Genomic DNA, 72089 nt, shown 5'->3' with positions numbered 1-72089 from the left:
AAGCTGGAAAAGTGGGAAACCACCCATGCTTTTTCCTTCTTCCACTGGTTGGCTTTCCACTAAAGTCTGCCAAATTATTTTTTTCACTATCAAACACCTGTAGGTGATCGTTTTTTATTTTTTCTGAGTTTACCGTTATAATCTGAAGATTGTTTTTCTTTAATTTTAGGCCTTCACTTGGCCATACTGTGAGCAAATCTCTTATAATAGCCTTTTTTAAAATTTTACTCTAAGTTCCAGGACACATATGCAGAATGTACAGGTTTGTTACATAGGTATACATGTGCCATGGTGGTTTGCTGCACCCATCAACCTGTCATCTAGAGTTTTAAGCCCTGCATGCATTAGGTATTTGTCCTAATACTCTCCCTCCCGTCCCCCCTCAACCCCTACAGGCGCTGATTGTGTTGTTCCCCTCCCTGTGTCCATGTGTTCTTCGCCTCCTTGTGTCCATGTGTTCTCATTGTTCAACTCCCACTTATGTTTGAAAACATGTGGTGTTTGCTTTTCTTTTTCTGTGTTAGTTTGCTGAGTTTGAAGGCTTCCACCTTCATCCACGTCCCTGCAAAGGACATGATCTCCTTTTTTTTATGGCTGCATAGTATTCCATGCCACATTTTCTTTATTCAGTCTAACATTGATGGGCATTTGGGTTGGTTCCAAGTCTTTGCTGTTGTAAATAGTGCTGCAATAAACATACATCTGCATGTGTCTTTATAGTAGAATGATTTTTAATCATTTGGGTATATACCCAGTAATGGGATTGCTGAGTCAAATGGTAGTTCTGGTTGTAGATCCTTGAGAAATCACCACACTGTCTTCGACAATGGATGAAATAATTTACACTCTCACCAACAGTGCAGAAGCATTCCTATTTCTCCATATCCTTGCCAGCATCTATTGTTTCCTGACTTTTTAATAATTGTCATTCTGACTGGCATGAGATGGTATCTCATTGTGGTTTTAATTTGAATTTATCCAATGATCAGAAATGATGAACTTTTTTTCATGTGGTTGTTGGCGGCATAAATGTCTTCTTTTGAGAAGTGCCTGTTCATAACCTTTGCCCACTTTCTGATGGGGTTGTTTCTTTCTTGTAAATTTGTTTAAGTTCCTTATAGATTCTGGATATTAGACCTTTGTCAGATGGGTAGATTGCAAATTTCTCTCATTTCTTAGGTTACCTGTTCACTCTGATGCTAGTTGCTTTTGCTGCCTAGATGCTCCTTAGTTTAATTAGATTCCATTTGTCAATTTTGGCTTTTGTTGCAATTGCTTTTGGTGTTTTAGTCATGAAGTCTTTGCCCATGCCTATGTCCTGAATGGTATTGCCTAGGTTTTCTTCTAGGGTTTTTATGGTTTTGGGTTTTACACTTAAGTTTTTAATACATCTTGAGTTAATTTTTGTGTAAGGTGTGAGGAAAGAGTCCAGTTTTGGTTCTCTGCATATGGCTAGCCAGTTTTCCCAGCACCATTTATTAAATATTGGTATCCTTTCCCCATTGCTTGTTTTTGTCAGGTTTGTCAAAGATCAGACAGTTGTAGATTTGTGGTGTTATTTCTGAGGTCTCTGGTCTGTTCTATTGGTCTATACATCTGTTTTGGTACCAATGCCATGCTGTTTTGGTTATTGTAGCCTTGTAGTATAGTTTGAAGTAAGGTAGCGTGATGCCTCCAGCTTTTTTCTTTTGCTTAGGATTGTCTTGGCTATACAGGCTTTTTTTGGGGTTCTATATGGAATTTAAAGTGTTTTTTTTTTCTAGTTCTGTGAGGAAAGTCAATGGTAGCTTGATGGGAATAGCATGGAATCTATAAATTACTTTGGGCAGTATGGCCATTTTCACAATATTGATTCTTCCTGTCTGTAAGCATGGAATGATTTTTCTATTTGTGTCCTCTTTTATTCCCTTGAGCAGTGGTGTGTTGTTCTCCTTGAATAGGTCCTTCAGTCCCTTGTAAGTTGTATTCCTAGGTATTTTATTCTCTTCGTAGCAATTGGGAATGGGAGTTTTTTCATGGTTTGGTTCTTTGCTTGTCTATTGTTCGTGTACAGGAATGCTTGTGATTTTTGCACATTGATTTTTGTATCCTGAGACTCTGCTAAAGTTGCCTATCAGCTTACAGAGTTTTGGGGCTGATACAATGGGGTTTTCTAAATATAGAATCATGTCATCTGCAAACAGAGACAATTTGACTTCCTTTCTTCCTGTTTTAATACTCCTTCTTTTGCCTGATTGCCCTTACCAGAATTTCCAGTACTGTGTTGAATAGGAATTGTGAGAGAGGGCATCCTGATCTTATGCCAGTTTTCAAAGGGAATGCTTCCAGCTTTTGCCCATTCAGTATAATTTGTCTACTGTTATTTTAATTAGAGAGCAATATATTAGTCATTTTAAACTTCCCCCACTTGACATTTCCTTCACATTCAGGGAAGAGAAGATAATTGGAGCAGTGTAATCATTCGAAAGGATTTTCCTTAACATTTTGTTTGTTGCTATGTTAAGAACATAAAACTGGCTCAAGTATTTGGGGCAACATAAATTCTTCAAATCTAGCTAAGTTTAAGGGAGCATAAATTATAATTTAATATATTCCCAATCCTACTTGATTTTCTTCCAAGTATATTAAAAAGAATGGTTGAAAAAAAAATCTGCTCTCTTCCTCCAAATAATAATTCAAAAACCAAACCAGAATCAATTTCAAAACTTTAGGAGAACACAAATGAATTTATACTTAGCTCCTAATGATAAAAGTTAACCAAGAATAATGCTATAGAGTTTCCTGATTCATTTCAACATCTTCTAAACCTAAAACTAGAATAGAATTTGGGTTGTGTGGATGAAAATTTCTTTCAGTTTTAAAAGCAATTATAATAGAAAACTGTAAACTTCTCTGAAATTCTTTTTTAACTTTTCTCTCTTTTTTTTAAATTTGTGTATCTTCCATGAAACATATCTACTTTAGTGAAAGGCACTTATGCTTGGGATTTTGAAGAGTCATCACAAGGATTGATAGCTTTCATTGTATCATTACTGAGAGATGGCTAAAGTCCTTCCATCTGAAATCATTCCTTACATGAGACTAGAATAGTGGCTTATTCAATAATATAAAGGGGAAACCTATACTTTGAAAGGTGAGAGCCATCAGTGGCTGTGTTCGGTTGGAGGCAATTCCATTCCTTGCAATTTCTGCAACAAAATTTGTGTGGTCTTAAAAAGTCTGTGCAATAACTCAGATGTTTAACTTACGATGTAATTTTAATTATTGGTGGCACTCTTGTCAAATGATTTTTAAACTGTGTAAATAAACTCTATAACAACAAATTTGTCATGGTCTGTGCTGGTTATCAATTTACTGCATCTGGTCTGTAAATCCACCCTTAAGTACCAGTTCTATGATAATGTACTGAACTCTCTAAGCATTTCTCCTATACAGGGACCACTATGTAAAGCCTGGTCAGAACTGGGTGCTGTAGTGGCATTGTAGGCGAGAGGGAGATTTTCTTCCTGGTTCTATCAGGCCTTATTTTGTTTTCTCATACTTCTGCAACAGTTAGTCAACAGAGTATGTGGGTGGAGACATCAGACTCAGAGGGCACAGCTCCTCAGTGACTTTACAACCTTGGCCTGAGCGTGGAAATTCCCTTGCCTACAGACTGCCTTCATGCTTGAGGCCTAGAACCTGCTGGGTCACACCAATGCCCTCTGCAAAATCATCCACCAACTTTGACTCTTTGACAATTTTCCTATGGCTCTGAAAGTTGCAGCAGCCTCTGCTCACTTGCAATCCAGAGGGCTGTTTTCTGTTTTCCTCCCAAAACAGATGTCACTTGCTCCTGGTCTCACACTTGCAGCAGCACCCCTACTCCCTTTATGTGTCTGTCTGTTAGCCTCAGCATCTTTATACCCTGAAAATTTTACTTCTGCTTATTCTCTGGCCTAGGAAAACCAGCAAACTTCTTTGCCTTCCAGTGGACATAAAGCACGCCTTCTCCAATGACGTTACGTTGGAGCCTCAGCTTTGGGAGAGACCTCACTTCCAACTTTGTTCTCCCTTGAATACTCTCACTCATCCCTATAGAACCCTTCAGAGTTCTATGTATATTTTGTAGTAACTTTTATCATAATTAAATAATGTTTTATGTTAAACTTCATCTTTTCAAATTACTGTGTGATATCTTTCTCCTGATTGGATCCTGACTTATAGATACTCTAAAAAGATATCAAGCTCCTATTCCTAGAGAAACACCATATTCCATAAAAGATGTATCGTTTATTTTGTCATCTCATCCACAATTCAAATACTGGATCTATCACTTACCTGGAGGGTCACTTTGGATAATTTAACTCCTCATAGCCTTATACCTTACAACCCACAAAGATGTGAAGATTGAACAGTTTCATGCATTTGGGATGCTAGTGCAGTGATTGTTACATAGTATGTGCTACATAAGTGTAGATAACATATTAGCTAAAGGTATTTAAATGTAAGTCAAATTACAAGAAATAAAATTCTACAAAGATTTTTGTATTGCAAAGTTTATTGTTAAATCTATAAGTAGTATACTTCCCTTAACTAATACAGCTACCATATATATATACACACATATATATACACACATATATATACACACATATATGTATATATATAAGATTTCTCTTAAATTACAAATCTACTAAAAGTTTCTTGAGACATTTTACAGACACCAATACTGACGGAATTGAATGGCAATTGATTATGAGATTTTTTTTTAGCCTTAGTATGGATACTAATAATAAGAAGGAAAACTATGAGAGTATCAATCAAATGATAGGTGATTCTGGGAATTTTATGCTTTTCCCTGAAAGAGGGAGGCCTAAAGACTTCAGGGATAATGTTGGGCAAAAATGACTAATGCAAACAAAAAACATCCTACAAACATAATTGACCAAACTTTGAAGATGTCTCACAACTATCCACTGGTAGATCTGGAATTAGACTCCTGTTTTCCTGAGTCCAGTTTAATTTGTTTTGAGACTAATTCAGACATGAGAGTGGTTATGCAATGGTGTAGACAGTTAAGAGTGATTATAAGGTATTTCTCCACTTGGATGTCCTTTGAATAAATTACATTCTGGTTTAAACAACAGATTATAGCTGAAATCATATCTCGATGAAAAAGATTAAAACACCAAAGTCCAAGCAAATGAGGCATCTCCATTTTGAAACTTGTTATTGGGTATAACTTAAAGTAACTACATATTATGTAAAAATGTGGATTACACAACATATAATCAAATTAAATTTCAATCATTAGCTAGTATGTTAACTGATGTGCGCTTATGCTGCTGACATTTTGGGTTTCAGAACTGATTAATCCTAAGTAGTAGTAGTCTTATTGATTATCTGAACTGTCTCTGTTTCTTACCCCACCTCTCAACTATACTGCCCTTCATGGCTATACTAAAATAAAAAGAGCTAATACAGAACTTTAATTTGTGATTTAATATTTTTCTACATTCAGAAGCGGGGCAATAAACAATAAAAATTAAAATTACTACTAAGAAACATTCAATCCAGAAGTTACTTATATGTCTGAGAAGAACATTTTATCTAATAACAGTTTTTGAACAAGACTAAAAAAGCACTAGGAAAATAATTAGCAGGAAAAAACCTGTAAGAGTGGGACAAACTAGAAGACTCTCCTGTGACTAATTTCTCTAAAAGTGAAGATATGCAAATAAAAAGAACCTTGGGATGTAGGCCAACCAGTCTCCATAGTCATTAACCCAACATATTAAGTGTTATGTAGACAGCAGTCTGAAATAGCAGAAAGAAAACAGACTTTAAAATATGTAGTCTCTATCCTGCTGAATCTTCTTTTTTTCCTGCGTGTGATGGGAGTATTATAAGCTTTGTAAGATTTTTCTGGAGATTAAACAAAATAACATATGTTAAAAGCCTCTAACACTTCTCCACCCACACGTCATATGTAAGGTGTTATAGACACTAAATAAAGAATAATAATTAATAAATATAGAGCGAGACATTAAATACATGTTTAAAGTTTAAGATCAGAAAAGAAAAACAAAATGAGTAATGGCTTATATAATTACTAAATAAGTGGGGATGTACTTTTTAAGTTGTGAAGTGCTAATAAAATATTAGTTCTCATTACAATAATGGTATTTTATTATCTTATAGAATATCATTGTCAGAAATCACCTGAAAAGTCAAAACTAATCAATGAAATGTCCATTATTTTGATGACTGTATTGCTTTAAACATAATAGAAAAACATGAACGTAGTGGTCGTATGTGTCATTAGTTTGAGTGAACTAGATTTTCTATAGAAATAAGTAATAACGCTGTAACTAACACTTCTTTTCTTTTTGGTGTTTTGGATTCGTATGTAGTAGAGACAGAAGAAATAGATGGTCTTAGTAACTCTTCTCCAAATCCTGAAGCTCTTTCTAGCGTCTGTTTGACAGAAATTCAAAATTGTGTCTCAAATAGAGAATATGTGGCTCATGACAATTCTAGCTCCATTCATTCATTCATAGATGTTTACTGACCATGTGTTAGATATTGGAGAGATATCAGTGCCGAAAACAAAGTCCCTACCTGCATAAAGTTTGCATCCCAGTGTAAAGGGTCAGGGAGAAGTTGGGAAGTGGGTCAAAGTTCAAGATAAAATGTGCTCATCCCAATGAAGGCTAATAGTAGACGACATTGAGCAGCAGTTTGTACTTGTTTGAAAGCAAATGAATGAAGTAAAATATCTCCAGACATCTAAGAACAAAGAAAGATTGTTGCATCTTCTTATTTTCATCTCTTACCCTGATAAATCCAAAGCATGCACGTAGTGATGAATCAGCCTCTTTGCAGGAGAGTCCTTTTTGCTTTACATGCCCGCCCCATCAAGCTTGTTTCTAACAAATGTAATAGAGGACTGCAAGTACATGCATTTCCACTCTTATTTTCTTTTAATGATGGGATAAAACAAGAAATAATTGCCTTGTGATAAGGTGCATTGCTCAATTTGGAGTGATATGATGTTGGCATCAAAGAGTCCCTTTGTTCATAACATGTGTCTGCCTACACTGCAACACCTGGATAAGGGTGGAAACTCTCAAGCAGCTTCACAGAGAGATAAACCTCAATCAATTTACTCTAGAAATATTTGCATATTTCCCACTGCTAATGAAATCACCGCTAGCAGAATGTTTCCATTTTAATAACATTTCAAATTTCATATAGGCGTGTCTTGCCTTTAGTGATACCTTGACGTTTTTTAAAATAATACTGAGTAAAAATATATTGTTTTATGGAATATTGGGAGAATACTGGGAAAAGAAATCTGTTTAAAAATCTAATTGATTCCACAACCAAAGTATTTATCACTTTCTGTTTTTTTTCAATTCTACAATAAAATAGAGAGCCAGGTATTTATCTGAAAACTGAAATCAGTTGACGTAGAAGTTCTTTTCATGAGGAAAATAGAATAAAAGATGATCATCCAAACTAGTGTGAACACAAGAAGGAACACTCTGTAGAAGACAACTTATGTAAGCCAGAGATACACCAAGTGTGCCACCAAGTGTTGCCTGCTTTGAGAGAGAGGAGAGTTTAATGTAGAGAGATCAGAAATAACAAAAAACAAAAAACTAAACCTAGTACAGCTACTATGGAGAACAGAATGGAGTTTCCCCAAAACACCACAAGAAGAACTCCCATACGATCCAGCAATCTCACTACCGGGCATTTATCCAAAGGAAAGGAAATCGTTTGTGGAAGAGACATCTGCACCCCCATGTTTATAGCAGTCCTGTTCACAATAGCCAAGATATGGGATCAACCTAGGTGTCCAACAACAGATGGATGAAGAAAAGGTGGTATATATTATACACAATGGAATACTATTCAGGCATTAACAAGAAATAAAATCCTGTAATTTGTGGCAACATAGTAAGAACCGGAGGGTATTATGTTAAGTGAAATCAATCAGACACAGAAAGTGAAACACCACATGTTCTCACTTGTATGTGGAAGCTAAGAAAAAGGTGATCTCATAGAAGTAAAAAGTAGAACAGAGGATACTAGAGGCTGGGAAGAGTAGGGGGAAAGAAGCACAGGGAAAGATTTTCTTCAAGGATACAAAACCATAACTAGATGGAAAGAATAGGTTCTAGTGTTTTATAGCACTGTAGGATGACTGTAGTTAACATTAATATATAGTTTCAAATAGGTACAGGGAGGATATTAAATGTTCCCAACACCAAGGGATGACACATGTCTGAGATGGTGAATATGCTATTTTTCTGATATGACCGCTATGTAGGATCGGTTTCAAAACATCACTGTGGACCCTATGAATGTGTACAATTATTATTTGTCAATTTAAAAATTCAGTATGTAATATTTTGTCACAATGTGCTTATATATATAAAATCATATACACACATGTATAAAAATATTTTTTAAATAAAACATAGACTTTCTTGTATTTTTTCGTGGATAGAATAAAGTCTTGATTATTGAAAGGCATGTGATTTATGTTTATGCCAAAACTATTGTAGCTTTGTAAATTAGATGACTCTCTAGATAGTAAAGACTCACATGAAACACTGACAGGCAATTGATTTTGTAAATAAAAACACTAAAATTTCTAGCCTTCAGTATTTTAAAACATTGTTACTATCAAGTGATTTGTATATTTAAGAACACATGGGACTATCTTCTGGTTAAAGTTAACATTATTCTTTTCTGTTTAGGCAAAGCTCAAATAAAGGTGTTGCTACTGCTGATGTGATCATCTTTACTACGCTCACTATTCAATGATGACATGTCATTCCTGGGAGTAAGTAGCTTTTAGCCACCTTGTGTTCAGTTTCGTAATGTAAACGGAATACTGTAAAACATTATGATCTGGGGGGCGGAGCAAGATGGCCGAATAGGAACAGCTCCAGTCTCCAACTCCCAGCGCGAGCGACACAGAAGACCGGTGATTTCTGCATTTTCAACTGAGGTACTGGGTTCATCTCACTGGGGAGTGCCAGACGATCGGTGCTGGTCAGCTGCTGCAGCCCGACCAGCGAGAGCTGAAGCAGGGCGAGGCATTGCCTCACCTGGGAAGCGCAAGGGGGAAGGGAATCCCTTTTCCTAGCCAGGGGAACTGAGGCACACAACACCTGGAAAATCGGGTAACTCCCACCCCAATACTGCGCTTTAAGCAAACAAGCACACCAGGAGATCATATCCCACACCTGGCCGGAGGGTCCCACACCCACGGAGCCTCCCTCATTGCTAGCATAGCAGTCTGTGATCTACCAGCAAGGCAGCAGCGAGGCTGGGGGAGGGGCGCCCGCCATTGCTGAGGCTTAAGTAGGTAAACAAAGCTGCTGGGAAGCTCGAACTGGGTGGAGCTCACAGCAGCCCAAGGAAACCTGCCTGTCTCTGTAGACTCCACCTCTGGGGACAGGGCACAGTAAACAATAACAAACACAGCAGAAAACTTTGCAGACGCAAACAACTCTGTCTGACAGCTTTGAAGAGAGCAGTGGATCTCCCAACACGGAGGCTGAGATCTGAGAAGGGACAGACTCCCTGCTCAAGTGGGTCCCTGACCCCTGAGCAGCCTAACTGGGAGACATCCCCCACTAGGGGCAGTCTGACACCCCACACCTCACAGGGTGGAGTACACCCCTGAGAGGAAGCTTCCAAAGCAAGAATCAGACAGGTACACTCGCTGTTCAGAAATATTCTATCTGCTGCAGCCTCTGCTGCTGATACCCAGGCAAACAGGGTCTGGAGTGGACCTCAAGCAATCTCCAACAGACCTACAGCTGAGGGTCCTGACTGTTAGAAGGAAAACTATCAAACAGGAAGGACACCTACACCAAAACCCCATCAGTACATCACCATCATCAAAGACCAGAGGCAGATAAAACCACAAAGATGGGGAAAAAGCAGGGCAGAAAAGCTGGAAATTCAAAAAATAAGAGCGCATCTCCCCCGGCAAAGGAGCGCAGCTCATCGCCAGCAACGGATCAAAGCTGGACGGAGAATGACTTTGACGAGATGAGAGAAGAAGGCTTCAGTCCATCAAATTTCTCAGAGCTAAAGGAGGAATTACGTACCCAGCGCAAAGAAACTAAAAATCTTGAAAAAAAGGTGGAAGAATTGATGGCTAGAGTAATTAATGCAGAGAAGGTCATAAACGAAATGAAAGAGATGAAAACCATGACACAAGAAATACGTGACAAATGCACAAGCTTCAGTAACCGGCTCGATCAACTGGAAGAAAGAGTATCAGCGATTGAGGATCAAATGAATGAAATGAAGTGAGAAGAGAAACCAAAAGAAAAAAGAAGAAAAAGAAATGAACAAAGCCTGCAAGAAGTATGGGATTATGTAAAAAGACCAAATCTACGTCTGATTGGGGTGCCTGAAAGTGAGGGGGAAAATGGAACCAAGTTGGAAAACACTCTTCAGGATATCATCCAGGAGAACTTCCCCAACCTAGTAGGGCAGGCCAACATTCAAATCCAGGAAATACAGAGAACGCCACAAAGATACTCCTCGAGAAGAGCGACTCCAAGACACATAATTGCCAGATTCACCAAAGTTGAAATGAAGGAAAAAATCTTAAGGGCAGCCAGAGAGAAAGGTCGGGTTACCCACAAAGGGAAGCCCATCAGACTAACAGCAGATCTCTCGGCAGAAACTCTCCAAGCCAGAAGAGAGTGGGGGCCAATATTCAACATTCTTAAAGAAAAGAATTTTCAACCCAGAATTTCATATCCAGCCAAACTAAGTTTCATAAGTGAAGGAGAAATAAAATCCTTTACAGATAAGCAAATGCTTAGAGATTTTGTCATCACTAGGCCTGCCTTACAAGAGATCCTGAAGGAAGCACTAAACATGGAAAGGAACAACCGGTACCAGCCATTGCAAAAACATGCCAAAATGTAAAGACCATCGAGGCAAGGAAGAAACTGCATCAACTAACGAGCAAAATGACCAGTTAATATCATAATGGCAGGATCAAGATCACACATAACAATCTTAACCTTAAATGTAAATGGACTAAATGCTCCAATTAAAAGACACAGACTGGCAAACTGGATAAAGAGTCAAGACCCATCAGTCTGCTGTATTCAGGAGACCCATCTCACACGCAGAGACATACATAGGCTCAAAATAAAGGGATGGAGGAAGATTTACCAAGCAAATGGAGAACAAAAAAAAGTGGGGGTTGCAATACTAGTCTCTGATAAAACAGACTTTAAACCATCAAAGATCAAAAGAGACAAAGAAGGCCATCACATAATGGTAAAGGGATCAATTCAACAGGAAGAGCTAACTATCCTAAATATATATGCACCCAATACAGGAGCACCCAGATTCATCAAGCAAGTCCTTAGAGACTTACAAAGGGACTTAGACTCCCATACAATAATAATGGGAGACTTCAACACTCCACTGTCAACATTAGACAGATCAACGAGACAGAAAGTTAACAAGGATATTCAAGAATTGAACTCATCTCTGCAGCAAGCAGACCTAATAGACATCAATAGAACTCTCCACCCCAAATCAACAGAATATACATTCTTCTCAGCACCACATCGTACTTACTCCAAAATCGACCACGTAATTGGAAGTAAAGCACTCCTCAGCAAATGTACAAGAACAGAAATTATAACAAACTGTCTCTCAGACCACAGTGCAATCAAATTAGAACTCAGGACTAAGAAACTCAATCAAAACCGCTCAACTATATGGAAACTGAACAACCTACTCCTGAATGACTACTGGGTACATAACAAAATGAAGGCAGAAATAATGATGTTCTTTGAAACCAATGAGAACAAAGATACAACATACCAGAATCTCTGGGACACATTTAAAGCAGTGTGTAGAGGGAAATTTATAGCACTAAATGCCCACAAGAGAAAGCAGGAAAGATCTAAAATTGACACTCTAACATCGCAATTAAAAGGACTAGAGAAGCAAGAGCAAACACATTCGAAAGCTAGCAGAAGGCAAGAAATAACTAAGATCAGAGCAGAACTGAAGGAGATAGAAACACAAAAAATCCTCCAAAAAATCAATGAATTCAGGAGTTGGTTTTTTGAAAAGATCAACAAAATTGACAGACCACTAGCAAGACTAATAAAGAAGAAAAGAGAGAAGAATCAAATCGATGCAATTAAAAATGATAAAGGGGATATCACCACCGACCCCTCAGAAATACAAACTACCATCAGAGAATACTATAAACACCTCTATGCAAATAAACTGGAAAATCTAGAAGAAATGGATAATTTCCTGGACACTTACACTCTTCCAAGACTAAACCAGGAAGAAGTTGAATCCCTGAATAGACCAATACCAGGCTCTGAAATTGAGGCAATAATTAATAGCCTACCAACCAAAAAAGTCCAGGACCAGATGGATTCACAGCTGAATTCTACCAGAGGTACAAGGAGGAGTTGGTACCATTCCTTCTGAAACTATTCCAATCAATAGAAAAAGAGGGAATCCTCCCTAACTCATTTTATGAGGCCAACATCATCCTGATACCAAAGCCTGGCAGAGACACAACAAAAAAAGAGAATTTTAGACGAATATCCCTGATGAACATCGATGCAAAAATCCTCAATAAAGTACTGGCAAACCGGATTCAGCAACACATCAAAAAGCTTATCCACCATGATCAAGTGGGCTTCATCCCTGGGATGCAAGGCTGGTTCAACATTCGCAAATCAATAAACATAATCCAGCATATAAACAGAACCAAAGACAAGAACCACATGATTATCTCAATAGATGCAGAAAAGGCTTTTGGCAAAATTCAACAGCCCTTCATGCTAAAAACGCTCAATAAATTCGGTATTGATGGAACGTACCTCAAAATAATAAGAGCTATCTATGACAAACCCACAGCCAATATCATACTGAATGGGCAAAAACTGGAAAAATTCCCTTTGAAAACTGGCACAAGACAGGGATGCCCTCTCTCACCACTCCTATTCAACATAGTGTTGGAAGTTCTGGCTAGGGCAATTAGGCAAGAGAAAGAAATCAAGGGTATTCAGTTAGGAAAAGAGGAAGTCAAATTGTCCCTCTTTGCAGATGACATGATTGTATATTTAGAAAACCCCATCGTCTCAGCCCAAAATCTCCTTAAGCTGATAAGCAACTTCAGCAAAGTCTCAGGATACAAAATTAATGTGCAAAAATCACAAGCATTCTTATACACCAGTAACAGACAAACAGAGAGCCAAATCAGGAATGAACTTCCATTCACAATTGCTTCAAAGAGAATAAAATACCTAGGAATCCAACTTACAAGGGATGTAAAGGACCTCTTCAAGGAGAACTACAAACCACTGCTCAGTGAAATAAAAGAGGACACAAACAAATGGAAGAACATACCATGCTCATGGATAGGAAGAATCAATATCGTGAAAATGGCCATACTGCCCAAGGTAATTTATAGATTCAATGCCATCCCCATCAAGCTACCAATGAGTTTCTTCACAGAATTGGAAAAAACTGCTTTAAAGTTCATATGGAACCAAAAAAGAGCCCGCATCTCCAAGACAATCCTAAGTCAAAAGAACAAAGCTGGAGGCATCACGCTACCTGACTTCAAACTATACTACAAGGCTACAGTAACCAAAACAGCATGGTACTGGTACCAAAACAGAGATATAGACCAATGCAACAGAACAGAGTCCTCAGAAATAATACCACACATCTACAGCCATCTGATCTTTGACAAACCTGAGAGAAACAAGAAATGGGGAAAGGATTCCCTATTTAATAAATGGTGCTGGGAAAATTGGCTAGCCATAAGTAGAAAGCTAAAACTGGATCTTTTCCTTACTCCTTAGACAAAAATTAATTCAAGATGGATTAGAGACTTAAATGTTAGACCTAAAACCATAAAAACCCTGGAAGAAAACCGAGGTAATACCATTCAGGACATAGGCATGGGCAAGGACTTCATGTCTAAAACACCAAAAGCAACGGCAGCAAAAGCCAAAATTGACAAATGGGATCTCATTAAACTAAAGAGCTTCTGCACAGCAAAAGAAACTACCATCAGAGTGAACAGGCAACCTACAGAATGGGAGAAAATTTTTGCAATCTACTCATCTGACAAAGGGCTAATATCCAGAACCTACAAAGAACTCCAACAAATTTATAAGAAAAAAACAAACAACCCCATCAAAAAGTGGACAAAGGATATGAACAGACATTTCTCAAAAGAAGACATTCATACAGCCAACAGACACATGAAAAAATGCTCATCATCACTGGCCATCAGAGAAATGCAAATCAAAACCACAATGAGATACCATCTCACACCAGTTAGAATGGCGATCATTAAAAAGTCAGGAAACAACAGGTGCTGGAGAGGATGTGGAGAAATAGGAACACTTTTACACTGTTGGTGGGATTGTAAACTAGTTCAACCATTATGGAAAACAGTATGGCGATTCCTCAAGGATCTAGAACTAGATGTACCATATGACCCAGCCATCCCATTACTGGGTATATACCCACAGGATTATAAATTATGCTGCTATAAAGACACATGCACACATATGTTTATTGCGGCACTATTCACAATAGCAAAGACTTGGAATCAACCCAAATGTCCATCAGTGACAGATTGGATTAAGAAAATGTGGCACCTATACACCATGGAATACTATGCAGCCATCAAAAAGGATGAGTTTGTGTCCTTTGTAGGGACATGGATGCAGCTGGAAACCATCATTCTTAGCAAACTATCACAAGAACAGAAAACCAAACACCGCATGTTCTCACTCATAGGTGGGAACTGAACAATGAGATCACTTGGACTCAGGAAGGGGAACATCACACACCGGGGCCTATCATGGGGAGGGGGGAGTGGGGAGGGGGGAGGGATTGCATTGGGAGTTATAACTGATGTAAATGACGAGTTGATGGGTGCAGCACACCAACAAGGCACAAGTATACATATGTAACAAACCTGCACGTTATGCACATGTACCCTACAACTTAAAGTATAATAATAAATAAATTAAAAAAAAAAATTATGATCTGGTGTCACTTGCAAATTATATGTTTAGAATCGTTCAAAATAGTGAAGCATATTATTATAGCTGCATATTCCTGTAAAGTTTTCTTTACTTGTGCAATATGAACTTTACCTGAGATGGGTTATTACTAGATTTTTGGTTGAGTAATGATTCATATACCGACCTATCTCTTACCTCAGGCAACTAAGTAGTCACAAGCTATATTCCTCTGTTTTCACAATTTCTGTGTGATATTTTGTGAAATAAATTATTGACTGCCTGCCTTACATTATATGTATAGTCTTAGGCTTTATCTGAAAGCTGAGCAACTAAGTTTGTGTTCCAAAATATTTGCTGGTTTGGAAAAAATAAAGGCCAAACTGTGTGCTGAAATCTTGAAATAAATGGAAGGTAAGAGAATTTTTAGTTGTTTTCTAACCCAAAAATTTGAAAATATTTTCTTATAGGAAAGAAAATTTAAATAAAGTACAATAAAATCAAACAAGATAATTCTTATGTTAAAATTTATTTTGCACTTTTGGGGGAAAAAGAGGAATAAATGTATGTATTTTATTTTTCTGATATAGACAAGGAAAGGCTGCAGTCACAAATAAATCCCCAAATCTCTGTAGAATAAGACAGTCATTGCCTGCTCCCATTGTTATCAGATGGGTCTGGTTGCTGGCCCAGGCAGCTCTCCTCTATGAGTGACGGGGATTTTGCCCTGCTTCCACTGTGCGGCTCAGCTATCACAGATTCCTCTCCCTCCAAGCTTTCTTCCAGCACTTGTATTATACCCGTTTCGTCTTCCACAGAGCCAAGTTCTATTAAAAGATTATTTACTGGAAGACATTTCAAAGCATATGGAAGAAAGCGTGTTTATGAGTGTGCATGTGTGTACCTGTGTTTCTGATCACATTAGATCACAGGTAGATCTACCTTATTCTTTTATAATAACTGTAAATTATTCCACGATGTTAGCCTATCATTATTCTAACGTTTTTGAATCACAGATAATGCCTATATGAAGTTCCTTGAACATGTACATTTTCAAGTGTATTTTTAGGTTAATTTTCTTGATCTAATGATATGTGCATGCTAAAATTTTGTAGATATTGATGCTCCCTACAAGCAAGTTACATCAATTAACAATCCCACCAATAAATCATGAGGTGCATATTTCCTCAAACTAGCCTAAGTAACGCTTGGCTCCATCAAATTGCTTATGATTGATTTTAAAAAGGTTTATTTACATTTTATATTTTATTTTATTTTAAATTTAATTTTATTTTATGCTATTTTTGCCCTGTTTTATGCTATTTTTTTATGCTGTTTATTTATTTTATGCTATTTTATGCTATTTTTGGAATCTTGCTCTGTCACCCAGGTTGGAGTGCAGTGGCGTGATCTCGGCTCACTGCAACCTCGCCTTCTGGGTTCGAGCGATTCTCCTGCCTTAGCTTCCGGAGAAGCTGGGACTACAGGTGCGTACCATCACGCCCAGCTGATTTTTACATTTTATATTTTAAGATTATAAAATTACCCTCGACTTTATTATATTTTCATGTGTTCCTTAACCATTGCACTTTTCTTAAAAAATAATCTGTGTGTCTAGGTGGTTTGCTTATTTTTCCATGGGCCTTTTATTATCATGTTGCTTACCCAGTACATGTATGTTCTCTTATTCTACGAACACACACACACACACACACACAATTGAATTTCACTTTTATTGATTAATGATTTATACATGACCTTTATCAAAGATGAGTGTTAACCTTTTTACACCCTTTGTATAACATTTTGTTCTCTTTTTTTTTTTTTTTTTTTTTTGATTCGGAGTCTCGCTCTGTCATGCAGTGACACGATCTCAGCTCACAGCAATCTCCGCCTCCCAGGTTCAAGCAATTCTCCTGCCTCAGCCTCCCGCATAACTGGGATTACAGGCATGTGCCACCACGCCTGGCTAATTTTTGTATTTTTAGTAGAGATGGGGTTTCGCCAGGTTGGCCAGACTGATCTCGAACTCCTAACCTCAAGTGGTCCACCTGCCTCAGCCTCCAAAAGTACTGGGATCACAGGCGTGAGCCACCGTGCCTGTCCTATTTCTTGTTTTAAATATGATTTTGCTTATGGTTTTCTAATCTATAAAAATGTTTAACTGTTATGATAATTTATCAATATTTTCACGGTATGTGATTAGAATAGTGTGACCTTGCTAAAACATGCTTTCTTGCCCCAAGTTTATTCTTTGAGTAACGTGTTTTCTTCTAGTACCTTTATTAGTTGATGTGTTATTTTCAAATCAACGACAGAGATATCAGAATTGTACTATAGAACAAGGAAATAATGGGATTCATCTTTTCATAACTAATTTTAAGGCAACTTTTAATATATTATACATATATTCATTTGCACTTGAGTCTGTCTTGACTTTCTGTTCTTCCCAACAAGCTATTCATTCACTGGCACTAAATTGTTGTGTTTATTATAGTGTTACTTTAATGTTTAGTAAATGAGCTCACTAATGTAAACAATGATTGTTGACTGTAACTTTTTTTACAATTTGAATTTCCACTTGATTTGGCCAAAAGCAAACACTAAGGATTATTTTATTTAAAATATTCAATTTACACATTAAATCAGGAATATTTTCATTATAATAAAAAATTGTTCAATTACACATTTTATGTTAAAACCATAGAAGTAATTTAAAAATGTATCATATTTCATGCAATCTGAATGTAAACTTTATGAAAGACTTACACACATGCAAATATTATTGCATTTTTTGCTCTAGTGTCCTATAAGTATAAACATATATTTATTTTTAAAGTCAGCTTCCTTTTTATCTCTTCAAAGTATTTCATAATCTCTTTAATAATTGATTTTTTAAACTCTCATAAATGTATCAGATGATTCTTCCTATTTTCATTCTCTTGTGATAACACATACAATTTTCTGTCCTTAAGATAGATCATCGTTTTCCTTTTCAGATTTTAAAACACTTGTATTTCTCTAAATTATGTCTGTAGTTGGGTATTTCGTGAACAAACACATCTTTCAATGGTCTTTATTAAAGATTTCTCAACAAATCCTGTCTTCTCTGGTAAGCTCTCTTTGGTAAGGTTCCCACTGAGTAAAAAGACACTTGATTTTTATTCCTCAGGAAGCCTCCTTCTTTCCGCCTAGCTCTCCAAGTCCTCTTTGCAGAAATTCTCCTTGTCATTTTTATCTTTTTCTTCTTTCTTTACCTCTTTTACTCATTATCATCATCCAGTAATGAAAGAATTATGGGCTGAGTGTTTGATGCTACAAAGTGAATTATTCACTAGGATATTTTTTTTTTCAAAAAATAAGTATGGAAAAATAAAAATGCTATAGATTTTCTTCTTCTCTTCTATAGATTTCTTATGAGCATAAGGAGAAAACAACAACAATTATTATGATAATATAAAGATACATAGAATGAATGACATTTTTACAAAGAGGAGTATTCCATGATATGTGTGGAATCAACATTGCCAGCATCAATATTCCTAGGAACATAACAACAAAGCTTTGCAAGTGAACACCTGTAGTTGATGCTGTGTGTGCTGTAAGTGCTTCCTGCTCCAGCTACTCTGATAGTTGACTGCTAATTCTCATTGGGAGGCCATGCCCCCTCACTTCCCTTCCTCTTCCTAGAGCTAAAGAGCTAAAGACTTACTGGCCTAATTACAAGAGCTCCTTGTCTTAAGGCCGGACTAACTCTGGATGAAAATTTAGCTTCAGAGCTTCCCATAGGATCAGTCTGAAGCCGCAGTACTGCTGAGGCTACATTCTCGCTAACCTTCTTGCCTTCTCAGTGTTACTACCCTGCATCCACTTCCGAAACCGTTCCCCCATTCAATCACATGCGTGCAAGGGAAACTATGCTACTTTTGAGTGGCTGGGTGAATCCATGCCCTCTTGTATTCAGACCCTGTGTAGTTCCCTCCTACTTTGACTTTGAGTTTGCCCTATGTCTAACTTTGGCTCATGGGATATTAACAAGCATAATGCAGAGGCTTGATGAGTCCTCAGGCATTGGAATGTGTCTTCTTTGAATGCTGCTTTTTGTAACCTATTGTTCTCCCAGAGAAGCCCAAACCACATGAAGGAGTCACATGGAAGAGAGATGAGGCTTTCTCAAACATTTCAAGTGAACTGGCTACAGCCAGCCAGCACTAACTGCCAAACGAGTCCAGGAGCCATCTTGGAGCTCAAGTCCAGTCAAGTGACATCACAGGAACCAGAAATCCATCCAGCTAAGCCCAGACAACCCAGAAAATTATGAAAGATTCAAATGGTAATTGTTTTCAGCCACTGAGCTTAAAATGTATTTGTTACATAGCAATAGAAAACTGAAAAAGAATCCCAATTTAAGAAATCCTGGCCGGGCGCGGTGGCTCAGGCCTGTAATAACAGTATTTTGAGAGGCCCAGGCGGGCGGATCATGAGGTCAGGAGATGGAGACCATCCTGGCTAATATGGTGAAACCCCGTCTCTACTAAAAATATAAGGAATTAGCAGGGCGAGGTGGCGGCACCTGTAGTCCCAGCTACTCGGGAGGCTGAGGCAGGAGAATGGCGTGAACCCGGGAGGCGGAGCTTGCAGTGAGCCGAGATGGCGCCACTGCACTCCAGCCTGGGCAACAGAGCGAGACTCCGTCTCAAAAAAAAAAAAAAAAAAAAAAAAAAAAAAGGAAAGGAAAAGAAATCCTAAACTTTGAACAAATGGATGAATGAAGTGGAATATTTTCTTCATGCTGTGGTACATTCTGGACAATTGCTCCTGCCTTACCCACATTAAATCCTCCTAATCACCAGAATTCCTGTGTGTTCCTTTCTCTTTTATACAGAGCAGGATAGTTGTCTCAATTTCTCCTTGCATTGTTGCTTACTTGTCAGTTCACGGAGTGATGGCAGATTCTGTCCGTGCATTTTCACATTTAGTTTCTACAATTTGAAATTACTTTATTTTAGTTTTATTTTAAGCACTTCTGCCTGATTTCTCACTGATTCAGTGAGCAGTAAGTCATACTGTTGGCAATGGAAAGTGGTTATCCAGTGAAAGTTTCCTACTGCCTGCTATTATTAGGACTCGTTCAGCTCCAATCTTGAAACGGCACTTGCTGGCTTTATCTTTATATTTGGTTATACTAATAAAACAAAAGCTTGACACGTGGACATATCTATATTTTTATTACATTGCTCTTAAATTGTTTTTCTGAATTATGCAATAATTTTTATTCCTAAGGTTTTGTAAGACAGGAATTGTGAGCCAGTCATATTTATATTTCCTTTCCCTCAAGGAAGTAGTAAGAAAAAATCCATTCCAATATATTAACAATTCTGATCAATTTCTGGATCCGCATAAAAACATACACAAATATATATATAACTATATATCTATAGTTCATAAATGTGCATGTGTGTATATATGTGCATATATAAATGTATATAATTAAATATTGAGGCAGATAAGCATACTTTTCCTGTTGTATATAGTATTTTTAAATTTTCTAAAATCAGCACTGTTATAGCTAAATGTATGTAATATGTCACCCACATTTGGGAGATGAATATAGCCTGAAGAACTCATTTCTAACCCACATATCTAAGTAATGAACAACAAATAATCACAGTAAAATTGTTCTGCAAGCATTAACTTGTACAAAAGGCACAACTCTACTGAGCAACAAAGACTGCACTGTGAAATCCTTTTTTAAACGGGAGCTGAAGTAGTAAACAAGTCCTTAGACATCTTTTTTCCCTCAGACAAAGCTTCTGTTGCCACATTATCTTGTCAACCCACATGAGGTTTAGATAGGTCAATACTTATATAGGTAACTTCTAAGGAACACCTGGCCTTCCAGAAGGTGACATGTTAATTAAATAGATAGCATTCTTTTTCTTAATGTACAATTGCTTAAATGCAGGTACTTCTTTCAGATTCTTTCGTCTCCCTTTTAACAGTTTTGTGAGCTTGAGGGCTAAAGTGAGCCAAGAACCCTGGTAAAAAGTAATAATTTTGGAAATATTACTAATGACATTTGGGCTAAAGAAAAAGAGAAAATGCAGATCTTTCCTTTGATCTCTTTTGGCCTTTCTGCATTCCCAGCTCACCACATAAGTATGCTGTGAGTTTCTGAGTGTTAAAACAGACATTTCGTAACTTAATTTGCTTTTGGAAAATATGAAGAACTATCTTATCTAATAACTAGAGTTCTTCTTTAGTGATTTCCTAAGCCAGAATGTCAGATCTGGCTGGTTTATAGATCTTCAGGATTGGAACAGCCTGGAATTAGTAATCACAGTCATACCATGAAAAAATCACCTTTACTCTAACCAGGGGGAGTTAACTACAGAATCAGTCAAGAAAAGGGGCCTAATCTTTAATAAATTATTAATGCAACAAGTTTTGTAGCAGGCATGATTAATACAGAATTTAGAAATAGTGCACACATCTTGGGTCTTTGCCCATTTATTTCATAGTTAGTTGTAGTCATTATTTAAAGCTCATTTTATCCCAGATACAATGTAAACAGTTATTTTTAGGGGCAAAAGTAACTTATTTGGTTTCCTACACAGGATTTACCTTTGGTTTTTGAAATTTTTCTTCCTCTACTCATAGGCAATAAATGATAAAGATATAAAAATAGAAGGTAAAAGCTAGCTGTCTATATGTTCTTCATCATTAGGCATATTGACCTTATTAATTTGTTTCTGTCTTTATATTTTATTACTTTTGAAAATTTACATGTACAAACCTAGATTTTATGATTATATACTGGGTTCTTAGTCATTACTTTCATAATTTCAAAACTGATGTTGAATCATATTGATGTCCTTTTTAAAAGAAATTCAGTGTTTTTTTATTCCAAATAAAATGTGTGACATACTTTTTATAGAAGAAAATAACATTTACGTTCTTCACATGCAAAGAATACATATTTATGACATGTGTACTGTTTATATACCAGAGACATATTCTGTAACTCAGTATATATGTAATCAATAATATATTTCTTTTATTTGTATATTAGTAAGTGTATATATTAATACCTTTTCATTTTATATATAGAAATATATTACTTTTGTAAACAGAGACAATATAGCTCAATCTATCACTAAATATATATATATATCCATGCATACATACGTATTCCTGATATCAAAAGATGCAGCTTTATATATTAAACAAATTATAGTTTCTATTATTAGCCTCTAATTTAACTTTGTGCTCACAAAGAAACATTTTAAAGAAATTATATTTGGGAAAAAAGCTGTTTCACCTTAAACTGGAAATATTTGACTCAGTACTAAAATTCAGCTTTATCATTTTTAGTATTTTGAAACTTAAATAACAATTCTATACACTTGAATACAGAAATATCATTCACTTTTATTGTGACTTATGAGCATCAGACATCAAAGCTTTAGATGATGTCGGTAGGGAGACTGTGATGTGGCTTTTAAGTAGAAATAAACCTAGAAACAAAATTGGATTAAGATTAAAAACAATGTTTAAGTTTATTGAATGTCTTCAACTAATTTTAAACTATTTGTGGCTCAGTAAAATTTATATATACTGGTTTTTGCCCTGTCACTTTTATAATATTATTTGTATTTTTAGGCAAACATCTTTTTTAAATTAACTATATTAATCCATTATTGATTCTTGTTTATCATCATTAGAAATTCTTAATTTCTAAGAAGGTAGTTCTTAAAAAAGACATGTTCTCTGTGACCGCATATACTTTTTACCATGGAAATAAAAATAAAACCATTATTTATATTTATATAAAGAACATAAAATTTGAAGTCATAATTGATGTTGAATAACATTGATGCTACATTGTAAATTAAAAATCTGAAAACTTTACTTAAACTTTCTGATATTCTCATCTACAACAACAGCAAAATCCCCAAATGTTTATAAGAGTATATAGTACATGGCCAAAAATGTTACTTTTCTTTTTTTTATTCTTGAAAACTAGCATCACCATTTGGTTTCATAGGATAGAAATGACTTTCATTTGCATTTTTAACTGGCAAATTTGTATTATAATCCTTGAAATTCAAATAAGTAATAAAATAAATGATTGTTACTTTTTTAAATATGCAAGAAGTTGTTAATCAGTTTTACTTATGATTAATCACCAATAATTGATGATAGCAAATTGAAAGTGTGTCATAAACAAAGATTTGAAACAATAATATTCTGTTAGAATGGGTAGAAGGAGATATACACTCAAGAAATACTAATGAAAGCTTTTATTTGTATGAGTCTTTCAGAAAATAGTTCATTAGCAAGTAATCATCACCTTCAAAGAGTTTATATCCTTTATCTCTCCTACTGAATCCAGCGAAATTCTACTTCTAGGAATCTCTCTTAATAAATTAATTAAACATACAGTATAGACATTGGATTCTGTACAAAGATATTTATTACTCTTTTGTTTATTATGCCCAAAATGTGTAAATAAAAATTCTGTAACACAATTGGATTTTTAATATCAGTGATGGTCCATCTCTATGTCAAACATTTACATAGCCCATAAAAAATTTTCCAAAAAGAAAAAGAAATAAAATGCTCATGGTACAGTGTCAAGTTGAAAAGGAGAGAAGTGTGCAAAATTATTTACATGTAAAAACTCATATATATTTGTTCCACCATCAAAAAAAGGAAAATAATCAAAACCACTGTTGTCACGGATTTTTTTCTGCATTAATACATGCTAATTCAATTAGCATTTGAAATAAACTCTTCTTCTCTTAAACTCCATATACTATTTTTAAAAATCTAACTTTCTGTTTGTTTAGTTTGTTTATGTTTTTAACTGTGAATCATTTCCAGCCAACTCTAGACATAGCAAGCTCTACGAAGGTCTTCTAACTTCATTATAGAGACACACAGAAATTACCTTGTTAATACTTCCTTGAAAGCCTGGTGGCAGTTATTCCTCTTCCAAAACTGGGCAGTCCCTTCTTTATTATTATTATTATTTTTGTTATACTTTATATTCTAGGGTACATGTGCACAACGTGCAGGTTTGTTGCATATGTATACATGTGCCACATTGGTGTGCTGCACCCATTAACTCGTCATTTACATTAGGTATATCTCCTCATGCTATCCCTCCCCGCTCCCCCTAGTCCACAACAGGCCCCAGTGTGTGATGTTCCCCTTACTGTGTCCAAGTGCTCTCATTGCTCAATTCCCACCTATGAGTGAGAACATGCAGTGTTTGGTTTTCTGTTCTTGCGATAGCTTGCTGAGGATGATGGTTTCCAGCTGCATCCATGTCCCTACAAAGGACACGAACTCATCCTTTTTGATGGCTGCATAGTATTCCATGGTGTATATGTGCCACATTGTCTTAATCCAGTCTGTCATTGATGGACATTTGGGTTGGTTCCAAGTCTTTGCTATTGTGAATAGTGCCGCAACAAACATATGTGTGCATGTGTCTTTACAGCAGCATGACTTATAATCCTTTGGGTATATACCCAGTAATGGGATGGCTGGGTCAAATGGTATTTCTAGTTCTAGATCCTTGAGGAATTGCCACACTGTTTTCCACAATGGTTGAACTAGTTTACAGTCCCACTAACAGTGTAAAAGTGTTCCTATTTCTCCACATCCTCTCCAGCACCTGTTGTTTCCTGACTTTTTAATGATTGCCGCTCTAACTGGTGTGAGATGGTATCTCATTGTGGTTTTGATTTGCATTTCTCTGATGACCAGTGATGATGACTATTTTTTCATGTGTCTGTTGGCTGCATAAATGTCTTCTTTTGAGAAGTGTCTGTTCATATCCTTTGTCCACTTTTTGATGGGGTTGTTTTTTTTTTTTTTTCTTGTAAATTTGTTTGAGTTCTTTGTAGGTTCTGGATATTAGCCCTTTTTCAGATGAGTAGATTGCAAAACTTTTCTCCCATTCTATAGGTTGCGTGTTCACTCTGATGGTAGTTTCCTTTGCTGTGCAGAAGCTCTTTAGATTAATTAGATCCCATTTGTCAATTTTGGCTTTTGTTGCCATTGCTTTTGGTGTTTTAGACATGAAGTCCTTGCCCATGCCTATGTCCTGAATGGTATTGCCTGTGTTTTCTTCTAGGGTTTTTGTGGGTTTAGGTCTAACATTTAAGTCTCTAATCCATCTTGAATTAATTTTTGTATAAGGTGTAAGGAAAGGATCCAGTTTCAGCTTTCTACTTATGGCTAGCCAGTTTTCCCAGCACCATTTATTACATAGAGAATCCTTTCCCCATTTCTTGTTTTTGTCAGGTTTGTCAAAGATCAGATGGTTGTAGACGTGAGGTATTATTTCTGAGGGCTCTGTTCTGTTCCATTGGTCTATATCTCTGTTTTGGTACCAGTAGGACGGAAAGTCAGTTTAGCTCTCCTAATTACAAAGTCTCTGCAATTGCTTCTTCACATAAAATAATATGTGAGTTTGAGGTTTTAGTAGTCCCTTGGTTCCATATATCATGTCTTTTTTAATTATTGTGTTTCTAGCATTTAAGACAATATTCTTAGCACATATTAAGCATTCAATATGATTAAAGTGTTGACCCCAAAATGTATGGCTTCTCCATTTCAACCTTTTGAGAAGGAAATTCAGCTAATCATGTATATATCCAGCATTAAAAGAGAAACACTCTATAACTATAGATTTAGTTTTCTTAGCTATAAATGAAGACCAGCACCTAGTTCTTATTATTTTAGGATAGAAGTCCTGTAATAATTTAATAATTTAGGTATACAGAAAATTGAGGTGCACTCAGAAATTTTGATTCTTGATAAGTCTTGAATTGAAAGGGGAAAACCCTACATTTTAAGCAAACAATTAATATGATTATGATGTAGATATTTTGGGTTGCATTCTTTAACAATGTCACCTTGGAGGAATCTTATGTGGATTGATTTAAAAATGTACAAAAGTGCTTTGGAAACTCAGGACACAGAAAATTCCCATATATGCTGGTATTTCTATTCGAAAATAGAAATTTCTGGCCGGGCGCGGTGGCTCAAGCCTGTAATCCCAGCACTTTGGGAGGCCGAGACGGGTGGATCACGAGGTCAGGAGATCAAGACCATCCTGGCTAACACGGTGAAACCCCATCTCTACTAAAAAAAATACAAAAAACTAGCCGGGCGAGGTGGTGGGCGCCTGTAGTCCCAGCTACTCAGGAGGCTGAGGCAGGAGAATGGCGTAAACCCGGGAGGTGGAGCTTGCAGTGAGCTGAGATCCGGCCACTGTACCCCAGCCTGGGCGACAGAGCAAGACTCCATCTCAAAAAAAAAAAAAAAAAAAAAAGAAAATAGAAATTTCTTTCTAGTAATACTCTTAAAGATAAATATATTTTAGTGATAAATTGATAAAATAGGTGTTGTTGATATGTATTATATAAATTTTTAAAATATAAATTGTACACTATTTGAGCAACTGCATTCTTTATTATCTGTGAAAGTATTATTGAGTTGCACTTACTTTGAATTGAACAGTCAATGTTATAGAAATTCCATTGCTTCAAATACATACTATTTGTTGACATTTCCTACTTTCAAGAAAAGATCCTTATTCCTTTCATCTCTGGTTGGAAGACATTGGGAGCCTCTTTATATTAAATGTTGCTGAACGCTAGAATCATCTAAGTAACTTTTACAAATTTTGATGCCCGGGTGGCACCCCATAGAAGTTAAATCAGAATATCTTGGAGCTATCCATCAGTATTTCTGCAAGACCTTCTGGTGATTTTAACATGCAGTCTATTTGGGAAACAGTCTTCCAAGGAACCTGTGAATAAAGGAGCTTTGCATCTTAGAAGGAGGCCTCAGCATGTGAGTGATATCAGGAAGGGCCAACCAAGTTTTTATTTGATGAAATATGCTTTCTCCAGCTTCCCCTAAGACAGATCATCATTCACCATTGTATCTGACACAGAGGCCAGAAGGTAAAAAAAATTGTCATGTTCATTAGTGAGCACAAATATAGTCTAAATCCATCTCTGATTATTTTCAAGTTATTTACAAATTTGTATTTCTCGTCATACATCTTGCAGAAAATCAAGAACCAATTTTTTTAACTCTAAAGAGATGTCTACATCTTTATCAAAGCTATAGCTTAACTTAAACTATAGCTTAAGTTAGGTTATAGTTTTGATATATTGATATATTTGATAATATATTAAAATTATTCTAGATCCTGTTAGAAAGGGTATTTTCTATAGTTACTAATATTAGGTTAGTAATAAAATATTCTATTAAACATTAATTATTGGAGGAGAATAAAGATAAGTTTAGTTATTGTCTATATAGCCTGTGTAACTTCCAGCAAGTCTCAACATTCAGACCGATCGTTTATATAATGGGATAATGCCTAACTAAAGGGATACTCTAAAGTTTTACCTATGAAAACCTTGGCGATGATGCTTAGTGGTTATGTTTTAAAATGAGTATTTCCTTTTCCTTCCAACTATTAAATATAGATATTGTCCCAAGGATTTGTCCTTAACCATCTTTTCTCCAGCTATTCTCTCTGCTTTAACAATCTGATTTAACATTATGGCTTCACGGAACCTTGAAACAGATGACAACTCCAGGCTCACCACTTCCCGGGTACCAATCCTACCCTTTTCCCTGTGTGTGCAAATCTCAGCATGTGAAGGTCTTTCATGGGTAGCATTTCCCACATGAACTCTTTCTTTATCCCACCTAGTCCTGCTTCTGTGATTTTTTAATTCTGATAACAACCTTCCTACCTTTCTAGTGACTCAATTTTAAAATATTGGCCTTTCTTGGGGCTCCTCTCTTCCTTTGCTTACTTCTAAAATGTACCAGCTCCTTTCTAGCCCTCTCCTCTGCAGCTTCACTTATTTCCCTGGAATTTGCCCAACTGGGCCATATGTGGGACTCACATTCAACGGGGATACATGAGAAAGAGTTGCCACTGACAAGGAAAGCATCTAACAAAATTATTAGGATAGGCAGAGAATGTGTATTAATGAATGCAATACTAATTCAAGTTCTTCTAGGTTGGCAGATAAAGGTGACTAAGACATTCCTCTGTCTTTGGGGAGAAAGGAAGAAAAAACAGAGGGACATAAATAAAGATAAAAATAGTAATAAAATTAACAAAAGGAAGAAGAACAAACAGGCTAGTACGTGCATTATCTCCTTTAATCTTTGTGATAACCCTATGAGGTAGGAATGGTGAAATCAGGCTCAGGGAATTTGAGTAATCTGCTGGAGATCACAAGGCCAAGTGTCAAAGTGAGTATTTAAATAACAGGTTATATTTCTTAGTAGAGAAACTGCAAGTTAACGTCTATGTTATAGGCAAATCTGTGTACATATTTATTGAGCACACTTTCTATGAAAACTCTGTGCGGTGTTTGATATAGCCTCTATAACAAATAATTTAAAATAACGGTGTAAGAATGAAATGAGAGAATGAAGGTGTTACTAATGATTCTTCACAGATTATGGTTGCAAGGGTCAAATCCTATTCTTAGTGCTTCTTGACAAATAACTTCTCTTAAATAAAAACATACCTACTTCAGAACACTGACTGATTAGAAAGAAAGGGGTCTTAGTTTCTTTTCTCTAATCTATCACTAATCTGGTGCATGACTTCCAGTGAGTCAGAAATTAAATGGTCTTTTATTCCATTACCTTTAAAAATGAACAAGCAAAACTGGCTGACCTATTCTATTGCATGGATGTCTCAGCTCATTTATGAGGACAACTTCAACAAAAATTCATGCAGGAGTTATAATAATGTTATAGAATATGACATGCTATAGAACATGGCATGTTATAGAATATGACTTGACATATAGAATATGATGTACTAAAATATTTAATTTTAATATGAAATTAAGATATAATTTGCCCTACAATAGAATAGTAATCTTACAATTGACTTTAAAAATTGAATCTACTCCTATCCCTTTATTTGAAGAATGAGAAATCAGGTCCACAGAAATGAAGTGACCAGCCCAGGCTCACAAAGCTAGTCAATGTCACAAAAACTGGACTTGCTGAGGCTCAAGTCAGCATTTTTTTTTTTTTTGCCAGCTTATTTCTCTCCTGCTAGATTCATAATCAACCCCATGGAACCTCATAAAATGAGCACTGGGAGATTTTCAAAATAGGCAGGATTCTAGGATCCACACTGGGATCATGCCTAGAAAAATGAACTATTTCCTGAAAAACAAGTAAGGTGCAAAACATGAAAGGGAGTCTGTCCAGAAGATCACATTTGGGGTCCTAAACTCCTACTCAGATCATTATCAAACCCCTTAGGATTCTTCTGCCTGCACATGGCAGTCACAAGCTTAATTCATGTAAAAAATTAGTAAATACATTAGAGAAAGTCTCATCCAAGTATCAAGAATGCACAGTTCTATTTGATTAAAGCAGAAATTCTGTTTCTACAAAAAGTGTAATTATGACATCAAATGTCTTCATGAACACCATATATTTTCATGTCAATTTTCTACTCTATGCAATAAAAGATAAAACCCGAGTGAATATGAGCTATGAGGCATCTTGAGACTTTACTTATGCAACAAGTCTTCATCTCCATTGTTGTTTTCCACCTCTATTCCACTTTTTAAAAGAATTCTTTCTGGTAGTTTCATATAGTTAGGTACTGATAAGCTAGTATGACATTAAAATCTAAAAATGTAAGACAAATACAACATTTTTCCAACCTTCCAGTTAGGAATAGTATATGTTTTTTCTTCCTTTCCCTTGATTTCAATAAACAGGGTGTCATGTTAAGAATGCAAAAAAGAACTCAATCTCTAAACCACTTTATTATCTATAGTTAAATATACAAAATATGATGTTGGAAAAAGTAAAGAAGAAATATTCTGCTAGTTCATCATGTATATACGTATATAAGAATTCATGTATAAGCAAATACCAACATATGAGTATTGTTTCCCTTTGAATTATTAACCTTCCAACAATAGTTACGTTTTGTTTTTACATGTGTCAAAGTGCTTTTATGTGCATTATCCTATAATTTGGAGTCTGTCAGCTTTTCAGAGATATTTTTTTCAGCCTCTAATCTCTTTTAACTAATCTGCTCTTTCTGTGACTCATCTACTTCCTAAAATTTTTCATGTGCTCTCATCATATATTAGGAAATGTTATGGTATATATGTTATGCCCTGTTTACCAACATTTTTATGTAAGCAGCTTAATTAAAATTCTGGGCTATTGTGAAAAGGATGATCATGTCATTTTTTGTTTTTGTTGTTGTTGTTTTGGCTTTCTGTATTTAAAAATACATGGAAAATAGTGTATAATAAAAGTAAATCAATTAGTCCTTGATACTGCTTTTGGAACTTTGTAAAAAGTTTCTCGGGCAAAAGTGTGGTAATATTTTGTTTGAAATATGACCAAGTCTTATGCAAAATTCGGCCCTTCGGTTTTGTTTCAGAATTAAAAATGGCAGTTTTAGAATTTCTAATGGAAATATGCTGACTTTTCTGTATTTTTGAAATTGCATTATTCTTTGATTTCTGTCATTCCCACTACTCCCATAATTATCATCCTTTGAAAACTGTGGGTGGGAGGAGGGGCAGCTGATTTGCATTTTAGAAAACTTTGTGTTTTCTTAGCTCTGCTTTAGGCCTATGGGCTTTGAAGTTACTTCCAATGGTCTCTTACTAGTGTAAAAGTTTGGTCTGCTGTTAAATTGCCACCTGTGCTGAGGAAAGCTAATCCATTAGGGTCCAACAGCTCTAAGAAGGTGCCATGGTGCCTGGGGCAACCTCTTGAGTTTCAGCTCTGGCAGCTGCTGGGAGATGTGTTTGGGATGGTCCTTGTTACAGAAATTAGATGGATCAGGAAGTAAACAGAGGTGTCTTTCATCTGGCCCAGCTCTAAGACAAGAGGGTGGGGCCTGGGGGAATTCCTCCTCTAATTATTTTATGGGTCAGTTCTCTGAGACTTATGTCAATGTCTCACACTCCTAATTCTTAGGGGAAAATTTTGAGAAAAAAAAAATCATAAGCCATTGAAGCTGTTGAATTTTTCCTTCTGAAAATATCCTATCCCCTGCATTTGCAGGATTGCGGACCACTGGGTGACTCTTGCCCTTCTTCCAATGGGAGTTATTGGAAAAGGGAAATTAAAGGTGCGGCTTTCCTCACCAGGAAACTTTCTCCTAAATTTTAAGGATGTTCCCTCATTTATAGTCCCTTATTTATTTTAGGTTTTTATATTGAACTTCATTTCTTTTGATGACTTGGGGCAAGTTCCAACTGCTGTGTTCCTGTTGGTTTCATCATCTTTTTGAGTTAATCTCTCAAACAACATTTCAGCCAGTTGAGCAGCTGCCCAAGTCTTTCCTGAGCAAAACGGGTGGCATGCAATCCAGTATCTGTTGCTAATTTGTGACTGCAAGGTTTGAGAAGGGGTAACTAGAGAAATGGAAAGATAGGTGGACTTGCTTGAGCTAAAAGAAAAATTTAAGAACCATTTCAGGCAGAGAATTCCCAACTTCCAGTTTCTCATTTGCTATAATATCAAATATATGTTTACTTCTATGTGATAGGTTGCCCTTTACTTTTCTTTTTTCCGCAGGAAAACGTTAACTATTTTTAACAACACAACAATTGTCTTTTTTCTATTTAAGTCAAAACTTTCTCCTTCTTTATAGCACATAGTTTCCTTAAAGAAATTGTTAAAAAATTAAGCCAATAAAAGACACACTTTAATATTCTAAAATACAGTTTTACAGTCTTTTTTTTTTCAGAAAGACACAAATACATTTCCAAAACAAGAACATAGGTACATATTATATCAAAACTACATTTTTATTAGCAATAATATAAATATTTTAATGGTCAATAATATTTCGTTTTATAGATGACTGTTCCATAATATTCTGATCACTGTTTTCTGTGTACTTTCCTCCAGGACAAAATAAGTTATTTTTATGCTTTGGTTTAAAATAACTGAAAAAAAATAAATTGACATGATGGTGATGATTAAATAATCTTTTGCTTGGTTGTTTACTTTCTAAACTTTATATTTAATTGAGTGTTTTATTTTTTTATACATCACTTTTAGGTCAAAGATGTAAAAATTTCTTTGAAATTTGATATTAATGAGATTAAGAAAGGGAAAACACTCTAAACTAAAATAAATGTCTACTTCCAATAGCAAAATGACCTCAGATATTTTCTGAATCAACATTATAGAAGATCCCCCACTGGAGGCTACGGGACTGGTTGCAAATTTTGTTTTCTGTTACAGCAAAATCTTATTTTCTAGCCGTGTTAGCTTTTGCAAATTAAAATATAAATTTTTAAATGATGCAAAATATTTGTTTTAAAAGACAACTAGACAATTTCAGAAACTACAGAAATTTTTTAGTCCAAAATTTCTTGAAAGGCCACAGGCGCCCTTCAAGTAATTGATTTCTGGGACTTTTAAAGCTCACATCTTACCAACCTCTATCTAAGTGACTTAAAATTGTCAAATAAATGAAACTCCATTTCTTTCAGTTTGGAGTAAATATTCAGTTGATTTCAGGGCCCAACTCTACAGGCAGTCTCTTCCCCTGGGTCCCTCCCTGGGTCTTCTTGAAATTCAGGCATATTCATAGCTTCCACCAAGGAGCCCTGCTCCCTGGTCTGTCCTCTGGGTAATGATGCCCTTATTGCACTAGGTCATGGTCACCCCATTCTATGTTTAATAAGGCGTGGCTGGCCCACTTGGAATTCTTTGGTCTTATACTGGCACCTCATGATGCCAATCATGATTCCTTCCATGATGTTTTATTCAAGGAATCTTCTCTGCTCAATTTCAGGCATCTTCTCTGTCTCTCAGCAACTCCATGTCCAATGACCAAATCACATGGAATTCCTAGATTTCCCTTCATGTGTCTAAATGGTCATTTGGGGTCCAGATGTTAGAGGACTCTCTTCTCTCTGATGCTCTACAGCTTCCATTTGATGCTGAGTGTAGGATTTCTCTGAGGCCTGGAGATAGCCCAGATACACTTCAGAAATGGGTAACTAGAACTTGTGTGCTTGTGTTTCTCCATATCCGTCATCTTGCCTCTCCACGTCTCAGGGGAAGGTTGTGGCTCCATTTGAGATCAGAATATGATTAGATTAGAGCTCTGCCCCTACACTTTTCCCCTCCAAACCTCTCTCCAAGATTCTCCTAGTACCAGGAGTTACTTTCCCTTTTGTATTTAGAAGGGACTTCCTGTATTTTGTGCTCTTCTTCCTCAATACCATGACTTGGAGGAAAGCCCTATGTTCAGATTATCAAGATTTTCTTTTTACATAGAAAGGAAGCAGACCTGAGAAAACAGCCTTTTTTCTTTCAAGAATTCCAGGTTTTAAAAACTAAAATTCGGGTGGGCGGAGCAAGATGGCCGAATAGGAACAGCTCCAGTCTCCAACTCCCAGCGCGAGCGACACAGAAGACCGGTGATTTCTGCATTTTCAACTGAGGTACTGGGTTCATCTCACTGGGGAGTGCCAGACGATCGGTGCTGGTCAGCTGCTGCAGCCCGACCAGCGAGAGCTGAAGCAGGGCGAGGCATTGCCTCACCTGGGAAGCACAAGGGGGAAGGGAATCCCTTTTCCTAGCCAGGGGAACTGAGACACACAACACCTGGAAAATCGGGTAACTCCCACACCAATACTGCGCTTTAAGCAAACAGGCACACCAGGAGATCATATCCCACACCTGGCCGAGAGGGTCCCACACCCACGGAGCCTCCCTCATTGCTAGCACAGCAGTCTGTGATCTACCGGCAAGGCAGCAGCCAGGCTGGGGGAGGGGCGCCCGCCATTGCTGAGGCTTAAGTAGGTAAACAAAGCTGCTGGGAAGCTCGAACTGGGTGGAGCTCACAGCAGCTCAAGGAAACCTGCCTGTCTCTGTAGACTCCACCTCTGGGGACAGGGCAATAACAAACGAAGCCGAAACCTCTGCAGACCAAACGACTCTGTCTGACAGCTTTGAAGAGGGCAGTGGATCTCCCAACACAGAGGTTGAGATCTGAGAAGGGACAGTCTCCCTGCTCAAGTGGGTCCCTGACCCCTGAGTAGCCTAACTGGGAGACATCCCCCACTAGGGGCAGTCTGACACCCCACACCTCACAGGGTGGAGTACACCCCTGAGAGGAAGCTTCCAAAGCAAGAATCAGACAGGTACACTCGCTGTTCAGAAATATTCTATCTTCTGCAGCCTCTGCTGCTGATACCCAGGCAAACAGGGTCTGGAGTGGACCTCAAGCAATCTCCAACAGACCTACAGCTGAGGGTCCTGTTAGAAGGAAAACTATCAAACAGGAAGGACACCTACACCAAAACCCCAAAAGTACATCACCATCATCAAAGACCACAGGCAGATAAAACCACAAAGATGGGGGAAAAGCAGGGCAGAAAAGCTGGAAATTCAAAAAATAAGATGCATCTCCCCCGGCAAAGGAGTGCAGCTCATCGCCAGCAACGGATCAAAGCTGGACGGAGAATGACTTTGACGAGATGAGAGAAGAAGGCTTCAGTCCATCAAATTTCTCAGAGCTAAAGGAGGAATTACGTACCCAGCGCAAAGAAACTAAAAATCTTGAAAAAAAAGTGGAAGAATTGATGGCTAGAGTAATTAGTGCAGAGAAGGTCATAAACGAAATGAAAGAGATGAAAACCATGACACAAGAAATACGTGACAAATGCACAAGCTTCAGTAACCGGCTCGATCAACTGGAAGAAAGAGTATCAGCGATTGAGGATCAAATGAATGAAATGAAGCGAGAAGAGAAACCAAAAGAAAAAAGAAGAAAAAGAAATGAACAAAGCCTGCAAGAAGTATGGGATTATGTAAAAAGACCAAATCTACGTCTGATTGGGGTGCCTGAAAGTGAGGGGGAAAATGGAACCAAGTTGGAAAACACTCTTCAGGATATCATCCAGGAGAACTTCCCCAACCTAGTAGGGCAGGCCAACATTCAAATCCAGGAAATACAGAGAACGCCACAAAGATACTCCTCGAGAAGAGCAACTCCAAGACACATAATTGCCAGATTCACCAAAGTTGAAATGAAGGAAAAAATCTTAAGGGCAGCCAGAGAGAAAGGTCGGGTTACCCACAAAGGGAAGCCCATCAGACTAACAGCAGATCTCTCGGCAGAAACTCTCCAAGCCAGAAGAGAGTGGGGGCCAATATTCAACATTCTTAAAGAAAAGAATTTTCAACCCAGAATTTCATATCCAGCCAAACTAAGTTTCATAAGTGAAGGAGAAATAAAATCCTTTACAGATAAGCAAATGCTTAGAGATTATGTCACCACTAGGCCTGCCTTACAAGAGACCCTGAAGGAAGCACTAAACATGGAAAGGAACAACCGGTATCAGCCATTGCAAAAACATGCCAAAATGTAAAGACCATCGAGGCTAGGAAGAAACTGCATCAACTAACGAGCAAAATAACCAGTTAATATCATAATGGCAGGATCAAGTTCACACATAACAATCTTAACCTTAAATGTAAATGGACTAAATGCTCCAATTAAAAGACACAGACTGGCAAACTGGATAAAGAGTCAAGACCCATCAGTCTGCTGTATTCAGGAGACCCATCTCACACGCAGAGACATACATAGGCTCAAAATAAAGGGATGGAGGAAGATTTACCAAGCAAATGGAGAACAAAAAGAAAGCGGGGGCTGCAATACTAGTCTCTGATAAAACAGACTTTAAACCATCAAAGATCAAAAGAGACAAAGAAGGCCATTACATAATGGTAAAGGGATCAATTCAACAGGAAGAGCTAACTATCCTAAATATATATGCACCCAATACAGGAGCACCCAGATTCATCAAGCAAGTCCTTAGAGACTTACAAAGAGACTTAGACTCCCATACAATAATAATGGGAGACATCAACACTCCACTGTCAACATTAGACAGATCAACGAGACAGAAAGTTAACAAGGATATCCAGGAATTGAACTCATCTCTGCAGCAAGCAGACCTAATAGACATCTATAGAACTCTCCACCCCAAATCAACAGAATATACATTCTTCTCAGCACCACATCGTACTTACTCCAAAATCGACCACGTAATTGGAAGTAAAGCACTCCTCAGCAAATGTACAAGAACAGAAATTATAACAAACTGTCTCTCAGACCACAGTGCAATCAAATTAGAACTCAGGACTAAGAAACTCAATCAAAACCGCTCAACTACATGGAAACTGAACAACCTGCTCCTGAATGACTACTGGGTACATAACGAAATGAAGGCAGAAATAAAGATGTTCTTTGAAACCAATGAGAACAAAGATACAACATACCAGAATCTCTGGGACACATTTAAAGCAGTGTGTAGAGGGAAATTTATAGCACTAAATGCCCACAAGAGAAAGCAGGAAAGATCTAAAATTGACACTCTAACATCGCAATTAAAAGGACTAGAGAAGCAAGAGCAAACACATTCGAAAGCTAGCAGAAGGCAAGAAATAACTAAGATCAGAGCAGAACTGAAGGAGATAGAGACACAAAAAACTCTCCAAAAAATCAATGAATCCAGGAGTTGGTTTTTTGAAAAGATCAACAAAATTGACAGACCACCAGCAAGACTAATAAAGAAGAAAAGAGAGAAGAATCAAATTGACACAATTAAAAATGATAAAGGGGATATCACCACCGACCCCACAGAAATACAAACTACCATCAGAGAATACTATAAACACCTCTATGCAAATAAACTGGAAAATCTAGAAGAAATGGATAATTTCCTGGACACTTACACTCTTCCAAGACTAAACCAGGAAGAAGTTGAATCCCTGAATAGACCAATAGCAGGCTCCGAAATTGAGGCAATAATTAATAGCCTACCAACCAAAAAAAGTCCAGGACCAGATGGATTCACAGCTGAATTCTACCAGAGGTACAAGGAGGAGTTGGTACCATTCCTTCTGAAACTATTCCAATCAATAGAAAAAGAGGGAATCCTCCCTAACTCATTTTATGAGGCCAACATCATCCTGATACCAAAGCCTGGCAGAGACACAACAAAAAAAGAGAATTTTAGACCAATATCCCTGATGAACATCGATGCAGAAATCCTCAATAAAATACTGGCAAACCGGATTCAGCAACACATCAAAAAGCTTATCCACCATGATCAAGTGGGCTTCATCCCTGGGATGCAAGGCTGGTTCAACATTCGCAAATCAATAAACATAATCCAGCATATAAACAGAACCAAAGACAAGAACCACATGATTATCTCAATAGATGCAGAAAAGGCTTTTGACAAAATTCAACAGCCCTTCATGCTAAAAACGCTCAATAAATTCGGTATTGATGGAACGTACCTCAAAATAATAAGAGCTATTTATGACAAACTCACAGCCAATATCATACTGAATGGGCAAAAACTGACAGGGATGCCCTCTCTCACCACTCCTATTCAACATAGTGTTGGAAGTTCTGGCTAGGGCAATTAGGCAAGAGAAAGAAATCAAGGGTATTCAGTTAGGAAAAGAAGAAGTCAAATTGTCCCTCTTTGCAGATGACATGATTGTATATTTAGAAAACCCCATCGTCTCAGCCCAAAATCTCCTTAAGCTGATAAGCAACTTCAGCAAAGTCTCAGGATACAAAATTAATGTGCAAAAATCACAAGCATTCTTATACACCAGTAACAGACAAACAGAGAGCCAAATCAGGAATGAACTTCCATTCACAATTGCTTCAAAGAGAATAAAATACCTAGGAATCCAACTTACAAGGGATGTAAAGGACCTCTTCAAGGAGAACTACAAACCACTGCTCAGTGAAATAAAAGAGGACACAAACAAATGGAAGAACATACCATGCTCATGGATAGGAAGAATCAATATCGTGAAAATGGCCATACTGCCCAAGGTAATTTATAGATTCAATGCCATCCCCATCAAGCTACCAATGAGTTTCTTCACAGAATTGGAAAAAACTGCTTTAAAGTTCATATGGAACCAAAAAAGAGCCCGCATCTCCAAGACAATCCTAAGTCAAAAGAACAAAGCTGGAGGCATCACGCTACCTGACTTCAAACTATACTACAAGGCTACAGTAACCAAAACAGCATGGTACTGGTACCAAAACAGAGATATAGACCAATGCAACAGAACAGAGTCCTCAGAAATAATACCACACATCTACAGTCATCTGATCTTTGACAAACCTGAGAGAAACAAGAAATGGGGAAAGGATTCCCTATTTAATAAATGGTGCTGGGAAAATTGGCTAGCCATAAGTAGAAAGCTGAAACTGGATCCTTTCCTTACTCCTTATACGAAAATTAATTCAAGATGGATTAGAGACTTAAATGTTAGACCTAATACCATAAAAATCCTAGAGGAAAACCTAGGTAGTACCATTCAGGACATAGGCATGGGCAAAGACTTCATGTCTAAAACACCAAAAGCAACGGCAGCAAAAGCCAAAATTGACAAATGGGATCTCATTAAACTAAACAGCTTCTGCACAGCAAAAGAAACTACCATCAGAGTGAACAGGCAACCTACAGAATGGGAGAAATTTTTGCAATCTACTCATCTGACAAAGGGCTAATATCCAGAACCTACAAAGAACTCCAACAAATTTACAAGAAAAAAACAAACAACCCCATCAAAAAGTGGGCAAAGGATATGAACAGACATTTCTCAAAAGAAGACATTCATACAGCCAACAGACACATGAAAAAATGCTCATCATCACTGGCCATCAGAGAAATGCAAATCAAAACCACAATGAGATACCATCTCACACCAGTTAGAATGGCGATCATTAAAAAGTCAGGAAACAACAGGTGCTGGAGAGGATGTGCAGAAATAGGAACACTTTTACACTGTTGGTGGGTTTGTAAACTAGTTCAACCATTATGGAAAACAGTATGGCGATTCCTCAAAGATCTAGAACTAGATGTACCATATGACCCAGCCATCCCATTACTGGGTATATACCCAAAGGATTATAAATTATGCTGCTATAAAGACACATGCACACGTATGTTTATTGCAGCACTATTCACAATAGCAAAGACTTGGAATCAACCCAAATGTCCATCAGTGACAGATTGGATTAAGAAAATGTGGCACATATACACCATGGAATACTATGCAGCCATCAAAAAGGATGAGTTTGTGTCCTTTGTAGGGACATGGATGCAGCTGGAAACCATCATTCTTAGCAAACTATCACAAGAACAGAAAACCAAACACCGCATGTTCTCACTCATAGGTGGGAACTGAACAATGAGATCACTTGGACTCAGGAAGGGGAACATCACACACCGGGGCCTATCATGGGGAGGGGGGAGGGGGGAGGGATTGCATTGGGAGTTATAACTGATGTAAATGACGAGTTGATGGGTGCAGCACACCAACACGGCACAAGTATATATATATAACAAACCTGCACGTTATGCACATGTACCCTACAACTTAAAGTATAATAATAATAAATAAATAAATAAATATATAAAAAATTTAAAAAAAAAACTAAAATTCTATTAATGATTTTATATCTTTAGTTCTGAGCTCAAAGCTGAGTAGTAATGTCTTGTTTTAGGTGGTGCACTGAAGGTGCCTCCCACTGAAACAATAAATGTTATTAATTCAGTGAAGGGGAGAGATGATGGCCCAAGACATTGGACAGTGAGTCCTAGCACAGTGCCCCAAGCAAGCGGACATCAACCTGATGACAGAATCAGGGACTCCTTCCACCACCACCCTGAGTCTCCAGAAACTTGCTTTTAGCCCAAAATGTGATCATCTAAGAAGAACAACAACCATGAAGGTCTGGAGGGAAGTGGGACTAATGAAGAATTTGAAATTTAATTTACCTTAATATTACCTTAATATAAAAGACTCATTAAAGCCAGAGACCACATAAGAGGAAATGGCAAGAGTAAGTGTCCTCCCTCTCAAATGGTCATCTCCTCCTTCCTAAGATGACATTCGAGGGTCAAGTAAATAAAGGAGACATTTCTACTTTTGCATAATACAATCTGTGTGTAATAAAGTTGGAATTAGGAACACACTTAATATGGTTTAAAAGCTTAATAGATTTCTAGGCACAGGATATGTGTTCAAAACTTATCACACTTGTTATCATTTGGGTATGAACACTTTTAAATGCATATCTTTAAACGATGATCACAATCTGTTACGCCTTGATGCATCTGCATCTCGATCTCTCAGAAGGTTGCAAAACTGTGTATTATGATTACTTTTAAAAATATATTTTCATTTATGATATCATGGGCATTTTTGTCTTTCAATAATTACTTAATAATATAAATATTTGTAATGGCTAGATCATAGATTCTTGAAGGAATATGCTTTAATCTAGCCTTAGTGTTGCAGAAATTGCTAACTGTCCCTTAAAACTTGTAACAGAAACCTACAAGTTTTAGCTGACTTATAGAAGTGCCCAGCTACAGACCAAACATACACACACACAAAAATGCACACACACCGATACACACATACACACATAGATTCACAGAGATATACGCATAGACACACACAGAGATACACACACAATCATAGAAAACAGGACTAGAAAAACCTAAACTAATAATTTTGCAGTGGTTTTCTCTTTGGGGAAGCATTGAAGCTTTTTTATTTGTTCCTTTCTTCTGTTTTACTTAGTTACATTTGGTATTTATTTGGAAGTTTAATTTTGGTGTGTGATTAAAAAGCATTATATCTTAAAGACATCACTAATGCACATTTTAAAGTATCTAATGGCAAATTATCACTATTCTCTATTGTAATTTTCATCAGTGGAATGGAAATAACTGATGGGATCAGATAAAGAAAATAGGCAATTCCTTAATGGAGTGTATTGTACTTCTTACACCATATTTGTGTAGGGCTGGGTTGAGAGGGTATAGGGGATACTAAAGAAAACATGGCAATTCTCTAATAAAACCTGGTGACTCAAGAAAAATTTTGTCATAAGATGTCCTTAACTTCTGCTATAAGTTATGCATGAAGAGCCTTTGACATTTGCACAATCTGTTTTTAGAAGGTAACAGAATATTCTGATATAAATGGATTCTGAAAATATTCACCCAACTGGGAGAGACCAAAGACTACATTTTCGGCAGTCTTTTCAGGGACTTTATGTATGTATACATAGATTAAAAACACCAAGTCCAACAGTTTTCTTCTATATTGCTAATTTTCTTCACTGGTTGAAATGAGATTTGGTGTCAGCATTATCGGAATTTAATAATTAATGAATATTGTTATTTTATTCCTGGAAAGATTACGCATTCACTTTAACAGAGAAACATTTATTCTCTTTGATTATGACGGTGCTCATCAATTTTTCATTTCTCTCATAAGTGCTCATGATAAGGATAATGAAGTTGAGATGGGCAATTCATCAGCTCCTGATGAAGATTTGTTGAGGACTTCTATTATTCCAGAACTTCACCCTCATTTATTCAGTGCAACACTGATATTAATCCCTTTCCTTGCCTTAAATTTTTCTTCCTCTTTTAGAGGTTGATAAATGAGATAATGTACATAAAAGTGCTTCGTAAACTCTGAAGTGCTACACAAATGTAAGGTATTATTATTTAAAATTATGATGTATGCTTGCTGTTTAAAATGGTGCTTTTTGTTTAATAATGATGTCTAGTTCTTCTCAATTGCTTGGAGGATCAACCAAAATGGCTCATTGATTGGTAAATTAATGCTACAGTCTTCCTTTTGTGTGGGCTTCTGAGATGATCATTATTTCTGTCTTGAGGATTTCTCGCATTTTAGAAAGGAGAGAAACATGGCTTTTTAACATTTCATGACTCTACTCTGCCAGATAAACAGCACTCCTCTTAGATGCGCTCTGCATCCCATTCTATTCTTTTTCCTTTTTAATCTTGTTGACACTAGTGAACGTTGAAATGCTCTTCACAATCTCATCACTGAAGGAAACTTTATCTTATGGACTCCTGATCCCTAACAGTGTCTTGAATTTCACTTTATCTTTTTGTTGTTGTTGTTGTTAAAACAAATTATGTTTTAGTGTTAGCAGTAAATCGAATCTTATATTTAACTTGATTTTCTCCATGCTCCAAAATTTCCTTCTCTTTGATGCCTGTAAATATTATGAATGAATTTGCCTTCTGAACATCTTGAGTTGGATCCTGTGGAATCACCACTAAACAAACTCATTTACACTCTCATTTTAGGAAGTTTGAATTACCTGTTCTAATTTCCCTGCAGCATTTATTCTCAACCAACCTATTATGATTCATACATGTGTGCTGAGCCCTTGACAAATGGGCCAGTAATAGGAAACGTTTTGGGGGAAATACTTAAACTTAAGTATTTATTTTGTTAGGATACTGTTTGTGAGATAGATAACCTAATGGACTGATTTCTGCGAAGAAAAGAACAACAGAATTTAACTGTTGTTTTTTTGTAAGCAAGCGGTAAGAGGCTTAGTTTCAGTCTAAAGGAAAGCTAGTAGCAAAGAAAGATTCTGATGTTTACCAAAAAGTTGTTGGAATGTTCCTTGTGAGTATAACAAAACAAGTCAAGGCAGAAATTACTCTATGCATAACCAACATGGCTCTAAAATAGAGAATAATTGAATGACTATAGATCCTTCTGGAACAGTTATACCAGAGTACAATTGTGCTCTAGCTTTTGTTTATTACATGTTGTTCTGAGGCTTTACATCACTTCAAGTATGCTAAAATTCTGAATTTGAAAGTAAGCCATAAGTCCTAACAGATTGAGAGCTACTGCTCTACAAGATTAGCAAAACTTAATCCCATCCAAGAAGATAGTTACTGAAGGAAAACAATCTTATGTGATTGCCTTCATAACTGAAGAAAAATATTCTAATGAAATGTCCATTATAACTGATTTTTGCCAGTAGCTTGTGACTTACATTTTCTATAAGTAGCTTGTTTCTAAACTTGAAAGTCAAAACCAATACCCACCAGTGCTTGAAAGAGTTTATTTTCCTTATGTGTTTAAACACTTGCTGAAGAACATTTGATTCATTCTGAGTCACTATAAAATTGGGCATATTTTATGTTTTCTTGGCACCTGTATTTCAGAGATGGGGAAGGAATTTCACTTTTTGTGAAAAGAAAGCAAGTTTATCTTCAGAATGATTGGAATTGTGAAAGAGTAAATAGGCAAGGATATGGGGAGAGAAGTGATGTGAACAGTTGCTGAAAGGAATTGAAGAAGACTTACAGGAACCTGGCTCAGTATTGCAGAACCATATAATAGGCTACAATGAAATAGCAGACTACAGATCTTACAACACTAATAAATATTAATTAAGTTATGCAGCACACATTACTGAAGATGTCTACCTCAAAATTTCAGTGGCCTAACACAATAACCAAATGTCATGTGTGTTTGTTTGTGTATGTGTGTGTGTGTGTGTATAAAACCAGTGGCTTAACACAATACCCAAATTTCTTATGTGTATATATATATTACATATACACACACACATATACATACACATATGTGTATATATGTGTGTATATATACAAGACTATATATGTGTATATGTGTGTATATAGAAACAAGACTATATAGTCTTATGTATATATATGTGTGTATATATACACATGTGTATATATGTATACATACATATATATGCATATGTGTATATATGTATGTATATGTGTATATGTGTGTACACATATACACACATATATACACATATGTGCATATATACAAATCATATATATACACATATGTGTACATGTGTGTATATATACACATATGTGTACATATATTTGTAAATATATAAAAAATATATGTATATATGTATATATACACACACATGTGTATATATATGTACATATACAAATTACAAATAAATGTGTAATTTATACAAATGTGTATATATAATACAAATTTAAAATTTAAATATATTTATATACACATATATATAAAGTCCCATGGAATCAATGTTTAAATTTGTGTGTGTGTGTGTGTATATATATATATATTTTAAAAGATACATATGTGTGTGTATATGCATATATGTGTGTGTGTGTGTGTACATATACATATATATATTTTTTAATTAAAGATAGGTCTTTGTTATGTTGCTCAGGCTGGTCTTGAACTCCTGGTCTCTAGGAATCCTCCTACCTCTGCCTTCCCAGTAGCTGGGACTATAGGCATGTGACACCATGCCCTGCCCTCTTCCTGTTGATTCCAACATAGCTGTTCCTGGTTGTTAGGTATCATTCCTCAAGTTCCTTCAGCCACCCAGACTCTTTCCTTTTTGTGGCACTATCGTCTGTGGGAACTCAGGGTCTTATGCTGGATACTCTGTAGCCAGTCGGCAAGGAGAGAAAAAGAAAGGACTGGAGAATTACAGAAGGCATTCTTAGTGTCCGGTCTGGAAGTGGCATGGTTCCATTTCAGTGGACACCTTCAGTGATATGGCCTAATATAGGTGCAAAGGAATTGCTGGAAAATGTAGAACTTGGCCAGAAAGCTGATTCACAGCAATACATTGACACCATGAAAAGGCACCGCAAATCTTTGGCAGATGGCTAGCCACCTCAGCCTCAGCCAAGCTCTATGTTTCTTCTCCAGCAGCACCAAATGACCCAGGTATCAGTGTGGAAAATGTAGTTACTTGATTTCATTTGCATTTAAAGTTTGTCCAAGGGACTATGGGGGAAGAGCAATTCTGACAAGGAAAAGATTCAGTTAATGAGGACTGAGTTCTCCTGTGTTGAGGAAAGAAATGAATCCATGGGCAGTCAATACACTTGGAGACCAGGGAAGAAAGGATCAGAGTAGGCTTTGAGCAGAAGCATACTGAAGCTGGAAAAGTGGAGTCAGGGAAGCAGAGAACTGGACAGATAGAATAATTTATTCATAAAGTGTGTTTGGAATTTCGGTTGAGAGTTGGACCCCTGACAGCCAAGGGAGAGGCCATAGGAGTTGGTAGGAAAAGGAGAGGGCAAAGGAATAATAGTAGTTGAGGTGGAAAAGGGACTGCAAGTCTTAGGTGCTAAGAAGTTAATGCATACGATTTTAGCCTCCAGGATAGTAGCATGTGACAGATTGACTTTAAAAATATCTTCGATTTTTCCTACCCTAAATCTCCCTTTTCCTCTGTAATTTTGACATGCTTTCCCTCGTTGTTGGGGGGGTATTCAGAACCACAACTTGGCTCTGGCCTCAACTACATGACTTGCTTTGACCAATGGAATGTTTGAAAATTAGACACAAAGCAGAGGTTGAAAAATAACCTGTTCTTTAGGCTTTTTCTTTCTTGCTCCTCTGCCTTTGTCCCCTCCAAAACACATAGGCTAGCTTGCTGGTGGATGAGACATTCAGAGCAGACAGGGCTGAGTTGCTCCACTTGAACCAGTGAAGGTCACTGGAGACCAGTCAATAGCATGAAGAACTCAATAAAGATCGATAGAGCAGTCTAGCCTACCCTCACGGGCTCCAGATGAGTGAGGAATCAATGCTTATTTTTGTATGGCAGTGAAGTTTTGCAGCTGCTGTGCAACCTCACTGTGGCAATATATAACTGATGCAAGGGCTGGAAAGGAGTTCCACAGAGAACGTGGGGGAGCGACATGAAAGCTAAACAGCCTACAACACCTTTTGCAAGTGCTTGCTACAAAAAAATATCCATTTACCTTATTGGCCATATGAATTAAGACCTGTACACTATGGCTTCCACCAGCTCAATTCTATGTTTGCCTCAATTTTTTTGTTTCCATATCTTTTTATATCAGTGGCTTTTGTTTAACAGCTATAAACTTTAATTAAGTAGCATGTAAATAGAAAAAAAAACAAAATATGAGCACAAAAGAGAGATAGACCATGTGCTAAGAAGATATTTCTTTAAAAACACAATTGATTGTTTTTTGAAAAGTCTAGAAAATAATGTTTCTAATTTTTGCTGTCACATATAAGGAAAATTAATAAAAATCTAGAAAGATTAATTTTTAAAATTAATGCACAGTTCATGTTCTACCTTAATAAAACCAAAGCAAGAACTTGCAAAAATTTCATTTTGTCTGTGGCTATTCCAGGAAAATAATAGGAACCTCAATAAGTAGACCTGAACGTCAATAGCCAATGTAACACTGAAATGATTGTGGCATAGTTATTGCAGAATTATTTTTTGTTTAAGTGCTTTAAATTAAAACAAAAATATTTAAAGAATATGTGATTCAATTTTTGTGCCCAGTTCAGAAAATCTCTTCCAAGTTGCCGGTTATTGGTGTTAAATTTATTAGCCTCTACCTACCCATGTGCATAGGAACACACAAAAGGTAGTAACCTATTCTGAATGCTTGAAATGCTACAGTTATACTGTGTTTTTCTCTAGAAAGAATGGGATTTTTAAATTTAGGACATTTTAGTCTACGACTTTGTTTTAAATGTAAAGATTTATAGGGATTTTTTTTTCTTGGAAATAAGTAAAAGTATGCCAAATTATTATAAAGCAAATTTTCCAGATTTTAACCATGTTATAAACTTACTCAATACATTTGTTTGCGTATTTAACAGTTCTATTGAGGTACAATTCACACACCATCAAATAGACCTATTGTAAATGTACAACTGAATAATTCTTAGTGAGTTTACAGAGTTGCACAGCTCTCACCACGTCTAGTTTTGAAATATTTCCATCACCCCAAAAAGTTTCCTCATGCCTTTTTGTAGTCAATCTCTGTACCTACCCACCATGTTCCCCTCCCACCCCAGCCCCCGGCACTACTAATCTGAATACTGTCTCTCTAAATTTGAGTTTTCCAGATACTTCATTTAAACGGAATCAGGTAATATGCCATTTGTTTTCCATCTGGCTTCTTTAACTTAGTATAATGTTTTTGAGGTTCATCCATGTTGCAGCATGTAATACAGATTTTGATGTATTGACTTTGTTTTCATTTAGGTCAAAATACTTTCCAATTCTCTGTCACTTCTTTGGTATTATTTAGAATTGCATTGTCTAATTTGTAAGTATTTAGGGATTTCCCAATATTCTTTTTCTTGTTCAGTTCCAATTTTATTGTAGTTAGGAAAGATACTTGGACTATTTCAATTCTTTTAATGATTTTTAAGAGTTTTTGTTTGTTTGTTTTGTTTTGTTCTGTTTTTTGTCGTTACTGTTTTAAGATGGAGCAGTGGCGTGATTTTGGCTCTCTTGCTGGAACCTCTGCCTCCCGGGTTCAAGTGATTCTCCTGCCTCAGCCTCCCGAGTGGCTGATATTACAGGCGCTCACCACCACTCCTGGCTAATTTTGTACTTTTAGTAGAGACGGGGTCTCACCATGTTGGCCTCAATCTCATGACCTCAAGTGAACCATCTGCCTTGGCCTCCCAAAGTGCTGGTATCACAGGCATGAGCCCGCATGCCCGGCCTATTGAGTTGTTTTAAATCTATAGTTGGTCTCCTTTAGAGACTTCTATGTGTGTTATAAAAAGAAAGTGTATTTTGCTGTTGCTGAGTGAAATCAATCTACAGTTAAGTCAAGGTGTTGTTCTAGTGTACTATTTTCTATCTAGTTCTATTATATATTAAGAGTGAAATACTGAAACTCTAATTCTAATTGTTGAGTTGTCTTTCTTACCTTTAGTTTTAGTGAGCTTTTGCTTCATTTATTTTAGATGTTTTCCTTTTAAGTGAGTACACATTTACAACTATTATGTGTTCCAGTTGTTTTGACCCTTTTATCACTATGAAATGTCTCACTTTGTTTCTAGTAATATTTTTGTTTCAGTGACTATTTTTTTTCTGATATTAATATAGATACTTCTGCTTTCTTATACCTACTATTTGCTCGGTATATATTTGTCTAAGCTTTTACATCCTACCTATTCGTGCCCATGATTCTATTGTGTTTCTCTGGGAGACAGCTGGAGCCTGGTTTTTTAAATCCAGTCTTACAATCTGTGTTTTTTAAACTACAGTGACTTGTTCTTTCACATTTAATGTGATTATTGTCATGGTTGGATTATGACTGCTCATTTCCATTGGATTTTTATATGCCTAATTTCTGTTCCTCCTTTATTGCCTTCTTTTATGTAAAAGATGCAAATTTTTGCTCTAGAGATTATTATATGACTCTTAACTTTTCACAATTTTAAAATGTCTCATTGCAGTATATCTGCTAATCTAGTAGCTGACCTAGGGATTAAAGTATGTCTCTTGCTTTCTCATAGTCTGTCTCAGGTTAGCACTGGCTTCGTTCCAGAAAAATAGAGCAACTTTGTTCCCGTGTAGCTCCTTTTCCTCCCATTTTTTATTCTAATTGTCATGTATATTATATGTATATATGTTATAAAGCCATAAATATAATGTCATAATAATACTTGCCCATGACTATTAAAGAAATTTTTAAAATTCTTTTTAAAAAGATAGCTATGTATTCTTTTATACTTTCTCACATATTTTTCATTTTCAATGTTCTTCATTTCTTCGTCTAGATTTGAATTACCATTTAGTGTGATTCTTTTTCAGGCTGTAGAACTCTCTTTTACATCTCTTGCAAAGCAATTCTACCAGCAATCCATTTTCTTGGGCAAGGTTTATCTAATAATGCCTTTATTTTTCTTTTTTGAATGATAGTTTTGTTGAATTCTTGGTGGACAAGTTTGTTTTTGCTTTTTTTAAGAAAGAAGTTTAATTTTGCCACTCCACTACCTTCAGATCACTATCATTTTTAACAAAAAGGCAACTTTTAATTACATTGCTGTTCTTCTGTACATAGTGAGTCCATTTTCTTTTGCTGCTTTTAAGATTTTCTCTTTGCCCTTGACTTTTAACAGTTTAACCATAATGTGGTGAGTGTAGATATCTTTGTATTTATCCTACTTGGACTCATTGAGCTTCCCTGTAGTGACATTTGTCATTCAATTTGGAAAATTGTGAGAATTTATTCTTTAAACATTTTTTCTGCCTCTTTCCTCTCTCCTTTTTTTCCAGGACTCCCATTACACCTACATGTTGACAGGCTTTTACTTGTCCTACGAGTCTCTGATTATTCATTTTTCTTTAATGAATAATTTCTAGGGTTCTATTTTCAAGTTCATAGATTCTTGCTTCTGTCATCTTAAGTCTGCTTGTTGAGTCCATGTAATAAATTATTCATGTTAGTTCCTGTACTTTTCAACTTAAAACTTTCCATTTGGTTTTAGAGTTTCACTTCTTAAAACTTTCTACTTAGTTTCTATTTCTAAAACTTATTTTAGAGTTTCTACTGTGGGATTCCTATTTGTTGATTCGTCATCATATTTTTCTTTAATTTTTAAAACATGCATATATAATAGCTGCTTTGAAGACTTTATTAAAACCAGCATCTTTGCCCATTCACCCTTTTTACTGACTACTTTTTTCCCTATGTATGTTGCACTTCCCTATCGTTTGTATATTCTATATTTTTTTACTAAAAACGCAGCAATTTTAGACAATTTATTGTAGCAACTCAGGATTTTGAGAGTTGTTATTTTTTCCATTTTGTTTTCCTTTTTAGTAATTTATCTGGATGATACGTGTTTACTCTCCCCTCACGGTGTGTGCCCATGGTGTCTCTGTTCGAGTTCTTTTTATTCTTATTCTTGTTTTTATTTCTTATCCTGGTGTCCTAAAGATCACATGTGCACCTGCGTGGCTTCATCATTAACCAATCATTTGGCCAGAGACTTTGCTCATATACCTCATGCCTGTAAAACTTTGTCCTCTCCTGACAGGTCTGAGTATGGTTTGGGGCCTGCCTTTAAATGTCATGCGGATTTCACGTTCGTGCAAGTGTTTACTTCTGCTGGGACATCCTGGAACTGTCTCCACAGACTCCTGAGTCAGCCAGGCATGTGTAGAAAGCTTACTTAGTCCCTTTATTGCCCTCTCATTTCCAGGACCCCCTGGTTAAATTTCTGGCTAGTATACCATTCAACTTCTTACCCAACCAGGACCCCACCTTCATGTTTTCCCTTTTTATTTTCTTTTGAATTTGCTACTTTCATTGACAATGCCACTGAGTGTAAGATTTTGCCCTGTGCCAAATCAAATTAATCCCCTCCAGCAACAAAGTTACTCATTTTTACAACCAGCCCTGTCCTAGTAGCACTACCATCTCAACTGACTTGGGGAAGAAGAAGAATGGGACATCCCCAGGCAAGAATGCAACAGACTCCACTGTTTTTACCTGGAGCCCAAGAATTTTTCATGAATCGATGCTTCTGTATTTGCTGTTTACCTACGGCATTTCACAGAGCTGTGAAGTGGTAGTTTTTGACAATTTTATCCAGTTTTGGGTTTATTTTGGGTGGAGGGGAACTGCTGACATTTCTTCACACTGGATGTGCCCAGTGTTGTTCACATTTTAAGAATGGAAATTTCTATTGCCTCTCATATTTGCTTGATACAACATTCAGTATGCCCACCCCACATCTGACTCTATACCGTCTCTCTGCTTGCAACCAAATGGTAGAGCAATCATGCCACGTATTTTGTCTGACCAATAAATAAGTGCTAATTTAAGTGAAAGCTTTCACTGCAAATGAAGTGCTGCAAATAATATATAATGAATTTCCTACCTACCACAATGGTTGGTGTCACAGTGCTTTGGACTCCATATAGATAAGTAAGTCAGCTCATCATAATTTAAAAATAAATTTTTAGCTTTTTTGTTGTTGTTATTTTTGTGCTCTCTGGATGGAAGATATTGGGCCATCACTATCTGTTCAGCAATGACCAGAAAAGGGTGCTATGTCACAGTGCCCTGGTAGGTGACTGCTAAAGACCCTTCCCATGATTGGAACCCGTCTTTGCAGACTCTTGTAGTGTTCCTGCTGTAAAAAGTTTTCTTCTGATTAAAAGCAGTGGATCTCCTCTTAGGTAGTGGCAGATGATTAAGACTATTATTTCAGAACCTTTAAGGTATGAAGGAGGAAACTACCTCAAGCACTAAGTTCTGGACCAAAGATCTTAACAGTCTTGTCAGAATGAGAAGAGGCTTGTGTTTCTCAAAGAGGCTGTGTATAGATAGAGGAAAATGGACTGATTCTGGTGAAATCACTGTAGTGCAGAAGCCTTTAAGAGAAGAGGCTGTCAGGCAAGGGTTTAGCCAACATGACATATTGTCCATATGGTAAGTAGGTGTTGGGCTTGGAGAACCAGAAACCTCTCAGTAAAAGGGATGACCACAAGGGAACTGGTTGGTGTCTTCTGAATTCCTTTAAGACAGAAGAGGCGGGAGTATTACTTGCAGAAACAGGATAGAGGTGCTTGCTGACAGATGGAGGCTCCAGAGGACATTGTCTGACATGGTAGAGCAGGGGGTAAATTGGCAGAAAAATTGGAGGAGGGCTGAGAATTCCGCAAACAAAAATATAACCTGAGGGCTTGACATTTGGGAGTGACGGTATTCCTGTCTGAACAGGGACACACAATCACAAGGAAACAAGAACAAGAACAACAACAACAACAGCATTTTCTTCAATACTCTGTGTACCTTAAGGGGAAGCAGCAGATAACTGCAAACTAATAATTAATCTTGCCATCATTATTGATATCATCATAACCTTATTACATTAAGTGAATCACTGGAAATATTAAAATACTCAATGTGACTAATAAAGTTTCCTTTCCCATTTGAATGTATATTGTTAATGTGGAAACTCAAATGTATAGCTGGAGAGGTTCTCTTCTCAGGTGATGCCTCTCTACCACCTGTCTAACAATTCCTTGTAGCCCCAGGGCATTTTTGGGAGTCAGCTATTTGTACTAAAAGGGAACTAATGAATAGTGCAAATGCCACTAAAAAAAAAAATAGAGTGGCTTTATCAGAAGGCACAGATGTTAACTTGTCAGATGCAAGGAAAGGAAACTCCTGCTAATTGGATCCTATTCTCCCTCTGTCAGTTTCATTTAAGGAGACATTTAAACAGTACACAGCTGGAATTTGGAAGTTTTCTTTAAACAAGACTACATAAAACCAAGCTGGTTTAGAGTACTTCTGTGTCTACTTCCTGGGTTGTTTTTTTTTTTTTTTTTTTTTCCCCTAGCTTGGCTCGCCTGTTGACATAAAGCTGTTAGTATTACAATTAGTATTGGAATACATTATTAAGCAAACAGAAAACTTTTCCAAAAGATAGGAAGGCTTAGGGAATTGACAGCATGAATGAGAGTGGTGAGGTCATATTTTCAGTTCAATTTCACTTTGCAACTGATTTTAAAAGAACCATAACACTGTAGAATTCAAAGTGACTTTAGATATTCATTAGTCCAGTTCATTCATTTTCAAAGCTAGACAGTTGGTGTTCAGAGAGGTGAAATGGCCTGTTGAAAAACCACAAAGTGATATTCATAAAATGCCCTCACGAGCAGCAAACTTTCTCTAACTGAGATTAGTGGGGCTTTCAACATGTTATCTTGCCTCCCTCTCAAATCACAAGAGATTAAGATGTATTCATCTTTTTCTTGTTTGTTTGTTTCAATCTTTTACATCACCTCCATTTCTTCACAAGTTCCAGGGAAAGAGAACTTGAGATTTCTCTTTTATCCGTATTTTTGATAGTGCCTAAAATAATAACAAAACCCCAGCAGCCCTAAGAAGATTTTTAAATAAAAGAACTATAAAATTTCGCCTGTGGTTCAAGTGCAATGTTTAGATATCTCTATCCTTGTATTAGTGTAGTCATTTGAATGAGAGAAGCTTTTCTAGGTGAAAATAAAGAAATTGTTAGAATGCTCTCTCCATTGAACCACAGGCAGATCATCTTAAGTGACTTTGCTGTACTATTTCCCCAAATCAGATAACATATGGTTACCCAGGCCTGTTAACTCATTGCATAGTCAATAGATCGTGTTGGTCTATTCAGTGATTCAGCTAAATGTAAACAGTTTTCAAAAGTGTGCGGTGCTTCTGCAATTGGTTTCACATTTTCACTGGCAAGCTCTAATTTCTCTGACCTGACCACACCTATAGAATATTAAATTTCATTAGAGACTTAACCTCAGTGCCTAGCAGAATATCTGACACTTGTAAGTTGCTGCCCCTTCCTTGGTTTCCAGCTTTCATGTTTATTTTCTAGGTTTAAAAATATTGTATTCACTATGGATGTTGTTCATATGTTAATATATTAGGCAATAATCCTAATTCCTTTATTTTTTATTTTAATTTTTTAAAATTTTATTTTTTATCTAAACCCAAGCCTTTATCAAAAAAGTGTATGCTGAGAAGAATTCTAAAATAAAAACTGCCACTTCTAGTTTGGAAAATATTTACTTCACCAATCATGAACATTGACAACTCTACTCCCACCACTTTTAAGAGCTAGGGAGTAAATAAATACTAAAAAGCTATAACTCTAACAGAATCTACAGAAGTGACAGTCGTTTTTTATCATCTCAGTGATGGGCCACAGACCAGTAAGAGAAATAACAACAATCCACTTTTCCAGATTACCTAAATGTGTACTTGGCCCAGCAGGTGGACAAATTAATCTTGGGAAGTAGAAACATGAGTTCTCAGGGCCTGTTATGGTTCCAAGAACAGTCGCCACTGGGGCTGATGGCTTCCGCATCATTGTGGAGAAAGTGGCTTTCTTGGCCAGTTTTTAGGCTAGGAGTTTAAACCACTTGTGAGTAGTAGTATACCCCTGTGATCCGAGAGAAGCTGGAAAATGTGCGTTAGCTGGAAACCTCCCTGAACCGCACTGTTTACAGCTGTTAAGCAGTTTTGGGTTGGGGTGTAGGGTATGAAATTGACAGTTTCCTTGGATGGACTGTGTAAGTAAACAACTCAGCTTTTATCTTTTCAATGTTGTTAGATAGACCAACTAATATTTGCAGAGTGCCATTTCTGAATAATAGCATCTCTAAATAATACAAGTATTTTCTTTTATATTTCTCTCTTTTATTTTAATTTCCAGGATACATGTGCAAGATGTGCAGGTTTGTTACATAGGCAATCATGTACCAAGGTCATTTGCTGAGCAGATCAACCTATCACCGACGTATTAAGCCCAGCATCCATTAGCTATTCTTCCTAATGCTCTCCCTTCACCTACCCTCCAACCAGACACCAGTGTGTGTCGTTCCCCACTATGTGTCCATGTGTTCTCATCATTCACCTCCCACTTATAAGTGAGAACATGAGGTGTTTGGTTTTCTGTTCCTGTGTTAGTTTGCTGAGGATAATGGTTTCCAGCTCCATTTATGTTTCTGCAAAGGACATGATCTCTTTCCTAACAAAAGAATTTTCTAAATACTATTTTTATCTAAATTGTATTCTCTATATAATAATATTTCAGAAGTTTTAAATATTTTGTTTACCTTATAGATATTCTCAAAATAGATGGTTCCCCTCAAACCAGAAAACCCACAGGGAATTCTGAACTTCATTTCCAAAACCATTCTGTTAATAGCTCTCCTGGCAGGAGACCCAGGTTGCACCACAGCCGGAACAATCTCTCTGACACAAAGTCAGCCCTCCTTCAGTATTAACGAGGGTGAAAGTAGACTGAATGGACACATTCCAGAGCTAGTTTCCATTAAAACAACACCAGTAAGCATGCATTTCGTATAAATACCACAGTTTCATATGCAATAAAAACAATAAAGCTGAGTGCTGAGAAGAGTATTTACATTAAGCAATAATCAATAGAGGCCTCCAAGTTGGCCTGTCAAGGGGGTCATTTGTGGGGAGCTTTGAAAGGGTGGGCTTTGGGCCAGCTTTGTATTTCTCAAATGAGGTCTCTGCATAAGGTAGCTTAGGAAGAGTTGAGATGAGATCACTGAAGCGGATGATCTATCTTATAAATTAGACTTCAACTAGTGTAAAAGCTGCTGGAGTGAGGGACCTATTGTTTTGGTAGCCTGTCAGAAATAATTCCAAACCTGACAGGACACTGAGCCGTGTGGTGTGATCTCCCAGCCTTCAGTCCCCACACTGGGAGAGAAGCAAAACAGGACAGGGTCAAACCCTCCACCGCGGAAGTACGGCTGCCAGATCCCAGCACCCGGCCTTGCCATTTGCTGCACCCCCAGCTCCCTCCCTCCTCCTCTCAACCCCTCCTGCTTCCCTCCCTACCCTCCCTCAGTGGGTATAGAATTCAGTCTTTTATGGAATCACAATGAGTTGATACAAGCAAGAGCAACAAACACAACATCAAAAGAAATTACACCATCATCAAACTATCTCATAATATCATTAGTGACCTAAATTAAAGCAAGATAATTGCCCCAGAAGACAACAAACCGTCATGGAGAATACTAATAACACGGAGAGCCCATTCCAGCACTCTGCCAGGAGCCCGGCTTCGCAGCACAATTTTTGCACACATCCACTGACAAATCAGCTTTTTCTCAAGTTCAGAAAAAGAAAACAAAACCAATGCAACTCACCTGTATCTGTTATTTTCTTCCTTCAGGGTCCTTCTTGTTAAAGTAATAACAGCAGGAATGGGACCCTTACAGCCTGCTGATTTTCGACTAAGTCATTGTCAAATGTAATCTGGGGCATGTTAAATAAGCCATGGATTTTGTGAAAGACGAACATGATGTGATAGCGAAAGAATGCTGTACAGGTAAATGGCATATCGGCTTTGATTCGCTTAATTTACTGTAATAAATTGGACCCAAAAAAGTCATTTCACTTCCATTTTTAAAAAAAATTTTCGTAAAATACCAATTCTAACAATTATGTCTCACATCAATGTGTGAGTGACGTTAAAAGTAAAGGAACTCTAGGCCGGGCACAGTGGCTCACGCCTGTAATCCCAGCACTTTGGGAGGCCAAGGCGGGTGGATCACGAGGTCAGGAGATGGAGACCATCCTGGCTAACACGGTGAAACCCTGTCTCTACTAAAAATACAAAAATTAGCCGGGCATGGGGGTGGGCGCCTGTAGTTCCAGCTACTTGGGAGGCAGAGGCAGGAGAATGGCGTGAACCCGGGGAGAACCCGGGAGGTGGAGCTTGCAGTGAGTCGAGATGGGGTCATTGCACTCCAGCCTGGGCGACAGAGCAAGACTCCGTCTAAAAAAAAATAAAAATAAAAAAAATAAAGAACTCAACCAAGGGTTCTACTTTTCTTCGCTTCTATCCTTCCTAGGGTCAAGTTTTACATGAATAAACATGAATAAAATAATTAGCTATGACGACATGGATCGGGATAAACTTGTTCTCTCAGCAACATTTGAGAAAAGTAGCTGAGTTAGAACCCGCTAGACAACCTCTTCTCGAGTTCTCATAAGCTATACCTCAGGGAGTTGAAAGTCGGAAGCTCAGCCTCCTAATCAAACCCAGCAAGGATCGCTGGGCCGCTATTCGAGTGTTACGGGGCTGTATGATTAAGTTCTACCTCTGGAAGCAAAGATGATAGGGTGTGAGTAAAAGTGTATTAGAAAACTTAAGAATTTTTATTCTTTGTTTTCATTTGAAAGGGGTTAAGGAATGCAAGGGAGCCTAATACAGCAGTCTTCCTGATGGTCTTCACTGTCTGCAATTTCATTTTCCATCAGGTGCCTACGGAGTGCAAAAAAAAAAAACAAACAAACAAACAAACAAAAAAAAAAATGAAAAACAAAAACAAACCCAGGGCCTGTCCAGCAGGCCACTGACTGTGTTCTCACCGGTGCTTAGTGGAAAACCAGCCCGAGTTCTCTTCCAGGAAGCGTGCACTGTGCAGACTCCTGAACTCCTTGAGGGCGGTCAAGATCTAGAAGCTTCCACGTCCTGGAGCACTAGCGTAATGCTTGACAAATTAAAAGTGCTCCATAAACACTTTGTGGCGTGAAAACTAGCAATTGCTCCATACCACACCTGTGTTCTGTTGTCTTTGTTTGGATTAATTCTACGAACAATAAAATCTCGTGTTATTTTGCGGTAGCTTGTGCTGATATTTTTTCTCCTCCCATACCATTTTAGGATAATCATTTTGCATCCTCCCAGAGATCAGCTTTGATACAAAAAGACTGACATGCGTAGTGGGAAGAGCCCTGGCCCTTCCCAGGATGTCTCAACACTGCTGTATGGATTTGGGAAGTTATAGACGCAACATGACTGGGTCTCAGTATCTCTACCTTGAAATTTTTGAAAATGATTTTCAAAATTTCAAAACCAAGCGGAGTGATAGCTCCACTTGGAATTGAAAGGAAGATTAAAGACGTAATATATGTGCTTAGTGTGGTTCTTAATAACTATTAGCTAAATATTAGTTATACTTGAGTATGACTGAGATTTATTACTGGTAAAGTATAAAAAGCTGAGGTCATCATAGAAATCATACAGCCCATCAGGGGCAGTTTACATATTCAAAAATTAGATCCAGGCCGGGCGCAGTAGCTCACGCCTGTAAATGCCAGCACTTTGGGAGGCTGAGGTGAGCGGATCACCTGAGGTCAGGAGTTCGAGACCAGCCTGGCCAACATGGTGAAACCCCGTCTCTACTAAAGATACAAAAAATTAGCTGGGTGTGATGGCATGTGCCTGTAATCCCAGCTACTTGGGAGGCTGAGGCAGGAGAATCACTTGAACCCGGGAGGCGGAGGTTGCAGTGAGCCAAGATAGTGCCATTGTACTCCAGCCTGGCCAACAGGGCAAGACTCTGTCTCAAAGAAAAAAAAATAGATCCAAAAGATTTTGTGAATTTCCTAAGACTGTGCAACAAATTAGTAATAGAGATAAAACAATAAGCCATGCCACGTAAGTGCTAATCACTGCTTTTTCCAAGACACCCCAGTGCCTCATTATCTCTCTTTCTTAGGGTCAAATTTGACACAAATCGACTCAAATAAAATTATTAGCTGTAATTTCATGGACTACAGCAAACACTGATTCCCTCAGGAACATTTGAGGAATATAGCTGAGTAAGGCCCCAATACAACTTGCTCTCAAGTTTAGAACTAATTCTGATGTACCAAAATTTTTTTTTTTTTTTTGAGACGGAGTCTCACTCTGTTGCCCAGGCTGGAGTGCAGTGGTGCGATCTTGGCTCACTGCAACCTCCACCTCCCAGCTTCAAGAGATTCTCCTGCCTCAGCCTCCCGAGTAGCTGGGAATACAGGCACTCGCCACAACGCCTGGCTAATTATTATTTTTTTTTTTTTTTGTATTTTTAGTAGAGACGGGGTTTCACCATGCTGGCCAGGCTGGTCTCAAACTGCCGACCTCATGATCTGCCTGCCTCGACCTCCCAAAGTGCTGGGATTGCAGGAGTGAGCCACGACACCGGCTCTGATGTACTAAAATTTCCATGCCAATATGGAATATGTATCTTTAATACAATGCACAGTGCTTTGCTAACAGTAGTTGCATGTTGTTCCTTGTAATAGATGTTGTTTCTTTTAAAGTTGACTAACAAAAAAAGTCTATCAAAATAATCAACTAGATAAGTGGTTCTCAACATTAGGGCAATTTGACTTCTAGGAGACAGAAAAATTCAAGTTTTTACAACAGTAGGAAGAGGATACTTCTGGCATCTGGTGGGTAAACACCAGGGATGGTGTTAACATCCTGTAATGCTCAGGACCAGCCTCCATAACAAAGAATGTCCCTGTCCATATAACCAGTACTGTCAATGTAGAGAAGTTCTAAAATAGATCCACCTTCAGGATTCCCAAGGTATTCATCTTTTGATTACAAAAACAATTTTTTCTTATTAATTTTATCTTCATTATTTTGAAATCATTTGATATAATGAAACCAGTTAACTATTTTAAGTAATAAAAAAATGAATAACAACAGTTGGATGGATTTACTTCTTCCTGACTACTTGAAATTACTTGGTTCAAATTTAGGAAAATTAATCCCTAACAAGAACCTGTTCACCTGAAATGTGTGAGATACTTTTAAATCCAGTGTGGTTCTCTAACTTCTTCTTTTTATTATTATTATTATTTTTTTTTTGACAGAGTCTTGCTCTGTTGCCCAGGCTGGAGTGCCGTGGCCCCATCTTGGTTCACTGTAAGCTCCGCCCCCCGGGGTTCAAGCCATTCTCCTGCCCCAGCCTCCTGAGTAGCTGGTACCATAGGCACCCGCCACCACGCTGGCTAATTTTTTTTTGTTTTATGTATTTTTTAGTAGAGACGGGATTTTACCACGTTAGCCAGGATGGTCTCGATCTCCTGACCTCATGATCCACCTGCTTCAGACTCCCAAAGTGCTGGGATTACAAACATGAGCCACCGTGCCTGGCCAATTCTCTAACTTCTGTGTGCATCAGAAATACCTAGAAAGCTTGTTACCAGAATTTCTGATTTGGAGGTCTAGTATAGGGTTTGAATTTGCATTTCTAGCAATTTTCCAGATGATGCTGCTGGTCTGGGACCACAGTATGAGAATCACCTGTTAACATCCTAACTTTACCACTAGGTAGGGTGTAGTTTTTTTAAAATTCAACCTGCTGTTTTTCCTGTTTTTGTTTTTTGAGACAGTTTCGCTCTTGCTGCACAGGTTGGAGTGCAATGGTGGAATTTGGTTCACTGCAACCTCCGCCTCCCGGTTTCAAGCTGTTCTCCTGCTTTAGCCTCCCAGGTAGCTGGGATTACAGGTGCCTGCCACCATGCCCAGCTAATTTTTGTATTTTTAGTAGAGACGGGGTTTCTCCATATTGGTCAGGCTGGTCTCAAACTCCTGACCTCAAAGTGTTAGGATTACAGGCATGAGCCTCCACGCCAAGCCTCACCCTGCTTTTTTTTTTTTTTTTTTTTTTTTGCAAATGAGCAAGCCAATAGCCACTTAATTTTGATGGAAACATTTAATGGATGAAATTGGAGTCTACACTGGTCCAAGAAATACCTTATTCTTTAGCCTGTATTGTTTAGGATGCCACTTTTCAATGCAGCATATATTAATACAGTCTTCTGAGCACGCCATAGGAATCTGGAAATGGCATTCTCCCATAACTCTTTCCATGCACTCTCTTACCCTTTCTTCTGCCTAAAATATGTTACTATTGATTCAACGAGAGATTAGACATTTAGACAACTTCCAGTCCGACATTAACAGGGTTAACTGCGAGAGAAACATCCATGTTGTTTCTGTTTATTACTTTTGCAATTAGATTTGCATATCATTGACGCCTGCTCCCAGGAGTACATTTGTGATATAGAGAAGGTGAGACAAAAAGGAGGCCAGATCTCTGGCAAGTTCCTATTTAGCCTACTTTGCCCTCTCTTGCTTACATTTGTTTTCCTACCCTATAAATCAGATGAAAACCAGGGAAAACAAGAGTAGGCAACAATGGAGCTTATTCTGGTTGGAAAATTCTAGTCCGAAACAGCAGGCCTGGTTTTGATTACATCTAGTAATCAAGCTGTGTACAGTATAACTTGACTTAATGTCTCAGGCAAAGTTAATCTGCACATTGGAAAGCTTGATTTTAAAGATTGTACGATCCATTGAGTTGAACAAGAAGTCACAGTTCATCACTTTTTTCTTTTCAATATTACATTACTGTTTCTGAGATGGGAAAGATTCCTCAGGATAATTGGGTAGTTGGTTAATCATTGGGTGGTATTCAGTTCCTAGACATAGTGGGGGAGTATTAAAAAACAGAAGTCGGGAGGCTGAGGCAGGAGAATTGCTTGAACCTGGGAGGCACAGGTTGCAGTGAGCCAAAAAACGCCACTGCCCTTCAGCCTGGGTGACAGAGTGAGACTCTGTCTCAAAACAAAAGAAAACAAAACAAACAAACAAAAGACAACATTGTAATGCTGCTGAATTGAGCTAGGTCCCAGAAGAGTTTTGTTATATATCCATTTAAAAAGTCTGGTAGCAATTAACCTTGCATTTCAACAGACAGTAAGTTAAATGCCCTTGGACTTTGCTCAGTTTATACCTTTTTAGGTATACGTATATCCCTATGGTGCAGAGATATTGTAGTCTGTGAGAAAAAAGGTCATAGAGTTCATCACTTCGCTGTTACTTTTGGGGCCAGAAAAATAGTTGTTTTGTAGTAAACATTTTCAGATTTATATTAGCAGAACTCCTAATTGCTATGCCCTGGAGAAATCACACAGTAACTGCTTAAGAAGACAGAGAACAGTTCATTGGTATTAAGCCACTACACACACACACACACACACACACACACACCATTATCTGGAAGACTACATAACCAGGAATATAAACAGTCACTTATTTCAAACACTTCATTCTGAAGTTGTTAATTCAGTTTTAGTAAAGTTGTAATCTGGGGCATTTGTTGGATTCATTCATTCATGCACGCATGTATTCATTTCCTTTTTACTGGTGCAGCATACAATTGTTGAATGACATATGACGGATGCCAGCTTTTTTTTTTTTTCAATATTATGTTTCAGTTGTGACTACAGATTCTTACTAGCAAATTTGTCCTGAAACAGTAACATATCAACTGGAATTCAGTATTGCAAACAACTTTTTATAAGAGGTGTGCGAAATAACACAAGATATTACAAAACAATGACAGCGACTTTTAAAGTAGCATATTAGAAGCCAGTGCCAATGAATCAATGACAATAGGACGTCATAGGAATCTGGAAATGGCATTCTCCCATAACTCTTTCCCTGCACTCTCTTACCCTTTCTTCTGCCTAAAATATGTTGCTGCTGATTCAACGAGAGATTAGACATTTAGACAACTTCCAGTCCGACATTAACAGGGTTAACTGCAAGAGAAACATCCATGTTGTCAACAAGTTAAAATGGTAGAAATTTTAATTAATCTGATTTAAGAATGATAATAATGCGTCAGTGAGTTAACAATTGGTGACAATGGAAGATCATGTATATATGTGGCAGGATTACTATCAGGAACCATTTATAAGAATTCTTATTTCACATATCATAATCTGCTAGAATATATGGCCTATGAAAATTTTTATTGTTTTTAAATTTTGTATGAATCTCTCAAATAGTCAAACAAAAATCTCAGAGCATTTAGAAAATTTCAGCAGTATTCTTCCAATCTAAAGAGATCATGTAAAAATCAGTTTTTAACTTTACAAGTGAATTAAAAATAGTATTTTTATGATAAAATTTTGAGATTATGGTATCCCTTGAGGTAATTGGAAAGCTCCTGAGGTTTATAAAACGCAGTTTGGGAACACTGCACTAGCATAATACTTTGACATAAGTTTCAAAACAGAAATAAAACTAAAACTGCACTTTAGGAATAGTTCTGTGCCAAACTTGCAATAGGTTCTGCAGGGAATGGAAACAAGAGTAAGAATTCCTGCGCGCAATCATTTAGAGATTAATGGATAGACTCTCTTAGCTGGCTTTTATCACACTTATTTAGACATCCAGCTCCTGAAAGGAGAATGCCATATTGGTGTGAATGTCTCACTTGCAGAAAAAAGAAACAGTAAGGCCAGAAAGAATATACCTTATCGAACGCCTTTTTAAGAAAAATAAAGTAGAAATAACTTGTCTTTGATCATCATTGCCTTCTTGACTTCTAGCATTCAACTTCTTACTAAGCAAGAACAATGTTTAAATATGCTTAGGAATAAATAGCACAGTGAAAATAAACTCTCGTTTTTGTATAACAATTCTGAAAAACATGAGCAAATGAGAGAGTGAACCTGGGGCCAACAAGGAGGTGTCCCTTTCTGACAGCACAAACTTGTGTGAGATTAGAAGACAAGGTGTGGTGAGGCAGGCTGCTCCTGGTCCTGCCTATTCAGATGATGTGTAGGGATGTGATTCAATAACTTTGACACCTCTGACTGAACATATAATTGACGTGTGTAAGAGCGGCTGCCACCATCCCATTTTAATTAATCTGATTTAGGAATTATAATAAAGTTGCAAGAATGGAAAGATGATTGGTGGATAGTTTGCTTCCTCATAAATGGATGGTCTTCACCTAGAGACATAATCTTAGCAGATATAGACAAGATGCAAAGCAGCTTCAATGTTAGCTCTCCTTCCCCCAGAGTCCAGTGGCCATGTAAGAGGAGGGTTCTAGACAAAGACAGAAAAAAAGGGTTACAGATCCTACTTCCTCCATGTGGCTTCTATTCTTGCAGAAAAGGGTAGTGAGGTGTTGAGAGTTACTGGGTACGCACTGGGACAAAAGGATTTCTGCCAGCAGGTCCCAGAGGGCGCATGTTCTATATCCTGGCGACCATCAGCAGTGCTTACTCTTCGTGGACAGCTGAGTGTAGTCCTGTCTCTTGCATATGGTGGCCAGGAATTTAGGGATGGTGCTGCTTAGTCACAATTAATCTGCCACTATATATATATATATATATATATATATATATATATATACACACACACACATACATACACACACACACACACACACACACAGCTAAAAGTCAAACCCACTCTTGTTCAAAAGCAGCACTGCCACATCTGTGTAAACCTCTGTTATGTAATTAGGTTTCATTGGCTGGTTTATAGCTAAGCCTTTGGACTACAAAGGGCACTGAAAAATAGAAAGGCTTTTTTTGCAGTCTCTAGGCACATTGAACCCAAGGGGATCTCACTTCAATCTGTGCTGAATGTGCCACAGACTGTAGGTGACAAACAGTCCTCAGAATGATCGAGAACAGGAACATCCGTGGTGCAATGCTTACTGAGAGAGCACAAAGACAGCACCCAGCTTTACCTTGTCTTGGGCTAGAAGCTGGTTTTCTCTAAAATTCCTGAGGTTGGTGTTTCAGAAATTTTTGTGTGACCTATGACCGTAGGTTTCTGGAACTGAGACTACTCCCCTTGTGACTATTTTCTTTGCCCATCCCTTAGCCTCGTCAATTTCTGCACTAAGATATTCTGGATTGATACAGAAAACTATTTCCCAGAATGCAATTTAAAGGACATTGTCTCTCAGTGAAGAGGAACCACAATGAAACATTCTGAATCTGTATCATGTTGTGCATGTGTGTGCATGTGTGCATATACATACATGCCCTTTTCCTTACAGTCCTCCTCTTGAACCAAAGAGAAGATACAAGAATGTTTATCTTATTCTTTGTTTTTAATTCACTCTCTACAAAAGAATTAAGAGAGATGCAACACCACTTAAGGGATACACAATACCATCTTAACTGGCTTTTATTACATTTATTTAAACATCCATCTCCTAAAAGGACAATGTTTTACTGGTGTTAATGTTTCATCTGCAGAAAAAGAAAAAGTCAGACCAGAAAGAATATAGCTTACAGAATGCATTTAAACAAAGAGAAATAACTAGTCTCTGATCGTTGTCTTTGTTGCTTATAGGAAGTGAGCCTCTATGCAGCACCATTCACAGTGGACCAGATGGTCTGGGAAACGCGATCTCATTGAGATGAGGGCTATCCAGTTATTTTAATAGCAAGCGTGACAAGTCAGTTGAAGTCATATTTATCTACAAGCTTTTGTGAAGTTAGAAGCTGAACTCTTGATACTCTCTTTGGTACAAATAGTTATTTTCTTCTACATACACATTCTGCTTTTTCCACTCTCAGAAATTCCTTTGAGATGAACAAATGATCCATATGCTGAAAAGGTAAATGGATTGTGCACATGAATGATACTACGGTTGTTAATTTACCGTAGGATAGCAACATAAAATGAGATTTCTATTTGCTTGGGAAACATTGCAGTTTTTTCTTTTAATGTGAGGGGAATTTTCCTCATCTTCGAAAAAGAATTCTTTATTCAGAATGTAATGGTCAAAAGTGTAAAACCAAATGTGTCCAACCTTCTCCCTCACTTCAGACCCTACACTCATGCATATTTTGTTTTAGGTTTAAAGTAGGGTATTTAGTACTGTACCCCCTTTTCCTGCGTATTTTAGCTGAATTTAAGCACATCTGTCTCTAACATGTATACAAGCCAAGCTCAGTGGAAACCTGAAACATCTCAGTAGCCTTTTATTCAAGTCAACTTTGCTACTGAAAAGATGGTGAAACGCCAATTATTGCGCTTAGAAAATTACACGCATTGTGTTCAATTGTGTATAAATGAACCTGGAGGGAGCATAATTCTGTAATTTTCAAGTCAGGAATGGAGGTGAACAGGTTTCTAGGCATTTGACTAATACAATACTTAGGCGAGTGGCACACATTATCCCCACAATTACGGAGCCAGAATGCAGCCCTGATTCCACTGAGCATTTCATTAGTTGCTATATTGGGAACCTCTTTTATCTAAGAACATTCCTAAATGCAGACTACGGTTAATCTTTCAATACAAGTCAAACAAGCCATAAGCAGATAAGAAAGAAGAAACCACTATTTTATATTGCAGGTTAAAACAGGGTGAAATTCTGTCTGCAGCTTTCTTGTCAAGTCTCTGAACGAAACGCAGATTTTTTTTTCAGCTGAAGACTTTTTTTCCTCAGAGACATTGCACCAAATTTGGTTGAGCTCCGTAAAACTGTGTAGAGCGTATAACAATTATCTCCACATAGTAGGAGTTTGAAAAATGGTTGATTGAAACAGGAAATTATATCTGTTAGAAAAATGTTATTTTTCTATTCAACTTCATAAATTTTTCATTCTAAATGGTTTAACCCAATCAATGAGGCCAAAGAATAATCTATAAAATAGCCTCTTTATTTTAACTGAAAAGAAAGAATTCCACTCTTGCATGTGGATTGGCTAACATCTTATGTAGAAGCTGCCTCTAAATAGCTTCAGATTACACAGAAATACTATCCTGAGCAACTGATGTGTTCAAGTTGCCTATGGTTTGTAAGACGAAAAGAAGAAATTGAAAATCTGCATTTTCAGCACTGAATATAATATCAACTTTTCCCATTGTTTCTAAAGCCTCTAAAGTAGATTCCAGAATTGGTAGCAGAATTGTCAGTGCCCTAGCCATCCATTACAGCGGGTGTCGAGCAGCACAGCAGAAGACTTCTAGAGAAGAGTACACGCAGAGCCCAAACATGGTGCAGCGCAGAGAATGTGGATAATCCTACACTCTGTATCACACTAGAAATGACGAAATGTTAGCAGCTGTAGTATTGAATGTGAAATTTCTGCAAAATCAGACATGGATTTGCTGGACTGTAAAATTGATGGATTTGATTATGGTGGTCTATTTGATCATACATACTTATTTATCTATACTATGTGCATCTTTTTTTTTTTTTTTTTTTTTGGATGGAGTTTCTCTCTTTTGTCCAGGCTGGAGTGAAGTGGTGTGATCTCGGCTCGCTGCAACCTCCGTCCCCCGGGTTCAAGTGATTCTCCTGCCTCAGCCTCTGGAGTAGCTGGGATTTATAGGCGTCTGCCATCACACCTGGCTAACTTTTTGTATTTTTGGTAGAGATGGGGTTTCTCCATGTTGTCCAGGCTGGTCTCGAACTCCTGACCTCAGGTGATCAACCTGCCTCGGCCTCCCGAAGTGCTGGGATTACAGGTGTAAGCCACCAGGCCCAGCTGTATGTGCATCTATGTATACAATGAACTAATAGTAGATAAGGTTCTGCTTTTTCATTATTTCTTATCAACTGTTCTCTATTATTTCATCTCAACGACCTTGATTACCTGCCTTCCATGTACCAGCACCTATTTTAAAAGAAGGGCTCTATTACTAATCAGGTATGATAAAGTCAACAGATGACACCACTGAAAAGATAGTTTGTTATTCACAAAGATCTGGAGAGCAGGGGACACACCACACCATGGGAGGGGGGCCTGGGGTGGCACACAGAGAAGCAGCAGGGTTGGTCAGGAAGCAGGGTGGAAGGGAATGTGGTCAAGAGTCTCTATTGTGGTTCCTGCAGGAAGAAAACAGCAGGGCAGAGTAAACAGGTTTAGCATTGGCTAGTTGGAATCATTTCAATGGGCTCTGGGGTGTAGGAACTGTCCCTAGGAAACAGTGGCCAAGAGTATGAGTCTGACAAAGGATGTGGCTGGGGTTATGGGTTCTGGATTGGTTGGTTTGCATTTGAAAGGCATGCTCACAGGCGAGTCTCTTTATTATCTTTAAGAGTTAGGTAGTCCTAGGAAGGGCACTCCCTTTAGGGTCATCAAGGCCCCAAGATGTCAAAGCATCACCAGAAAACAGAATAGAGACATGATTAATAATAGCACCATTTTAGGCACTCGAGCTATAAGAGTTCATAAGGATATAGAAGAAAGAGCAGCATCCAGGGAGTCTAAATCTCAGTCTAAATTTAACATGTGAATTTATACAACTTTTAATCTCTTTGAACCTATTTTTTTCTCATTTGTAAAATGAGGAACGTATCTACTTCCAGGGTTGTTGCAGAGATTAAACGACACATATTTGTAGACATATATTTTAGGTATGTAAGAATGCTTAGCACAGTGCTTCACAGATAGTAGATGTTTAATAGACGTACATTTGAGGCTTGGAAATCCAGAGATTCAACATAATGGGGTGCTAAATGGATAGTGACAGGTGACAGCGATGACATTGTGTTTCCTGTGCTAGAGACCACAAACAAGCAAGGGGTTGATCCACCAGGCATATTGGTCTCATCATGAGTGAGAAAAAGTGGAATTACAAAAATACTTTGTCCCTTGGAAACATTATGGAGTCATTGAAATTTTGTATAATCAGCTAAATTCATTATTAAAAATAAGTTGCAATTTCATATGTTCTACAAACATTTTAAAATTATAAAATTTCCATTATGATGGGGAGTTTAAAAAAATATACGAGGTGGCCGCATGCAGTGGTTCACACTTGTTATCCCAGCATTTTGGGAGGCTAAAGTGGGCAGATTGCTTGAGGCCACTAGCCTGTCAACATGATGAAACCCCATCTCTACTAAAAATACAAAAATTTCGCCGGTTGTGGTGGTGTGTGGCTGTAGCCCCAGCTACGTAGGAGATTGGAGTGCATCTTTTGAGCCTGGGAAGTCAATGCTGAAGTGAACTATGATGGCTCCACTTCATTCCAACCTGGGCAATGGGAGTGAAACCCCGCTGAGTGTTCTAATGAGCTGTTGCTGTAACAAATAAAATTGGTTACAAGCGTGCCTTCTCATCTACCCTCATCAGTCTACACCCAAGAATATGTACAGGTCCATACTTTAACAGTGCTGCCTACATTTCCATACAAATTTCTAATAAGTATTCATAGTCTTAGGCAGAGTGATAAGTGTCTATGTTAGGACACATTTGCACATGCCTTCAAATCTTCTCAGCCCATCTCTTATTACAACCAGTTCTACAGGAACGCATCCTGCCCAGGGGCTTCTCTAACCCTCTCTAACCTTGCAGCATGTCACAGCCCTGTTACCTCACTCTGCACTCACACATGCACAGTGTCAACGAGTGACACCTGCACCACCAAATTGACCAGTGGGTCTTGAGAACTGATGCACAAATGCTCAGCTCAGAGTGGACAGGTCTGAGACACATTCCAGAGGGCATCTCAGAGCGACAGAAAGGAGAACTGATGATCCTTAGGAGAACTCATGCTGAGTACTTGCCTGGGAAATTCAAGAACTTACCCTTGTATTACTTGCCCTTTCTTCCCTGCATCACATCCCTGTTTTTTTGTTCCTCCTTGGAGTCTCTTCTCAAAAAAACATCTGAAACCAAGCCTTTGTCTTAAGCTCTGCTTTTGGAGGAAACAGGTTAAGACGATTGTACTGGGTATGTCCTTAAAAAATAGACCCTCATGATGAAATGCTGGTGCTGAATTTGTATGCAATAGGGGCCCCAAGGTAGGTGGGTGGTGGGAGATGATCCCCTGTGACAGGCAGTACCAGAAAAATCACTAAGACTCACATCTGAGGTGGATTGGGAGGAGGTACACTGGGAAGGTGAAGCTTTGAGCCAGGCCACAGCTTTGGCAACCAACAGTAATTTTGCCTTTACTTCTTCTGTTGTTTGCCTGTTTTCTATTTTACTTTTTTCCTTTCATATGTTGTGTTTATCCTTGTTTTGATTTGTGTTTAGTTTGTTATTTTTCTAGCTTTTTCAAAATGGAACATTATTTTAGACCTTCCTTCCTTGCTAATAAATTCCTAAAGCTATAAATTTTCTCCTAGGCACTGTTTTAGTTACATTTCCAAACTTTTAATAGGTACTTTCATTTTCATTCCGTTTGAAATCATTTCTAATTTTCCTTTTGATTTCTTCTTGGACCTATGGAGTATGCAGACATGCAGTATTTATTTAATTTCTGGTATTTGTGGTCTTTTTAGATATTTTAGAGTTATACATTTCTAATTCAATTCCAGTGGTCAAAGGGCCTACTCTGTGTGACCTCAATCATTTTAAGAGTATTGAGACTTACTTTATGGCCCAGTACATGGTCAACCTTGGTGAGTATATTATGCACATTTGAAAACAATATATTTTCTGTACTTGCTGTTTGAAGGGTTATGTAAGCATCAGTTTACATACAGGTCTGTATTTCCGTATCAATCAAGCTACTGAGATCAACCTAATGCTTATGGAAGGTGAATAAACTCTAGAATGTGTAATAAAAGAGGGAAATTATGAATATTAATTATGTCCACAAGACCAGCTCAACAAGTACTACAACTTACTCTATTAACTCATTAAAAATTTTTTTCTTACAGAGGTTGCATTTTGCCACCACTGTGAATGGCATTTGGTAGTAAATGGATTAGATAGCATGGAGGACCAGAAAGACATGAGCAGTTCATCCTGGAAACTATATTGAACCCTTCTTGTGTGTCACTCTCCATCCTTCTCTCCTGCTCTTGGAAGTCACTTCTCAATAAGGATCCTGCACACATGCATTGATCTCAGGCTCCATTTCTTCTTTTATTTTTTTCCAGGGTGAAGGCTCAGGAACAGAAGTGGGATGGGATGGACATAGAACAGAGACCATGTCAGTGGTTCATAAACATTATTTCATTCATTTCCCCATAATGTGAGTTAGATACTATGTATTTATACATGAGGAACTGAAGCTTAGTATGTGTCTCAAAATTACTGCCTTAACTGGAGCAAAGCTTTGTTCCAAAGACAACACTCTTCCCTTCATTCTCCTGGAGTGTGGCTGCATGTTCATTAATGTGGTGCTCCATTCATTCTTCATTCATAAGTATGTAATGAGTGGCTAACAAGTGTCAGACACTGTTCTGGGTATATGGACACAAAAGTGAACCAAACTAAAACCATCTTTGGCTTCTTGGAGCTTATGTCCCATTAGTGGAAGATAGACAATAATAAGTCAGAAATTAACACAATGCCAGATATTGATGAGGGCAGAGTCAGATTCTGTGGATTGGCTCATTCAATATATGTTCCAATGACTTTCCAGTGTGGCTTCCTATACTGCAAAAGCTGAAAAGATAAAAATCCTTTTCCTGGACTCACTTTGAGTAATGTTGCTGGTGTGTTGTAAGTTTATAAGAAGTGAAATCAGAATGGAGTAAGTGGAAGAAAGGGCATGGAGCATCCATGTTGCTAGTAAAAATCACAGCAGACCAGCATAGTCATTGGTCCTCAGTTCTCAGTCTTCTGCTGGCAGGGTTAATGCACTTTCTGTATCCATCAGGTTGCTGGCAGCTTCCCCATCATGACAGGAGCAGCAGATCATTTGGGAGCCTATTATTACGACTAGGATTATGCTCTCATGTAACCCATCAAAACAAGAACTATTGTGACTTGATTTAAATTGAATATCAGTCACTACACATGCTGAGCCCCTATTCAAGGTGACGGTTTTGAGGGAAGAACTGAATGTCAGAAAGGCAGGTGGTCAAGATGAAGCATTCACAACCCCTGCCTTTGTAGAGGTTATAGACTAACTCTAGTAATTCAAGATTACGTATGTGATAAACAGAAGCTCAAGAGCTCTGCCCAGTGAAATACCCAGGGAAGAATGACTGGTTTGCTTCCTAAACTCTCTATCACTCCTCCTGAAGCATCCTTCACTCTGGTCTTCCTATTCAAAACAACAAAAACAGAAGTTGTGACACATGATTGGTACATTGGAGCATCATCCTTTCTCTTACATATGTCAAGACTAATCATGTTTGCCAATCATCAGAACACCATCCCCAGTAAGCCTGGGAAAGATCAGGCATTGCCTGGTCTCAAGTCTTAAGGATATATTGTTTGGCCTTCATGCTTTCATATATGTCATATATTCCTCCCTGCCAATCAGTGCTCCCAGACATCTTATCTGGCTCAAACCGGGGCAAATTCAGATGAGACTTCTCTTCCTCCTGATTGTCCTGTGCTGCCAGACAGCCCCCTCACAATTGGATCCTAGTGTTGTGAGCTCTCCATAGCCTTGGGATCTGACAGGCTGTAGCTCCTCCTACAGCTAGCGTCAAAGGGTGTAGAAGTTTCTACCCACTCTCACAATGGGGATAATTTGCTTTCCTGACCTGTCAGTCTCTGGAGATCATCTAATGCCATCTTAGCTGTGACATGGACCCACAAATGACAACTCCTCTGGGGCAGCCACTGAATGGGCTCTGTCTGCTCCTAAGGGACTTTGAGAAATGGCTCCTGTTGTTATTGTGGTCTTTTATGTCCAGAAAGATCAATCACATATTACTTAAGATAAAGAAGCAATTGTTAAAATCATGTCTTCTTCACATTGTTTTGGTGACAACTCAGTGACTTGAAATTTTGTCTTAAGTAACAAGATGTACTTATGTGATTTTTTTTTTTATAATAGAGAGGGAAACATGTTGTGAAAGAAATGGAGAAGAAGATGAAAACTATTTTTCTTAGAACACTTACAGTGATGGTCTGTGTAATAATAACTGACAGTGAATATTGACCACATCCTTTTCCATGCATTTGTCGATTAATTACCTCTAAATCAACAACTTAGTTATTATCTTGATTTTTTTTTAAGTGAATAGAAGTTTCATGTGATGTGGGTCTGTGTTCCTACCCAAATCACATGTCAAATTGAAATCCCCAATGTTGGAGGGTAGGGCTTGGTGGAAGGTAAATTGGATCATGAGGGTAAATTTCCCATTTGGTGCTGTTCTCCTGATTGTGAGTTACCATGAGATTTGGTTGCTTAAAAGAGTGTAATACCTCCCCTCCTCTTTCTCCTACTCTGGCCGTGTGCAGA

The 72089-nt window shown here is 37.6% G+C and overlaps 1 long non-coding RNA gene across 2 annotated transcripts; it reads left to right on the top strand.

The window, feature by feature from the left end:
* The first annotated feature begins 19291 nt into the window (after window positions 1-19291).
* On the top strand, window positions 19292-56659 carry LOC139363213 (uncharacterized). Of its 2 annotated transcripts, none has more exons than XR_011623165.1 (3): window positions 19292-19392; window positions 55536-55691; window positions 56627-56659. It is a non-coding gene; the product is annotated as an uncharacterized lncRNA (long non-coding RNA). The 2 variants fall into 2 exon arrangements; XR_011623164.1 differs by having other exon boundaries at window positions 56549-56653.
* The last annotated feature ends 15430 nt before the right edge of the window (window positions 56660-72089 follow it).

This window comes from Macaca nemestrina, chromosome 5 (assembly GCF_043159975.1).
Source record: "Macaca nemestrina isolate mMacNem1 chromosome 5, mMacNem.hap1, whole genome shotgun sequence".
NCBI lineage: Eukaryota > Metazoa > Chordata > Mammalia > Primates > Cercopithecidae > Macaca > Macaca nemestrina.
This window is presented reverse-complemented; position numbering and strand designations above follow the sequence as displayed.